Source organism: Carica papaya, chromosome 3, assembly GCF_054855325.1.
Source record: "Carica papaya isolate Zhongbai chromosome 3, ASM5485532v1, whole genome shotgun sequence".
Classification (NCBI taxonomy): domain Eukaryota; kingdom Viridiplantae; phylum Streptophyta; class Magnoliopsida; order Brassicales; family Caricaceae; genus Carica; species Carica papaya.
The window spans coordinates 28,377,483-28,449,571 of NC_142311.1; the positions used below are offsets into that span (position 1 = coordinate 28,377,483).

Here is a 72,089-nt window from a genome sequence, read left to right on the forward strand (position 1 = left end):
AATAAAAATAAAAATGTATGTATTAAAAATTCTAAGTGCAGAAGCGAAATAAAAATTCTGATTTACATCCCTTACACAATAACTATAAACATATTCAACGTGAAAAAGAATAAGCTAATTAAAGAAAATACTCGAAATGAACACTATAAATAGAACTATAAAATCTTTAGGCTTCTAACTCGCCATCTTTCTGCGGAACGGGCTCGGGAACCACGTCCTCCTGATCTAAAATGGTTAAGTAAGGAATGAGTTATACTAACCCAGTAAAGACATCACACTATCTCACTGCCACAGAAGTAAAGGTTGGTAGAAAACAAAAACAACCAATAGAGCATAACTTATAACAAACTCATTTATTAATAATAAAAACCTTTACTGTCCACTTACCTCGGTGAGATTAATGAAAATAATATATGAAAACAACAACATTATAACCATCATAAAATCATATACATTTTGTAATATAACACATGTTATACTTTTGTACTTCAATAATCAAACAACAATTCTCCTCTTTTACCAGCCTACTAGTATCCATGAGGATCCATAGGGGGTCCCCGCTACACGTGAACCATCAACATTAATATCTTGATTCCAGGGCCGTCCCCATACCCGATCCGTTATGGGCACCAAAACCATAAATCTCAATACCTCGTCCGGTATGAGGGTGAAACGGGCCGTCCCCATACCCCGTTCGGTATGGGCGCCAAAACACATAAAGTCTCCATACCCAGTTCGATATGAGAGACCACGTTCCCGGTAGGGTTCCCTATGGACCCGGTCCGTCCACCATCTCCCAAGATATCTAATGAGGCTGTCGACATTATTAATTTATCAATCCACATACCTTTTTCCATTTTTCTTGGTCTCAATTATCCAATCAAACATAAATACGTAAACCAATAATGAACACCAAGCAAGACGACACAACATCGAGTTCACCATAATTCAAACAATAATAAATGAAACCGGGATTCATGCATATGAAATCATAAAATAACCACATCAAGTACCACACTGCATTTAAAACTGTAAAATAGATCAAACAACAACTGACCTACAAATACACTAGATTTGGGCTCCATTAGCAACCTTATTTAATTATACACATCCATTAATTTCACGAATACTGTTTTATCATTTATTGAACTTTAGTACCGTGATAGGAAATAAGGTGAGAGATCCTTACTTATTTCGGGGTCTGAAATCGACTTTACACTGCGCCTACATGCAGTCCCTAGATTCCCTGAATTTTCTCCTAGAAACTGAAACATGCTTCCGGTACCTGCACGTGTCCTAAAAAAAATTCCAAATTAGACCAAGGGCCTTTTCGGCCAATATTGGAATTCCATCACAGCGGCTCCGCCGTGCTCCGGCGTCGGCACTGCCGCTGACGGCGGCGATCCACCTCGGGTTGGCCGTTTTCGGCCCAATTTGCATTGATTCCTGCGATAAAACAATCCTACGGCCCTCGGTGGGCCCAAAAATCACGAAAAATCGAGACTTACCGACGGCGGAGCTCTCAGGTGCGGCAGCTTCTTCGGCACGAGTCGTGATTTAATGTTTTGCTCCGGTCAACCTGTAGAAAAAAGGACAGTGATCACAGTGGTGTAAAAATTGCATCGAACGGGAACCGAGAAGGGCCTCATCGGAGGTAAAAATTGAGGGAAGCCGCGACGGCGCTGCTGGACTTTGGCGGTATTTTTTGGCCGATTGGCCGATGGATTGGCTCCGATTTGGCCATAGGCAGATTTAGCATCGAAAAATGAGCCAATGAGAGAAAATTTACCTTGTTTGGTGGTCGAAAAATCCTCTGGTGCAGCGGCGGGTGGCAGCGGTGGGTTCCTCCGGTGACTGGTTCTTCTTCTCTAGCGAGGGTACTGGCGGCTAGGGTTTGGGGTTGGGTGTGGGTGAGGTTATTTATAACCTTTTCCTTTTAATCTCAGCCGTCCATCACGATTTAATCTGGACCGTTCGATTGCGATTAAAATGGAAATAAATCTGGACCGTCCATCGCGATACGATCTGGGCCATCTGTGCGTGATTCAATCTGGGCCGTCCGCACGCGTGAGATCTGGGTCATCCATGTGCGTGAGATCTGGACCGTTCGATCGCGTGCACGCAGATCGCCCACGCGGCTCCGTCCCGCGTGGCCTCCCGCGTCAGTGTCCTTGCCACGCGGCGTGTTCTGGTTGGCCGGGGCTGCTGAACGGACTGCTGACGTGGCACAACTTTTTTAAATTATGTTTTGACCCCCCAGTTTTCGCTTTTCTTTTCAAAAATACCCCAGAATCCAAATTTTCACCATTTTTTCCTAAAATCTATTTCAATTAAATCCAAAAAATAATTTTACCCTAATTTATTATTATTATTATTATTATTTCTATTAAATTAAATTAAATTAAATTAAAATTTTATAAATTAAATATTAAAATAGAATAAAATTAAACAAAAATTCTAATAAAAATTAAAATAAATTAAATAATAAAAAATACAAATTTTGGGTGTTACAACTCTCCCCTCCTTAAAGAAATTTGGTCCCCCAAATTTGCCTCTTACTCTTGGTCGAACAAATGGGGATACTAGGCTCTAAAATCTGATTCTAACTCCCAGGTAGCCTCCCTTGGCGAGTGGTTCTGCCACACTACCTTTACAAATGATATTTTTCAGTTGCAGAGTATTCTACTCTTTCGGTCCGTGATACCGACTGGGACTTTCTCATAAGATAAGTCCGCTTGGAGTGGGAGCGGTTCATGAGCCAAGACATAAGAGGGGTCCGGGTTGTAATTACGTAGCATGGATACATCGAGCACATTGTGGACCTTGGAAAGCTCTGGAGGCGGTGCTAGTCCGTAGGCAGCAGTACCAATCCTGTCTAAGATTTCAAAACGTCCAATAAATCGGGGGTTCAGTTTTTTCCTCCTGCCAAACCTACTAATTCCCTTGAAAGGAGTGACCTTAAGGAACACCCGGTCGCCTTTCTCAAATGCTAGATCTTTCCTCCGGGTGTCCGCATAACTCTTCTGCCTACTCTGAGCCGTCTGAATGTTCTTTCTTATTTTAACTATTTTAGACGTGGTCTCCTCTAGCAACTCTGAACCGAACAATCTTCTATCACCCACTTCTTCCTAATAAATCAGAGATCTGCATGGGCGCCCATATAACACCTCATATGGAGCAATGCCGATGCTCTCTTGGAAGCTGTTGTTGTAGGCAAACTCTATCAGAGGTAAATGGTTGTCCCAATGGCCCCCAGAGTCAAGGACACAAGCTCGGAGCATATCCTCAAGTGTACGAATTGTTCTTTCTGATTGTCCATCAGTCTGAAGATGGAAGGCAGTACTGAGAGACAGCTTTGTTCCCATGGCTTGCTGAAAGCTACTCCAAAACCGAGAAGTGAACTTGGGGTCCCTGTCAGATACCACTGTCACTAGAACTCCATGAAATCTGACTATTTCCCGGATATACATTCTTGCCAACTTGTCCAAGGGGTCGATCATCCTGATGGCCAAGAAGTGGGAAGACTTGGTAAGCCGGTCAACAATTACCCAGATGGCGTCATGTCTTGAACGTGCCATGGGTAATCCCGTTACGAAGTCTATGGTGATGTGTTCCCACTTCCACTCCAGGATCGGGAAAGGCTGAAGTAGCCCACCTGGGCACTGATGCTCTGGCATGACCTATTGACATACCAAACATTTGGATACAAAGTCGGTTATGTCTCTCTTCATCCCATTCCACCAAAACTGGGGTCGCATGCTTTGGTACATTTTGGTACTTTCGGGATGCATGGTAAACTTTGAGCTGTGGGACTCTGTCATGATGTCTCTCTTTAACTCACTGTCGTCTGGGACACACACCTTGTCTTGGAACCGGAGTAACCCATCGGCAGATACTCAGAATTCCTAGCTCGCTCCCTCTTCTGTATCGATCTTGCGTTCTACTAGGGCGGGGTCAACTGACTGGGCTTCTCTTATTCTCTGGATTAACTCGGGCTGGACTATCAGGCGGCCCAAACATGTGACTCTCTTTAGGTCCTGAAGTCGAACCTGTTGAGAGCATCTGCCACCACATTGTCCTTACTTGGATGGTACAAGATATCACAATCATAGTCTTTAAGGAGTTCCATCCACATTCTCTAACGCATGATGAGATCCTTCTGAGTGAATATATGTTTCAAACTCTTATGAGCGGTATAGATCTGAAAGGTCTCCCCGTATAATTAATGGCGTCAGGTTTTCAAGGTGTGTGTGATTGCGGCAAGCTCTAAGTCATGGGTGGGGTAATTCTTCTCATGATTCTTTAACTGTCTGGACCCATAAGCTATGACCTTCCCATGCTGCATTAGGACACAACCCAGGCCTAGATAGGAGGCATCACTATAAACTGTATATCCCCCCGATCCACTCAGTAAAGCCAACACGGGTGCAGTAGTCAGCCGCTTCTTTAATTCTGAAAAACTTCTTTCGCAATCTTCGTTCCATTCGAACTTGGCATTTTTCTTTGTGAGTCGGGTTAGGGGAGCCGCTAGACTAGAGAATCCTTTGAAGAACCTGTGATAATAACCTGCCATTCCTAGGAAGCTACAGATTTCCTTAACTGATGTCAACTTCTCCCAGCCAAGTACCGCTTCAACCTTTTCGGGATTAATTGATACTCCTTCCTTCGATATGATGTGTCCTAAGAAGGCGGTCTACTCAAGCCAGAATCTACACCTACTCATCTTTGCATATATCTTCTTTTTTCTGAGGACCTGCAAAACGTCATGACTCACATTTGCGAATAAACCAGCGGACCATAGTTCCCATCGCGCATAACGTCGAACGATCCATAAAAAAAAAATGGGTGACACACGAGGACTTCCTAAGAAAATGGGTGAAATATAAGAACTTCGTAGGAGGTCACCCATCCTAGTACTACTCTCGCCCAAGCACCCTTAACTGCGGAGTTATGATAGAATCCGTTGCATTAGTGCTGGTATGATCGCTCATGTTTCATTCTGCACTATAAATACATACACTCTTTCTCCTTCCATCCTCCCTCCGGTCATTTGTTTCCTTGTGCGTGCACTCTGCATCTCTCCTTCTCGTTCTAATATCAAGTAAAATGCCCCGGCACCATGACTCACCTTTGCGAATAAACCAGCGGTTCATAATTCCATTCAGGCGTATTGTCGAACGACCCATTTGAAAAATAATGGGTGCAACACGAGGACTTCCCAGGAGGTCACCCATCCGAGTACTACTCTCGGCAAAGCACACTTAACTACGGAGTTCTAATGGGATCTGGTGCATTAGTGCTGGTATGATTGCACCTATTTCATTTCGCACTTCAAAAACACACAAACCTTTTCCTTCCATCCCCGCTCCCGTCATTTGTTTTCTTGTGCGTGCACACTGCACCTCTGCTTCTCGTTCTAATATCAAGTAAAATATCCCAACGTCGTGACTCATATTTGCGAATAACCCAGTGGACCATAGTTCCCGTCGCGCGTAATGTCGAACAATCCATTTGAAAAAAATGGGTACAACACGAGGACTTCCCAAGAGGTCACCACTCCTAGTACTACACTCGCCCAAACACATTTAACTGCGGAGTTCTGATGGGATCCAGTGAATTAGTAATGGTCTAATAGCACCTGTTTCATTCTGTGCTACAAATACATACACTCATTCTCCTTCCCTCCCCCCTCCTGTCATTTGTTTCTGCACACTGCACCTCTCCTTCTCGTTCTAATATCAAGTAAAATGCTCCGGCACCATGACTCACATTTACGAATAAACTAGCGGATCATAGTTCCAATCGCGCATAACGTCGAACGACCCATCTGTAAAAAAATTGGTGCAACACGAGGATTCCCAGAAGAATACCCATCCTAGTACTACTCTCGCCCTAGCACACTTAACTGCGGAGTTCTGACGGGATCCAGTGAATTAGTGATGGTATAATTGCACCTATTTCATTCCACACTGCAAATACATACACTCCATCTCATTCTCTCCCCGATTCTTGTAATTTGTTTTCTTGTGTGTGCACACTGCACCTCTCCTTCTCGTTCTAATATATGAAAAAATACTCCGTCGTCGTGACTCACATTTGCGAATAAACCAGCGGACCATAGTTCCAGTTACGCGTAACGTCGAATGCCCCATCTGAAAAAAATAGGTACAACACTAGGACTTCCCAGGAGGCCACCACTGCTAGTACTACACTCGCCCAAACACAGTTAACTGCGGAATTCTGATGGGATCCAATGCATTAGTGATGGTATAATGGCACATGTTTCATTCTGCGATGCAAATACCTACACTCTTTTTCCTTCCCTCCCCCCTCCCATAATTTGTTTCCTTGTGGGTGCACATTGCACCTCTTCTTCTCGTTCTAATATCAAGTAAAATGCCCTGGCGCCATGACACACATTTACGAATAAATAAGCAGAGCATAGTTCCAGTCGCACGAAATGTTGAACGCCCCATCTGAAAAAAATAGGTGCAACACGAGAACTACCCAGGAGGTAACCACTCCTAGTACTATACTCACCCAAGCACATTTAACTGCAGAGTTCTGATGGGATCCGGTGAATTAGTGATGGTATAATGGAACCTGTTTCATTTTGCGCTGCAATTACCTGTTTCATTCTGCGTGCACGCTGCATCTCTGCTTCTCGTTCTAATATCAAGTAAAATGCCCCGGAGCCGTGACTCACATTTACGAATAAACCAGCGGACCATAGTTCCAGTCGCACGTAAAGTCGAACAACCCATCTGCAAAAAAATGGGTGCAACACGAGTACTTCTGAGGAGGTCACCCATCCTAGAACTACTCTTGCCCAAGCAAACTTAAATGCGGAGTTCTGATTGGATCCGGTGCATTAGTGATGGTATGATCACACCTATTTTATTCCGCTCTATAAATACATACATTCCTTCTAATTTCCTCCCCCCTCCCGTCATTTGTTTCCTTGTGTGTGTATAATGCACCTCTCCTTCTCGTTCTAATATCGATTAAAATGCCCCCACGCCGTGACTCGCATTTGCGTTTAAACTAGAGGACCATAGCTCCAGTCGCGCGTAACATCAAACGACCCATCTAAAAAAAAATGGGTGCAACACGAGTACTTCCCACGAGGTCACCCATCCTAGTACTACTCTCGCCCAAGCACACTTAACAGCAGAGTTCTAAAGGGATCCAGTGCATTAGTGCTGGTATGATCGCACCTTTTTTATTCTGCGGTGCAAATACATACACTCCTTCTCCTTCTCTCCCCCCTCCCGTCATTTGTTTCCTGGTGCGTGCACACTGCACCACTCTTTCTCGTTCTAATATCAAGTAAAATGCCCCGACGTCGTGACTCACATTTGCGAATAAACTAGTGGACCATAGTTCAGGTTGCGCGTAACGTTGAACGACCAATCTGCAAAAAAATGGCTGAAGCACGAGCACTTCCCAAGAGGTCACCCATCCTAGTACTACTCTCGCCCAAGCACACTTAACTGCGGAGTTCTGATGGGATCCGATGAATTATTGATGGTATAATGGCATCTGTTTCATTCCACGTTGCAAATACACACACCCCTTCTCTTTCCCTCCCCCCTTCCGTCATTTGTTTCCTTGTGCACACACACTGCACCTCTCCTTCTCGTTCTAATATCAAGTAAAATGTTCCGGTGTCATCGCTCACATTTGCGAATAAACCAGCGGAGCATAGTTCCAGTCGTGCGTAACGTCGAACGACCCATCTGCGAAAAAATGGGTGCAACACGGGGACTTCCCAGGAGGTCACAACTCCTAGTACTACACTCGCCTACGCACATTTAATTGCGGAGTTCTAATGGGATCCAGTGAATTAGTTATGGTATAATTGCACCTGTTTCATTTGCGCTGCAAATACATACACTCCTTCTCTTTCCATCTGCTTCTCGTTCTAATATCAAGTAAAATATCTTGGTGCCGTGACTTACATCTGCAAATAAACCAGCGGACCATAGTTCTAGTCGCGCGTAATGTCGAACACCCCATAAGAAAAAAATAGGTGCAACATATGGACTTCCAAGGAGGTCACGACTTCTAGTACTACACTCGCTAAAGAACATTTAACTATGGAGTTAGGGTGGGATCCGATGAATTGGTGATCGTATAATGGCACCTGTTTCATTCTACACTACAAATACATAAACTCCTTCTCCGTCCCTCCCCCCTCCCGTCATTTGTTTCCTTGTGCGTGCAAACTGCACCTCTTATTCTCGTTCTAATATCAAGTAAAATGACCTCGCGCCGTGACTCACAGTTGCGAATAAACCAGCGGACCATAGTTCCAGTCGTACGTAACGTCGAACGACCCATCTGTAAAAAAATAGGTGCAACACGAGAACTTCCTAGGAGGTCACCCATTCTAATACTACTCTCGCCCAAGAACACTTAACTACGAAGTTCTAACGGGATCCGGTGCATTAGTGCTGGTATAATTGCACCTGTGTCATTCTACGATGCAAATACATACACTCCTTCTCCTTCCCTCCTCCCTCAAGTCATTTGTTTCATTGTGCGTGGACACTGCACCTCTCCTTCTTGTTCTAATATCAAATAAAACGCTCCGGCACCGTGACTCACATTTGCGAATAAACCAGCAGACCATAGTTTCAGTCGCGCGTAATGTCGAAGGACCCATCTGTAAAAAAATTGGTGAAACACGAGGACTTCCTAGGAGGTTACCCATCCTAGTACTACTCTCGCCCAAGCACACTTAACTCCAGAGTTCTAATTTGATCTGGTGAATTAGTGATGTTATGATCGCAAATGTTTCATTCTGCATTGCAAATACATATACTCCTTCTCCTTCCATCCCCCCTCCCGTCATTTGTTTCCTTGTGCATGCACACTGCAACTCTCCTTCTCGTTATAATATCAAGTAAAATGACCCTGCGCCGTGACTCACATTTGCGAATAAACCAGCGGACCATAGTTCCAGTCGCGCGTAAAGTCGAACAACCCATCTGCAAAAAAATGGGTGCAACACGAGTACTTCCGAGGAGGTCACCCATCCTAGAACTACTCTCGCCCAAGCAAACTTAAATGCGGAGTTCTGATTGGATCCGGTGCATTAGTGATGGTATGATTACACCTGTTTTATTCCGCTTTGTAAATACATACACTCCTTCTCATTCCCTCCCCCCTCCCGTCATGTGTTTCCTTGTGTGTGCACACTGCACCTCTCCTTCTCATTCTAATATCGATTAAAATGCCCCCACACCGTGACTCGCATTTGTGTATAAACCAGCGGACCATAGCTCCAGTCGCGCGTAACATCAAATGACCCATCTGAAAAAAAATGGGTGCAACACGAGTACTTCCACGAGTTCACCCATCCTAGTTCTACTCTTGCCCAAGCACACTTAACAGCAGAGTTCTGAAGGGATCCGGTGCATTAGTGCTGGTATGATCGCACCTTTTTTATTCTGTGCTGTAAATACATACACTCCTTCTCCTTCTCTCCCCCCTCCCGTCATTTGTTTCCTGGTGCGTGCACACTGCACCACTCTTTCTCGTTCTAATATCAAGTAAAATGCCCTGGCATCGTGACTCACATTTGCGAATAAGCCAGTAGACCATAGTTTAGGTCGAACGACCAATCTGCAAAAAAATGGTTGAAACACGAGGACTTCCCAAGAGGTCACCTATCCTAGTACTACTCTCGCCCAAGCACACTTAACTGCGGAGTTCTGATGGGATCTGGTGAATTATTGATGGTATAATGGCATCTGTTTCATTCTGCGCTGCAAATACACATACTCCTTCTCTTTTCCTCCCCCCTTCCGTCATTTGTTTCCTTGTGCGTGCACACTGCAGCTCTCCTTCTCATTCTAATATCAAGTAAAACATTCCGATGTCGTCACTCACATTTGCGAATAAACCAGCGGAACATAGTTCCAGTCGTGCGCAACGTCGAACGACCCATCTGCGAAAAAATGGGTGCAACACCGGGACTTCCCAGGAGTTCACAACTCCTATTACTACACTCGCCCACGCACATTTAACTTCGGAGTTCTAATGGAATCCGGTGAATTAGTGATAGTATAATGGCACCTGTTTTATTCTACGCTAGAAATACATACACTCCTTCTCCTTCCCTCCCCCCTCCCGTCATTTGTTTCTTTGTGCGTGCACACTGCACTTCTACTTCTCGTTCTAATATCAAGTAAAATGTCTCGGTGCCATGACTCACATTTGCAAATAAACCAGTGGACCATAGTTCTAGTCGCGCGTAATGTCGAACGCCCCATCTGAAAAAAATAGGTGCAACACATGGACTTCCAAGGAGGTCACGACTTCTAGTACTACACTCGCTAAAGAACATTCAACTGCGGAGTTAGGATGGGATCCGGTGAATTAGTAATGGTATAATGGCACCTGTTTCATTCTACGCTGCAAATACATAGACTCCTTCTTCGTCCCTCCCCCGTCCCGTCATTTGTTTCCTTATGCATGCAAACTGCACCTCTCTTTCTCGTTTTAATATCAAGTAAAATGACCTCGCACCGTGACTCACATTTATGAATAAACCAGTGGACCATAGTTCCAGTCACGCGTAACGTCGAATGATCCATCTGTAAAAAAATAGGTGCAACACGAGAACTTCCTAGGAGGTCACCCATTCTAGTACTACTCTCGCCCAAGAACACTTAACTACGGAGTTCTAATAGGATTTGGTGCATTAGTGCTGGTATAATTGCACCTGTGTCATTCTACGATGCAAATACATACACTCCTTCTCCTTCCCTCCCCTCTCAAGTCATTTGTTTCATTGTGCATGGACATTGCACCTCTCCTTCTTGTTCTAATATCAAGTAAAATACTCCGGTGCCGTGACTCACATTTACAAATAAACCAGCGGACCATAGTTTCAATTGCGCGTAATGTCGAAGGACCCATCTGTAAAAAAATGGGTGAAACACGAGGACTTCCTAGGAGGTCACCCATCCTAGTACTACTCTCGCCCAAACACACTTAACTCCGGAGTTCTGATCGCAAATGTTTCATTCTTCACTGCAAATACATACACTCCTTCTCCTTCTATCCTCCATCCCGTCATTTGTTTCCTTGTGTATACACACTGCAACTCTCCTTCTCGTTATAATATCAAGTAAAATGACCCTGCGCCGTGACTCACATTTGCGAATAAACCAGCAGACCATAGTTCCAGTCGCGCGTAACGTAGAACGACCCATCTGTAAAAAAACGGTTGCAATACGAGGACTTTCCAGGAGGTCACCCATCCTAGTACTACTCTTGCCCAAGCACACTTATATGCAGAGTTCTGATGGGATCCAGTGCATTAGTGCTAGTACGATCGCACCTGTTTCATTCTGCGCTGTAAATAAATACACTCCTTCTTCTTCCCTCCCCCCTCCCGTCATTTGTTTCCTTATGCGAGCACACTGCACATCTACTTCTCGTTCTAATATTAAGTAAAATGCATCGGTGCCATGATCTCATTTGCGAATAAACCAGCGGACCATAGATCCAGTCGCGCGTAACATTGAACGACCCATCTGTAAAAAAATAGGTGCGACATGAGTATTTTCCAATAGGTCACCCATCCAAATACTACTCTCACCCAAGCACACTTAACTTCGGAGTTCTGATGGTATCTGGTGAATTAGTGATGGTATAATAGCACCTGTTTCATTCAGCGCTGCAAATACATACACTCCTTCTCCTTCCCTCCCCCCTCCCGTTATTTGTTTCCTTGTGCGTGCACACTGCACCTCTGCTTCTCGTTCTAATATCAAGTAAAATGCCTCGGCACCGTCACTCACATTTGTGAATAAACCAGCGGAACATAGTTCGAGTCGCGCTTAACATCGAGCGACCATCTGCAAAAAAATGGATGCAACATGAGTACTTCCGAGGAGGTCACACCTCCTTGTACTACTCTCACCCAAGTAGATTTAAATGCGGAGTTCTAATGGGATCCAATGAATTAGTGCTAGTATGATCGCACATGTTTCATTTCACGCTACAAATATATACACTCCTTCTCATTTCCTCCCACCTCCCATTATTTGTTTCCTTGTGTGTGTGCACTGCACCTCTCCTTCTCGTTCTAATATTAAGTAAAATGCATCGGCGACGTAACTCACATTTACGAATAAACCAGTGGATCAAAGTTCCAGTCATGCATAATATCGAACGACCCATCTGCAAAACAATGGGTGCAACACGAGTACTTTCCAGGAGGTCGCCCATCCTAATACTACTCTCGCCTAAGTACACTTAACTGCAAAGTTCTGATGGGATCCGTTGAATTAGTTCTGGTATGATCGCACCTGTTTCATTCCGCGCTGCAAATACATACACTCTTTTTCCTTCCCCCCCCGTCCTGTCACTTGTTTCCTTGTGCGTGCACACTGAACCTCTGCTTCTTTTTATAGTATCAAGTATATACACCGGCGCCTTGACTCACATTTACGAATAAACCAGTGAACCATAGTTCCACTCGCGCGTAACGTAAAACAACCCATCTGTAAAAAAATGGGTGCAACACGAGTACTTCCCAGGAGGTCACCCATCCTAATACTACTCTCGCCCAAGCACGCTTAACTGTGGAGGTCTGATGGGATCCGGTGAATTAGTGATGGTATAATGGCACCTATTTCATTCGGCGCTTCAAATACATACACTCCTTCTCCTTCCCTCCCCCCTCCCGTCATTTGTTTCCTTGTGCGTGCACACTCTAACTCTTCTTCTCATTTTAATATCAAGTAAAATGCCTCAGCACCGTGACTCACATTTGCGAATAAAACAGCGGACCATAGTTCCAGTCATGCGTAACGTCGAACGATCCATCTGGAAAAAAATGGGTGCAACAAGAGTACCTCCCAGGAGGTCACCCATCCTAGTACTACTCTCCCCCAAACACGTATAACTGCAGAGTTCTGATGTGATTCAGTGCATTAGTGTTGGTATGATCACACCAGTTTCATTTTGCGCTGCAAATACATACACACCTTCTCCTTCCCTCCACCCTCCCGTCATTTGTTTCTTCGTGCGTGCACACTGCAGCTCTTCTTCTCGTTCTAATATGAAATAAAATGCCTCAGTGTCATGTCTCACATTTGCGAATAAACCAGCGGACCATAGTTTCAGTGGCACTTAACGTCGAATGCCCCATATGAAAAAAATAGATGAAACACAAGGACTTCCCAGGAGGTCACCACTCCTAGTACAACACTCGCCTAAACACATTTAACTGCGGAGTTACGATGGGATCGGGTGAATTAGTGATGGTATGATGGCACCTATTTCATTCCGCGCCGCAAATATATACACATCTTCTCCTTCCCTCCACCCTCCCATCATTCGTTTCATTGTGCGTGCAAAATGCACATCTCCTTCTCGTTCTAATATCAAGTAAAATGCAATGGCGCCATGACTCACATTTGCGAATAAATCAGCGGACTATAGTTCCAGTCACGCGTAACGTCAAACAATCTGCAAAAAAATGGGTGCAACACGAATACTTCACAGGAGGTCAACCATCCTAATACTACTCTCGCCCAAGCACACTTAACTGTGGAGTTTTGATGGGATCCGGTGAATTAGTGCTAGTATGATCGGACTTGTTTCATTCCACGCTGGAAATACATACACTCATTCTCCGTCCCTCCCCCCTCCCATCATTTGTTTCCTTGTGCGTGCCCACTGCACCTCTACTTCTCTTTCTAATATCAAGTAAAATACTCCGGCACCTTAACTAACATTTGCGAATAAACTAGTGGACCATAGTTCCAGTCGCGCGTAACGTCCAACGACCCATCTGCAAAAAAATGAGTGCAACACCAGGACTTCCCAGGAGGTCACCACTCCTAGTACTACACTCACCCAAGCACATTTAACTATGAAGTTCTGATGGGATCCGGTGAATTAGTGATGGTATAATGGCACCTATTTCATTCTGCGCTGTAAATATATACACTCCTTCTCCTTCCCTCCACCCTCCCGTCATTTGTTTCCTTGTGCGTGCACACTGCACCTCCTCTTCTCCTTCTAATATCAAGTAAAATGCACCGGTGCCGTGACTCACATTTGCGAATAAATCAACAGACCATAGTTCCAGTCGCGCGTAACGTCGAGCGACCCATCTTCAAAAAAATGGGTGTAACACGAGTACTTCCGAGGAGGTCACCCATCCTAGTACTACTCTTGCCCAAGCACATTTTAATGCGTAGTTCTGATGGGATCCGGTGTATTAGTCCTTGTATGATCGCACCTATTTCATTCCGCGCAACAAATACATACACTCCTTCTTTTTTCCTCCCCCCCTCCCATCATTTGTTTCCTTGTGCGTGCAAACTGTACCTCTCATTCTCGTTCTAATATCAAGTAAAATACATCTGCACCGTGACTCACATTTGCGAATACCTAGCGGACCATAGTTCTAGTCACGTGTAACGTCGAACATTCCATCTGCAAAACAATGGGTGCAACACGAGTACTTCCCAGGAGGTCACCCATCCTAGTACTACTCTGGCCCAAGCACACATAACTACGGAGCTTTGATGGGATCCGGCATCGTGACTCACATTTGCGAATAAACCAACGGACCATATTTTCAGTCGCACTTAACGTCGAACGCCCCATTTGAAAAAAATAGGTGAAACACAAGGACTTCCCAGGAGTTCACAACTCCTAGTACTACATTCGCCCAAGCACATTTAACTGCGGAGTTCTGATGGGATCCAGTGAATTAATGATGGCATGATGGCACCTGTTCCATTATGCGCTGCAAATACATACACTCCTTCTACTTCCCTCCCCCCTCCCGTCATTTATTTCCTTGTGCGTGCACACTGCACCTCTTCTTCTTGTTCTAATATCAAGTAAAATGTCCCGGCACCATGACTCACATTTGCGAATAAACCAGCGGACCATAGTTCTAGTCGCGCGTAACGTTGAAGGTCCCATTTGCAAAAAAATGAGTGCAACACGAGGAGATCACCCATCCTAGTCCTCTTCTCGCCCAAGCATAACTGCGGAGTTCTGATGGGATCCGGTGCATTAGTACTGGTATGATCGCACCTTTTTGATTCTGCACTGTAAACACATAAACTCCTTCTCCTTCCCTCCCTCCTTCCCTCATTTGTTTCCTTGTGCGTGCAGACTGCACCTCTCCTTCCCGTTCTAATATCAAGTAAAATGTCCCAGCACCGTGACTCACATTTGTGAATAAACCAGCGAACCATTGTTCTAGTCGCGCATAACGTAGAAGGACCCATCTGCAAAAAAATGGGTGAAACACGAGGACTTCCTAAGAGGTCACCCATCCTAGTGCTACTCTTTCCCAAGCACACTTAAGTACGGAGTTGTGATGGTATCCAGTGCATTAGTGCTGGTATGATCGCACCTGTTTCATTTCGCGCTGTAAATATATACACTCCTTCTCCTCCCCTACCCCCTCCTGTTATTTGTTTCCTTGTGCGTGTACACTGCACCTCTCCTTCTCGTTCTAATATCAAGTAAAATGTCTCGGCGCCATGACTCACATTTGCGAATAAACCAGCGGACCATAGTTCCAACCGCGCGTAATGTCGAACTCCCCATCTGAAAAAAATAGGCGCAACACAAGGACTTCCCAGGAGGTCACCACTGCTTCTCGTTTTTTGTTGTTCTACTATGTAATATACTCGCAGACACTCTTATCATGTCATGGGCTTTAATTGAATGCACGAAAAGTATTAAACAAAATGCCCTGGCACCAATACTCATATTTGTGAATGAACCGGTGGACCGTTGCTCCAGTCCCGTGTAACGTTTAACGCCCAGTCTAAGAAAAGAAGGATGTAACACGAGAGCTGAGAGCATCCCAGGAGGTAACCCATCCTAGTACTATTCTCGCCCAAGCACGCATAACTGCAGAGTTCTGATGGGATCCGGTGAACTAATGCTGGTATGATCGCACCCTTTCTTGTTTGCGCCGCAAATACATATGCCCCTTCTACTTTCCTCTCCCCTCTTGTCATTTGATTCACTGTGCGCGCACCTCACCTCTTCTTCTAGTTCTAATATTAAGCAAAATGCCCCGGCGCCTCGACTCATGCCCATATGAATGGATCACCCACCGCACCTCGTTTTGTTTTATTATATTATGTAAAGTACTCGCAATGACACTCTTATAGCGTAATTGGTTTTAATTGAATGTGCAAAAAATATTAAGCAAAATACCCAGGTGGACCGTCGCTCGGGTCCCGCATAACATTTAATGTCCTATCTAAAGAAAGAAGGGTGCAACACGAGCACTTCCCAAGAGGTCACCCATCCTAGTACTACTTTCGCCCAAGCACGCTTGACTACAGAGTTCTAATGGGATCCGTTGAACTAGTGCTGGTATGATCACACCCCTTCTAATTTGCGCAGCAAAGACATATACCACTTCTCCTTCCCTCTCCCTTCCTGTCATTTATTTCGCTGTGCCACAACTCATCTCTGCTTCTAGTTCTAATATCGAGTGAAATGCCCTAGCACCTCGACTCATGCCCATATGAACGGATCGCCCGCCGCACCTCCTTTTTTGTTGTTCTACTATGTAAGATGCTCGTAATAATAATCTTATCACGTAGTGGGTTATAATTGAATGCACGAATAGTATTAAGCAAAATGCTCCGGCGCCGTGACTCATGTTTGCGAATTAACCAGTGACTATCGCTCTAGTCCCGCGTAACGCCCCATCTGCAAAAAAAAGGGTGCAACATGCGAACTTCCTAGGAGATCACCCATCCTAGTACTACTCTCGCCCAAGCACGATTAACTACGAAGTTCGATGGGATCTGATGCATTAGTGCTGGTATGATCGAACCCCTTCCATTCCGCACTGCAAATACATATACCACTTCTCCTTCCCTCTCCCATCTCATCATTTATTTTATTGTGCGCGCACACCGCACCTCTATTTCTAGTTCTAATATCAAGCAAAATGCTAAGGCATCTCGACTCATGCACAGATGAACAGACCGCCTGCGACAACTCTATTTTCATTGTTCTACTATGTAAGATAATCGTAATGACATTCTTATCTCGTGATGGACTATAAATGAATGCACGAAAAATCTGGCGCCACGACTCATGCCGGCGGACTATGGGTCCTATTGCGCATAACGTTTAACACCCCATCCGTAAAAAGACGAGCGCAACACGAAAACTACCCAAAAGATCACCCATCCTAGTACTACTCTTGCCAAAGCACTCTCAACTATGGAGTTCGATGGGATCCGGTGCATTAGTGCTAGTATGATCGCACCTCTTCTATTTTGCGCTACAAATACATATACCCCTTCTCCCACCCTCCCCCCGTTATTTGTTTCGCTATGCGCGAACACCACACCTCTGCTTATAGTTCTAATATAAAGCAAAATGCTCCGGCGCCTCGACTCACGCCCAGATGAACGGACTACCCCCTGCACCTCATTTTTGGTTATTCTACTATTTAAGATGCTTGTAATGACACTCTTATCACGTGGCGAACTATAAATGAATGCACGAAAATATTAAGAAAAATGTCTTGGTGTTGTGACTCACTCCGAGGGACAACGACTTTGATCGCGCATAATGTTTAACATCCCGTCAGCAAAAAAACAAGTGGAACATGAGAACTTTCTAGGAGGTCACCCATCCTAGTACTACTTCTGCCCAAGCACACTTAACTACGAAATTCGATGGGATCCAGTGCATTAGTGCAGGTATGGTTGCACCCCTTCCATTCCACGCTGCAAGTACATATACCCCTTCTCCTTCCCTCACCCCTCCCATCATTTGTTTCGTTGTGCGCACACACCACACATCTGTTTCTAGTTTTAATATCAAGCGAAATGTCCCGGCACCTCGACTCATGCCCAAATGAATGGATCGCCCGCCGTACCTTATTTTTCATTGTTATACTATATAAGATACTCGTAATGACACTCTTATCACGTAGTGGACTATAAATGAATGCACGAAAAATATTAAGCAAAATTTTCAAGCCCTGTGACTCACACCGGCAGACTGTGGCTCCGATCACACTTAACATTTAACACCCCGTCTAAAAAAAACAGGTTTAACATGAGGACTTTCCAGGAGGTCACCCATCTTAGAACTAATCTTGCCTAAGCACGCTTGACTATAGAGTTCTGATGGGATCCTGTGTATTAGTGTTTGTATGATCGCAACTGTCCCATTCCCAACTACAAATACATATAGCCCTTCTCCTTCCCTCCCCCTTCCCATCATTTATTTCGCTGTGCGGGCATACCGCATCTCTGCTTCTAGTTCTAATATAGAGCGAAATGCCATGTTGCTTCAACTCACACCCAGAAGAACGGAGCCCCCTTGCACCTCTTTTTTTGTTGTTTTACTTTGTAAAACTCTCGTAATGAGACTCTTATCATGTGGTGGACTACAAATAAGTGCACATAAAATATTAAGTAAAATGCTTTAACGTCGCTACTCATGCTGGCAGACTATGGCTCCGATCGCGCGTAACATTTGACACCCCATATGTAAAAAGACGGGTGCAACAAGAGAACTTCTCAGGAGGTCACCCATCCTAGTACTACTCTCGCTCAAGCACACTTAACTACGGAGTTCGATGGGATCCAGTGTATTAAAGCTAGTATGATTGCACCCCTTCCATTCTGCATTATAAATACATATACACCTTCTCATTTCCTCCCCTCTCCTGTCATTTTTTTGGCTGTGCGCGCACACTGCATCTCTGTTTCTAGTTCTAATATCAAGCAAAATGCCCAAGCGCCTCGACTTATGCCCAGATTAAAAGACCACCCGCCACACCTTTTTTTCTTTCGTTATTCTACTATGTAAGATGCTCGTAAGGACTCTCTTATCACGTGGTGGACTATAAATGAGTGCACAAAAAAAAGTAAGCAAAATGCCCCGGCGCGGCAACTCACGTCGGCAAATGAACTAGCAGACTATGGCTCCAATCGCGCGTAATGTTTGATGCCCTATCAGCAAAAAGACATGTGTAACACAAGCACTTCCCAGGAGGTCACTCATCCTAGTACTGCTCTCGCCCAAACATGCTTAACTGCAGATTATGATGGGATTCGATGTATTAGTGCTAGTATGATCCCACCCGTCCTATTCCTCACTTCAAATACATATACCCCTTCTCTTTCCCTCCCCTCTCCCATCATTTATTTCATTCTGTGTGGACACCGCACCTCTACTTCTAGTTGTAATATTAAACAAAATGGCCCGTTGTCTCGACTCACGCCCAGATAAACGGACCACCCACCTCACCTCAGTTTTGCTTTTTCTATTATTTACGATGCTCGTAATGACACTCTTGTCACGTGGTGGAATATAAATGGATACACGAAAAATATTAAGAAAAAGACGGGTGCAACACGAGAACTTCCCAAAGGTCACCCATCCTAGTAGTACTCTCGCCCAAACACACTTAACTGCAGAGTTCTAATGAGATCCGGTGCATTAATGCTAGTATGATCGCACATGTTTCATTCTGCGTTGCAAATATATACACTCCTCCTTCTTTCCTCCCTCCCGTCAATTATTTCCTTGTGCGTGCACATTGCACCTTTCTTCTCGTTCTAATATCAAGTAAAATGCCCTGGCACCGTAACTCACATTTGCGAAAAAACATGCGGACCATAGTTCCAGTCGTGCGTAATGTCAAACGACCCATCTACAAAAAAATGGGTGCAACACGACCAGGAGGTCACCACTTTTAGTACTACACTCACCCAAGCATATTTAACTCCGGAGTTCTTATGGGATCCGGTGCATTAGTGCTGGTATGATCGCACTTGTTTGCTTCTAAGCTGCAAATACATACACTCCTCCTCCTTCCCTCCCCCCTCCCGTAATTTATTTCCTTGTACGTGCACACTGCACCTCTCCTTCTCCTTCTAATATCAAGTAAAATGCCCCGGTGCCGTGACTCATATTTGCAAATAAACCAGCGGACTATAGTTCCAGTCGCGCACAACGTTGAACGACCTATCTGTAAAAACATGGGTGCAACACGAGTACTTCCTAGGAGGTCACCCATCCTAGTAATACTCTCGCCCAAGCACACTTAAATGCGAAATTTTGATGGGATCCGGTGCATTAGTGCTGGTATGATCGCACCTATTTCATTCCGCGTTGCAAATACATACACTCCTTCTCATTTCCTCCCCTATTTTCTCATTTATTTCCTTGTGCGTGCATATTGCACCTCTTCTTCTCGTTCTAATATCAAGTAAAATGCCCCAGCGCCATGACTCACATTTATGAATAAAACAGCAGACTATAGTTCCACTCGCGCGTAACGTCGAACGACCTATCTGCAAAAAAATAGGTGCAACACGAGGACTTCCCAGGAGGTCAACCATCCTAGTACTACTCTCTCCCAAGCACACTTAACTACGGAGTTCTGATGGAATCCGGTGCATTAGTGCTGGTATGATCGCAACTTTTCATTCCGCGCTGCAAATACATACACTCCTTCTCCTTCCCTCTTCCCTCCCGTCATTTGTTTCCTTGTGCGTGCACACTGCACCTCTCTTTTTCATTCTAATATCAAGTAAAATGCCCCAACGCCGTGACTCACATTTGCGAATAAACCAGTGGACCATAGTTCCAGTCGCTCGTAACGTCGAATGACCTATCTCGACTCATGCCCATATGAACGGATCGCTCACCGCCTCTCATTTTTTGTTGTTCTACTATTTAAGGTGCTCGCAATGACACTCTCATAACGTGATGGGCTTTAATTGAATGCTGGAAAAATATTAAGAAAAATGCTCAGGTGCCGTGACTCACATTTACAAATGAACCGGTGGACCATCACTCTGGTCCAGTTTAATGTTTAACACTCCATCTGCAAAAAGAAGGGTGCAGCACGAGAACTTCCTAGGAGATCACCTATCCTAGTACTAGTCTCGCCCAAGCACGCTTAATTACGAAGTTCAAATGCGATCTAATGAACTAGTACTAGTATGATCGCACCCGTTCTAGTTTGCGCCAAAAGTACATATACCCCTTCTCCTTCCCTGTCCCCTCCTGTTGTTAGTTTCACTGTGCGCGCACCTTACCTCAGCATCTAATTCTAATATCAAGCAAAATACTCCGGCGCCTCCACTCATGCCCATGTGAACAGATAGCGCCGTACCTCATTTTTTGTTGTTCTACTATGTAATATGCTCGCAGACACTCTTATCACGTGATGGGCTTTAATTGAATGCGCAAAAAATATTAAAAAAATGCCCTCGCGCCGTGACTCACGTTTGGGAATGAACCAGTGGACTTGCGCTCCGATCCCGCGTAACGTTTAACGCTCAGTCTGAAAAAAGAAGGATGCAACACGAGAGCCGAGAGCTTCCTAGGAGGTAACCCATCCTAGTATTACTCTCGCCCAAGCATGCATAACTGCAGAGTTCTAATGGGATTCGGTGAACTAGTGCTGGTATGATCGCACCTTTTCTTGTTTGCGCCTCAAATACATATGCACCTTCTCCGTCCCTCTACCCTCCTGTCATTTGATTCGCTGTGCTCGTACCTCACCTCTTCTTTTAGTTCTAATATTAAACGAAATGCCCCGGCGCCTTGATTCATGCCCATATGAACGGATCGCCCACCACACCTCATTTTTTGTTGTTATATTATGTAAGGTGCTCGCAATGACACTCTTATCACATGATTAGTTTTAATTGAATGTGCAAAAAATATTAAGCAAAATGCCCCGACGGACCGTCGCTCTGGTCCTGCGTAACACTTAACGCCCCATCTGTAGAAAGAAGGGTGCAACACGAGCACTTCCCAGAAGGTCACGCATCTTAGTACTACTCTCGCCCAAGAACGCTTGACTGCAGAGTTCTGATGGGATCCAGTGAACTAGTGCTTGCGATCATACCAGCACTAATGCACTGGATCTCATCAGAACTCCGCAGTTAAGTGTGTTTGGGCGAGAGTAATACTCGGATGGGTGACCTCCTGGGAAGTCCTCGTGTCGCACAATTTTTTTTTCAGACGGGTCGTTCGACGTTACGCGCGACTGGAAATGGGGTCCGCTGGTTTATACGCAAATGTGAGTCAAAAAACAGGGCATTTTAATCGATATTAGAACGAGAAGGAGAGGTGTAGTGTGAACGCACAAGGAAACAATTGATGGGAGTGGGAGGGAAGGAGAAGGAGTGTATGTATTTTCAGCACAAAATCAAATAGGTGCAATCATACCAGCACTAATGCAACGGATTCTATCAGAACTCCGTAGGTAAGGGTGCTTGGGCGAGAGTAGTACTAGCATGGGTTACCTCCTGCGAAGTCCTTATATTTCACCCATTTTCTTGTGAAATCCTCATGTCGCACCAATTTTTTTTTAGACGGGTCGTTCGACGTTACGCGCGTCTGGAACTAGGGTCCGCTGGTTTATACGCAAATGTGAGTCAAGAAGCAGGGGCATTTTAATCGATATTAGAACGAGAAGGAGAGGTGCAGTGTGAACGCACAAGGAAACAATTGATGGGAGGGGGAGGGAAGGAGAAGGAGTATATGTATTTTCAGCACGAAATGAAACAGGTGCGATCATACCAGCACTAATGCAACGGATTCTATCAGAACTCCGTAGGTAAGGGTGCTTGGGCGAGAGTAGTACTAGCATGGGTTACCTCCTGCGAAGTCCTTATATTTCACCCATTTTCTTGTGAAGTCCTCGTGTTGCACCCATTTTTTTGCAGATGATTCCTTCGACGTTACGCGCGACTTGAATTATGGTCCTCAGGTTTATTCACAAATGTGAGTCACGGCGCTGTAGCATTTTACTTGATATTAGAACGATGCGATCATACCAGCACTAATGCACCGGATCCCATTAGAACTCCGCAGTTAAGTGTGCTTGGGCGAGAGTAGTACTCGGGTGGGTGACCTCCTGGGAAGTCCTTGTGTCGCACAAATTTATTTTCAGACGGGTCATTCGACGTTACGCGCGACTTGAACTAGGGTCCGCTGGTTTATACGCAAATGTGAATCAAGAAGCAGGGGCATTTTAATTGATATTAGAACGAGAAGGAGAGGTGCAGTGTGAACGCACAAGGAAACAATTGATGGGAGGGGGAGGGAAGGAGAAGGAGTGCATGTATTTTCAGCACGAAATGAAACAGGTGCGATCATACCAGCACTAATGCAACGGATTCTATCAGAACTCCGTAGGTAAGGGTGCTTGGGCGAGAGTAGTACTAGCATGGGTTACCTCCTGCGAAGTCCTTATATTTCACCAATTTTCTTGCGAAGTCCTCGTGTTGCACCCATTTTCTTTTTTTCAGATGTGTCGTTCGACGTTACGCGCGACTTTAATTATGGTCTGCAGATTTATTCGCAAATGTGAGTCACGGCGCAGTGGCATTTTACTTGATATTTGAACGAGAACGAGAGGTGCAGTGCCCACGCACAAAAAAACAAATGACGGGAGGGGGAAGAAAGGGGAATGAGTTTATGTATTTGTAGCGCAAAATCAAACAGGTGCGATCACACCAGCACTAATGCACCAGATCCCATCAGAACTCCGCAGTGAAGTGTGCTTGGCCGAGATTAGTACTCGGATGGGTGACCTCCTGGGAAGTCCTCGTGTCGCACCAATTTTTTTTCAGACGGGTCGTTCGACGTTACGCGCGTCTGGAACTAGGGTCCGCTGGTTTATACGCAAATGTGAGTCAAGAAACAGGGGCATTTTAATCGATATTAGAACGAGAATGAGAGGTGAAGTGTGAACGCACAAGGAAACAAATGACGGGAGGGGGAAGAAAGGAGAAGGAGTGTATGTATTTGCAGCGCGAAATTAAACAGGTGCGATCATACCAGCACTAAAGCTCCGGATCCCATCATGTTGCACCTATTTTTTTTCGGATGGGTTGTTCGACGTTACGCGCGAATGGAATTATAAACCGCTGGTTCATTTGCAAAGGTGAGTCACGGTGCCGGGGCATATTATTTGATATTAGAACGAGAAAGAGAGATGCAGAGTGCACGCACAAGGAAACAAATGACGGGAGGGGGGATGGAAGGAGAAAGACTGTATGTATTTGCAGTGCAGAATGAAACATGAGGGATCATACCAGCACTAATGCAACGGATTCTATCAGAACTCCGCAGTTAAGGGTGTTTGGACGAGAAAAGTACTCGGATGGGTGACCTCCTGCGAAGTCCTTATATTTCACCCATTTTCTTGGGAGGTCCTCGTGTTGCACCCATCTTTCTGCAGATGATTCTTTCGACGTTGCGCGCGACTTGATTTATGGTCCGCAGGTTTATTCGCAAATGTGAGTCACGGCGCCGTGACATTTTACTTGATATTATAACGAGTACGGGAGGTGCAGTGCGCACGCACAAGGAAACAAATGACGAGAGGAGGAAGAAAAGATTAGGAGTGTTTGTATTTGAAGCGCAAAATTAAACAAGTGGCATCATACCAGCACTAATGCATTGGATCCCATCAGAACTCTGCAGTTAAGTGTGCTTGGGTGAGAGTAGTACTCGGATGGGTGACCTCTTGAGAAGTCCTCGTATCGCAACAATTTTTTTTCAGATAGGTCGGTCGACATTACGCGCGACTGGAACTATGGTCCACTAGTTTATACGCAAATGTGAGTCAAGAATCAGGGGCATTTTAATCGATATTAGAACGAGAAGGAGAGGTGCAATGTGAACGCAAAAGGAAACAAATGATGGGAGGGCTGGAGGGAAGAAGGAGTGTATGTATTTTCAGCACGAAATTAAACAGGTGCGGTCACACCAGCACAAATGCACCGGTATTTCCGTAGTAGTGATACGTGAAATACGTTGTGAACCCCACTGTACCGAGGAGGAAGCGCTACCCTATACGCAACCACCCCCACTTTTTCCAAAATCTCAAACGGCCTATGAACCGGGGACTTAATTTCCCTTTCTTTCCGAACCTCAATAACCCTTTCATGGGAGAAACTTTCAGGAACACATGATCCCCTACCTCAAAGCTTAACTCTCTCCTACGATTGTCTGCGTACCCCTTCTGTCTACTCTGGGCAGCTTGTAAATTATGTCGTATCATCCACACCTTAGCCGTGGTTTCCTCTACCATCTCCGGCCCCAACAACTGTCTTTCCCCCACCTCGCTCCAACACACCGGCGACCTACAGGGTCGACCATACAGAGCTTCATAAGGAGTCATGCCGATGCTGGTGTGATAACTATTATTGTATGCAAATTCTATTAAGGGTAGTATGTCTTCCCAATCTCCTCCCGTGTCGATAACACAGGCTCTCAACATATCCTCCAACACTTGTATCGTCCTCTCCATTTGTCCTTCCGTTTGTGGATGAAAAGCTGTGCTAAAGCTCAATTTAGTACCCAAAGCCTGTTGTAACCCTCTCCAAAATCAGGAAGTAAATCGGGAATCCCGGTCGGAGACAATTGTCACAGGAATGCCGTGTAATCTCACTACCTCTCTGATATACAGTCTCGCTAACCGTTCCACTGGATCGGTCACTTTCATTGCCAAGAAATGGGAAGATTTAGTTAGACGATCAACCACCACCCAAATACTATCATGTTTCTTACAGTTACCTGGCAACCCGTTCACAAAATCCATAGAGACATGTTCCCACTTCCACTCGGGTATAGGTAGGGGTTGTAACAACCCCCCAGGCCGCTGGTGTTCCGCCTTGACTTGTTGGCATATCAAACACTTTAACACATACTCGGCCACATCCCTCTTCATGCCCCTCCACCAGAAGCTCTTCTGCAAATTTTTGTACATCTTAGTACTTCCCGGGTGTATAGCAAGTTTGGTGTCATGAGCCTCACTGAGTATCTCTTCTCGGAATGTACGATCACTGGGAACGCACATTCTGGTTTGAAATCTGAGTATCCCATCGTTCCCCACCCCAAAATCTCCCATCGTACCCTGTTCCACTCCCTCCCGGATCCTCTGTATCTCAGTGTCTCCCAATTGTCCCTCTCTTATTTTCTGAACCAAAGTAGGTTGTGCCCTCAGACTAGCCACATATCTGCCATTGTTCCCCTTTTGAATATCCAATCGTTGCATGGCTTCCCGTACACACCACTCTGACACCATCAAATGAGATAACACCCCAGTACTCTTACGGCTGAGTGCATCTGCCACGACGTTTCCCCGTCCCGGGTGGTACTTAATTCTGCAGTCAAAATCTTTCAATAGATCCATCCATCTCCTCTGTCGCATATTCAATTCCCGCTGCGTGAACAAGTACTGTAAACTTTTGTGATCTGTGTAAATTTCAAATGTTTCCCCGTATAAGTAATGTCGCCACAGTTTTAAAGCATAGACCACTGCAGCTAGTTCCAAATCGTGTGTCGGATAGTTCTTTTCATGTGTCCTCAATTGTCGCGACCCATACGCTATAACCTTCCCTTGTTACATTAATACACAGCCTAACCCAACATGAGATGCATCGCTATATACTGCAAAATTACCCTCCCCCGATGGGATGGCCAATATTGGCGTAGTAGTCAGTCTATGTTTCAATTCCTGAAAGCTACTCTCACACTTTTCATCCCATTCGAACTTTACATTCTTCTTTGTCAGCTTGGTAAGAGGTGCTGCAATACTAGAAAACCCCCGCACAAACCGACGGTAATATCCTGCTAAACCCAGAAAACTCCTGATCTCTGTGACAGTTTTTGGTCTTTCCCACTTTACCACCGCTTCTATTTTCATTGGGTCTACTGATACCCCATCTCTCGACACAATATGTCCCAAGAAGGTAATTTGATCCAACCAGAACTCGCACTTACTAAGTTTTGCATACAGTTTAGCTTTTCGAAGCATCCCTAGCACCATAGTCAGATGTTCTGCATGTTCTCCCAAATCTCTTGAGTAAATCAATATGTCATTTATGAAGACAATGACATAGCAATCCAACAGGGGTCGGAACACTCGATTCATCAAATCCATAAACACTGCAGGCGCATTCGTTAGTCCAAAAGGCATCACTAAAAATTCATAGTGACCATACCTGGTGCGGAATGCTGTCTTGGCAATGTCTTCGGCTCTTACCCGTAGCTGATGATACCCCGAACGCAAATCTATTTTTGAAAACACTTGTGCCCCTTGCAATTGATCAAATAAATCGTCGATCCTAGGTAACAGATACCTATTCTTTATTGTCACTTGATTCAAGTCTCTATAATCAATACACATTCGCATGGATCCATCCTTCTTCTTAACAAACAATACTGGGGCTCCCCACGGTGATACGCTCGGCCTTATAAATTTCTTATCCAGTAACTCTTGTAACTGTCTACTTAACTCCATTAGTTCTGATCTCGCCATCCTGTATGGGGTCTTGGAGATTGGTTGGGTGCCGGGCTGGAGTTCGATGGCGAATTCGACCTCTCTATTGGGTGGTAATCCCGGAAGGTCGTATGGGAAAACGTCTGGAAAATCTCTTACCACTGGTATCTCTCGGAGTGCAAGTCTCTTATCCTCGTTACCTATCAAACGTAAACAAAATTGTAATCCATATACATATTCCCGCTAGCACATTTTAATATAACACTCATTCATTCATTGAGATTTTTCTTTCCATACAGAAAAAGGTTCTTTGTTAGGCATCTTAAACACTACCCTCTTACGGAAACAGTCTACATGGGCACGTTGGGCAGCAAGCCAATACATCCCCAGTATTACATCAAAATCCTTAATGTCTAACAAAATCAGATCCACTTTTAACTTCCTCCCCTCTACATCTACCTCACAAGAATTAAACATCACATCCGTACATAAAGGGCCATTAGTTGGCGTAGATATGACTAACACTCGATCTAACACTCGAGGTTCTATACCTATCCTAGATGCAAACATATGCGATACAAATGAATGTGTGGCATCAGGGTCAATTAGTACTTTAGCAGGAATATCTGAAATGTAAAGTATACCTTGTATTATTTCGGAAGTGGCGGCCGCCTCTGGCGCTGTGATGGCGAACACCCGTCCTTGAACCCACGGTCTACCCGGCTCCTTCGGCAACGGGCAATCACGCACAAAATGTTGAGTGTTTTTGCAGCGATAACAGCCCCGCTCGCCGCTCATACATGGTCGATCCCCATGATTTCTACCACATTGGGTGCAATTTGGTTTACTCCGGGATACCTGATGACTCGGGGCAAAATCCGGTGCTATCCTCTGCCTTTTCTCTGTTTGGCCGGAGGGGGGTGGTGGACGTCTGTAACTGGACTCCCCTTTACTGTTCTCAACTTGTTCTTTATACAGTGCTTCCACCAACTGTGCCTTTTCTAACACCATATGATATGAGGGTAATGCAAACACAGCCACTTGACGATACAGTTCTGACCGTAATCCTTTTTCGAATCTGCGGGCCTTCTTGGTCTCATTCATCATCACCTCGGGTGCGAACCGCCCCAAATCTATGTACCTCTCAGCATATTCCACCACTGACAATCTTCCTTGTCTCAGTTCGGCAAACTCTATTTCCTTCCGTTGTCTCAAGAAATTCGGAAAATACTCTGCATTGAAGGCTTCTAGGAATACTTCCCAAGTGACTGGGGGAGCTAAAGTTCTTCTTTTTAAATTTCCACCAACGCTCGGCGGATCCTCTAAACATGAATGTGGCCAGTTGCACCTTATGTTCAGTGGTCACTGTGATCACTCCGAATAATTTTTCGGTCTCCTTTATCCAGTCTTCTGCCACCAATGGATCAGTACTCCCATTAAAAGCATGAGGGTTTAACCTTCGATATTTCTCAATATTGCTGGTATCCACCACACCCTGGTGAATCCCCGGTTGTGGGACCGAGGTAGTCTCAGCCCGTAGTTCTCTATCTCTGATCACCGTGGCCAGAATCTCAACCACTCTACAAAGTCGGTTGAAGTCTTCCTGTTGTACGCCAGGCAGTCCCGTCTGGTTTACCGATGGGCCAGGCGCGGGCCTCGGTTGTGTGGGAGGGGGCACCGCCAGATACGGGGGTGGCCCATGAAATGCTGGGAGTGGTACCTGGGGACACCCAGGTGGTCGTTGTGGAATCCCCGGTGAGCCCCACAACCCCGGGACAGCTCCGCGACGGGGTCGGCCTCGTCATTTCTTCGTCACCTCCCTTGATCCACCTGCAGGATAGTTATACCAGTTAGTAGGTATACTTAGTTTTACTCTGATACCAACTGTAACACCCCGTTTTTTTTTCTAACGGTATACGATAAAGCACTCATACAACACAATACCGAAATCCCATATTATTCCAACCATGCACAAGAGAAACTTGTCCGCCTTCATTATTCCAAATCAATTGTACATACATCTCTACCTCTACAACACATAGTAACACAATATCAACCATTCCTAGATGTTCAATATCCAGACTAAACCATCCTTTCAAACTACTTTAAATCACAAACAAAACTTGTGCCCTATGGCACTACCGACGGGGCTCCGTTACCAGCCGCTCAGATCCCAATTCCGTTCTTACTCCACCTGTGAATGATGAGAAGTGAGTTCACATAACTCAATACGATAAAAATCAAGTTGTAAGTGCAATATGCAGTGACAAAAATTTCCAGAAATGTCTATATGCATTTATCCTACCCGACCCAAAACAACTCATAACCCCTCCCCGCGCCACCAACATCGGCAGCTCAAACCGCCCCCACCAACGGCCTCCAAATCTCTGATCCCAAACCGCACGCTCCCATCTCCCCTTATACCATGCTAATCCCAAGCGCTCTAACTTACTAAATCCTACTGACCACATTACTCATCTTCTCTCATCCAATCCCCTTCAAATCCTGTTTTCTAGTCCTCTCTGCCATACCTTCCAGCCCCCTTCCCTCTCCTACCGCCCCCTACCCGCCACCTCCCTTTTCCTATACACTTTTGCCTACCTAGGGCGATTAACCTCTCAGCTTGCACCGTCTCCCGCCACACACAGGCCCTCACCACCGTACATTTCGGGGAAACACGTCGCCGCCTATTAGCGGCTCCCTCCACATCCCCACCCACGCACACACCTCTTCTGTCCTCTCGAGTTTTTATCCCACCCGCGCCCCTTAGATTGTCCTCTCACATCCTCCTCACTCTGTTCTACCCGTACCACCCCCATCCTTCCCCACGGCTCCCCACACGCCTCCAACACCGCAACACCTTCAATTCCTCCCCCGGTCACCTCCGTGAGCGCGCGGGATAACCCCACGCTAACGGCCTACCTTCACCGCTCCACTCCGTCGCGCCATTGCCGACGCCACAACCTGCAACAAAAACTCACTACACACACACACCACACCTAACAGCTAAATTTTCACCGTACCTCCCGTTTCCATCTTCCTTCTTCCTGCCGATCGCGTCGTCCGTCCACGGCCTCCTTCCCTCTCCCTTCTTGCTCCCGTCCGCCCCGACTCTCTTCTCTCTCCTTCTGGAACTTTCCTCTTCTTCTTCGTCTCCGCTACCCTCCTTCCCTCCTTTTCTCTTTTTCTCTTTTTTTTTCCTTTTCTTTTCCTTTCTTTTTTTTTTCCTCTTCTCCCTTTCCCGACCTCCCTTTATACTCTGCCAGCCTACCCCAAAACGACGTCGTTTTCCTTCATCCCAAAACGACGTCGTTTTCTTTTCTTTCAAAACGACGTCGTTTTTCCCCTCTCTAAAACGACGTCGTTTCCTACCTGATAGAAATTTATTTAATTATTATATTTTTATTTTTATTTTTTATTATTATATTTTTTTTTTCTTTTTTTTTTCTTTCTAGTCCTTACACTTAATCTTCATTCTTTCAAAGAAAGAAAAAATGAACAAGTTTCTTTTCGTTCTTCTTAATCTCTAGAAACAAATATAAAATCAAGATGATCGATGTTAATATTTTCTACAGTCTAAATCTCAGGTCATAAGGTTTAAAAGAGGAAGCTTTGGAGAAGATCTATACCAGCAAAATCTTACAGGTCCCAAGATCGTGTTGCACTCTTTTCCACTCGATAAGGCTTACTTATGCCATCTATACCAACACCCTTTTCCTTTGTAGATGTTTTTTTCTTAGATGATTTTCTTTATGATAAATTACTAACTATATGAATAAATTTAAAATTATTACTGCAACTAAATGACTTCAATTTCCTTCACACATCTCACTAGGAGCTTCACTAGAAGAAAAAAATTGATATGTTTGTTCTTGATCTATACAAGATTAAGTTTAACAAGATATCAGGTTACAAGTTTAGTGCACATGAAATTGAGCTGGTGAAGTTTTTTCTAAGGAAAACAAAATTTGGTTTATTATATCTCCTAAGAAAAGTGCTCTTAAAATTGATTGTAATATTGGATATTATTATTGCAAGCTTTCTATTCCTCGAGAGCATTGAGAGCAAGCTCAAATATCTATTTTTGAGCCTTCCAACAATATTGATAATCTGTTGATTTAAATTTGATACATAATTATCTATTTACTATTTTTTAATGAATTATGATAAATGAATCCAATGCGTTTAGTTTAATCATATTAGATTAAATTACTAATGAGATATATTACTTCAATATTAGTGTCCCATCAAAAGAAAGATTTTGTTTTAAAGAGTGATAAGATGCTATATAATAGAGATAGTTTTTAGTGATAGCTAAGACTTTATAGTCACTTCAATAGAACTTTCAGAAAATTTCTTATGTTTGTTTTACCATTTATATAGGATATACTAATTTTATAGGCTGAGACAATTTTGACCATGTATGATTCTATGATGGTGGCTTACTACCAATCTATTTAAACATTTTATCTTTTATCTCTCAAAAAAATTTAATGATCTCATTTATGTAGAACCCAAGAATTTGGAGTATTAGGAAAAACAAATTTTTCAATAAACTATTATTTTATAGAAAATAATATCTACATATATTTAAAAGAAAGATAATAACATATCATTAGTTTTTAATAATCATATCCTTTTTTTCTTTTAAGGATGTTAGTAAAATGCTCTTAAATAATAGGATCATGATAAATCAAAAAATAAATTTAAGTATACCGCACACTTCTTTTAAACATACTTTATTTGTACATATTTTATAAATATAATATGCCCACTTAAACAATATGTGGCATTATTGTTAAAGAATTTTTGAAATGGAAAAAGAATATACATATATACATATATATATATATCCTCTATTGTCTTTTTATTCTTCTCTCATTAATTTTAGAGAGTTTTCTTTCTCTTCTCTAAAACTCAAACTCCAAACACAAATTTTCAATTCTAATAATCACCCATCATACAACAACAAGCACTTTTGATAAGAGAATCCAATGCATGGCCGCTAAATAACCTTAACAAACGAGGACAAGTTAAAGAGCCTTGTTGTCCACCACCTCCATACCCAGATCCTCTACAGATGCTGCTATCAGCACTATAGGGATTTACCTACTATGTGGTCGAAGATGGCCCATGTATCCGAATTCTAATTAAAAGTGTTGATCAAGATCAGGCCATTAATAAAAAAACTTGATCATGCAGTCTGGAGTTTATGTATAGTAAACATAAAGTTTGAAAGATGAAACTTGTAGGGCAGATTAGGGCTATGCATTCTACATATAATAAATGCAGGTGCGGCACTTACAATCCTTAAAGCGAAACTTAGTAACCAAAGGAGACACAAGAGATGCATTACACATTTTGGATATCTTGTACACCCTCTGCAAGTTTTACGACTTGCTCTTTCTTAATCAGCATCACAGTTTATCTTTTAAAAACACATATATACACATTACTCTGCATAACATGCAGTGGATTTGCACATAAATATGTGAATATACAACCAAAAAAATGATAAAGGTTTATCTCTCATAAGGCTAGTCAGGGCACCTTCACCTTTTATTAGCTAAGGCATCATGGTACAGGCTGTAATCCCTAGTTGTGTAGAGGCGAAGCCATCAATCCTTTTTACACCTTGTGCATGTAATGAACTCACCCTTATGAAACTGCTGTTTTTTTACCAATGAGACTTGATTTGTTGTTTAGGTTTACAGCAAGTTGTAATATTTAATTTTGTACTTCTATACAAATAAAAGATCTTTTATGCATTCCTTCTACCTACAAAAGTTGTGGGACAAATAAAATTTTGAATGATTTTTTTACTTATATACAAATATGAGATCTTGTGGGTATTCGTTCTACCTATAAAAGTAATATGACAAATGATAGAAAGTCGAACAAGTAAACTATGTCACAAAGTTATAAAAGTAATCAGTATCTTAATAGCGGTTTATTTTATCATAAGACTTAACGTTTTGGACTAGTACACATTGAATTGATAATTGCATCTCTATGCCACCAATCCCACCTACTTAATATTAATTGATAATTCCATCTTATATATATATATATATTTATATGCATCTATTTATACATAATGTGAGCAATACATTAGGATGAAAATAAAGAGACAACATAATGTGAGGAAAAAAAGTTGACTTTAAGCTAAGAGGAAGAGATAAAAAATTGATTACTTGAATAGAAAAGCTTACAAGGAGGATGAATTTTTTATTTTGAAGCTCTAATAGACCATGTGGTGGAATAATTTTTTATGTATAAGTATCTTTTAAAATTTCGTACGAGTTCAGTAATAAATTAAAGGTAACTAAAAAAACTTACAAATGTATCACATTAATTAAACTTAAAAGATCAGGAATAAGTTAAGTTAATATGAGAAAGTAAAGTTTGTGCGAGTATACAATCATTTAAAAGGTTCACAAGATGCTAAATGTTGTGACCATATAAACTTTTAGTTTATAGTTTAAGATGTTATCATTATTGACTAATATTTTTTATATTACAATATATAGGATGTTAAATGTTATTTTAGAATTTTAATTAACAATTAGATAATGTTTTCAATGTTAAATTTTAACCGATTTTTATATGTTGGTATATAAATATATGATTTAAACTAAAATATTACATTAAAATAACTAATCATATTATTGTAAAGTATAGTAAATTTTTCAAAAGAAACAAACAAGTGTATCACATTAATTAATAAAAATCACAAATTAATAATAAGAAATAATGAGAATTTAGGGATGAAATAAAAAATTTAGCATGTTAATCAAGCATTCATACTTAACAAAAAAAAAGAATTAATAATCAATTTTTTCATGAATCCAAAACTTTTGAATAATAGGAAAAATATCCAATTGTTTAATAAACTATTGTTTCTCAAAAAATAACAAATGCATTTGAAGATAAAAAAATCAAGTTGCATATAACAAATTTCTACCGAATAAGAACCTTGATATCTTGTAAGGATTTTGATGAAATTCTCTTATATAATAGTATTATGACAAAATCAATAAAATAAATTAAACTTTACCATACTTTTTTTTATATATGCCATATGTGTACATAAAAAATGTGAAACATTTGTAGCTTTGAATTTTAAAAATTAGTTAATTTTTGTTACGTACTTTTTATTCTTAAATCACTAATTTGAAATAAAAAATTATTAAGTGATTGTGATTCTCTAAGTTTTGTTTATATAATTTTTTAAAAAGAATTTATGGTGCTGTACTTGTATGGTCGATAAATTTATTTATATTCTAAAGTACTTAACACTTAATTATATAATTTTAATTAATTATCAAGGTAATAACTCTGTATACATATGTATGTATAGTATAGTAAAGAAATGTGAAGAGGATAAACTTAGTTAAATATTATCATTAAATTGGTGTTTTAAAGACAAAAATTACGAAATTAAAAAGTAGTTAGCGGAAAATATTCAAAACTATTTCCATCTATCTCATTTTTCTTAATTCACTTTTCCTTTTGAGATTCATTGTTCCAATAGCACTCACCATCTTCATCCAGAATTTTGAATTTCCATAAAACTCATCTTCTAGATGTTGAAAAAAAGTTATAAAATTATATAAATTGTTATAGGTTTTTTAGATTAAAAAGACCATAAGATTGAGTTGTTGTTGCTTATAATTTTAAAAAAATATATTACGATGTGATAAACTTTTAACATTATCTCAACAAAATTATTTCTTATAATTTAAAGTAAATGGCTAAGGAGTTCTTCTGCATAAAAATTAAATTCAAAAGAAAATTTTATTTGAAATAACTCATTTTGTACTATAATGGAAGCCATAAAACTAATAAAATCAATATTAATAAGCATTTTATATAAATTAAGTAAAATATCCAATAAGTATAATAAAATCACGTCCCAAATAGAAATTGATTTTTTTTTAAGAAATCACATTTTAGATAGCCACACTTCTCTATTTACTTTAAATATTTTATGATTCTTTTTTTGAGTTCAAAGATTTCATACGTTATACTATAAAATAAGGCTTACATTTTTCACAGCTCGTATAAAATAATCAACCCTACACCTTTATTCTCTTTTTATATTATAATTGTTCTCTAATAATTAGTTAGCCCTCTTAATTGATGCAAAGAAGAAGTATCATGGTTACCTTCTCTATGTATTTTATATTGTTATTGTTATTGTAACGACCCCGGAAATTTAAAAAGAAATGCATATAATAATTTGTGTGCGGAAGTGAAATAAAGGTTAAGGTTAACATCCCTTACACCATAACTCAAAAGTACTAACAAACATCACGAAATAAATTCTCTAAAAGAAATACGAAAAATGGAAAAAATAAAGGAAACTAATAAGTATCTAGCATCTACTCGTAGCCTTCTTGTGGATCTTGCTCGGGAATCGGGTCCTCCTAATCTGAAATGGTTAGATAAAGCTACACTAGCCAATTAAGGACATCACACTATATCGCCGTCACAGAAGCAAAGGTTGGTAGAAAACCAAAAATAACCAATGGAGCAAAAATTTTAAACCAATACATTCATTAAAAATTAAACCATTTTCCCTATTTCTTACCATTGGAGAACCTGTGAAAGATATCTATAAAGACAATAACATCATACAGATCATAACTTAATGCACAATCAGTAATATAGAACATATCATAAATTCATATTCATTAACAATAACTACTCATCACCGTTTCTCATTTCACCAGCCTACTAGTATCTATGGGGATCCATAGGGGTATCCCCGCTTCACGTGAACCCTTTTCCTTAACAGTCTTAATTACATAGTCGACCCCATACCTCGTTCGGTATGAGCACCAAGACATTAAACCTCAATACTCCGTCCGGTATAAGGGTGAAGCAGGCCGTTCCCATACCCCGTCCGGTATGAGTGCCAAATGACCAAGTCTCCGTACCCCGTCTGGTATGAGACAACGTTCATGGTAGGGTTCCTTATGAACGTGGTCCGTCCAACATCTCATAGGATATCTAGTGAGGCTGTCACCTTATCTGTTTATTAGATCACATCCCTTTCCTGTTTATCCTTAATCTCCGTTACCAAATTAAACACAATCATATAAACAATGAACATGCATCCGGTAATACAATGATATCTTAAATCCCAAAATCACACAGTGGTCAAGTAATACAGTAATACATGCATTTAAAATCATAGAATAGATAAACCAGATACCATTATGCATTTAAACTGTAAAATAAATCAACAGGAATCAACAGAAAACAATGTCTGATTTCGGGCTCCATTAGCAATCTGTAATTAATTATGCATATTCATCTAACTTGTACAAAGGACCATATTATTATTTATTCAAACTTCACATCTATGATAGGAAATAGGGTGAGGGGTCCTTACTTGATTTGATGCCAAAAACTAGATGGTTATTGCACCTACGGGCGGTCCTTGGGTTCCCTGAATTTTCCTTCGGAAACTGAAATGCACTTACAGTACCTACAAGTGTCCCAAATAAACCCAAAAATCAGACCCAGGGCCTACTCAACCAATTTCATAATACCGGCACAGCAACTCCACTGTGCTTCGATGACGGCGATCTGCCTCGGGTTGGCTATTTTCGGCTGAATTTCGCCGAACTTGCACTGGATCCTGCGAGAAAACATACTTAGGTCCCTTGGTAGGCTGAAAAAGTGCAGAAAATCAAAACTCACTGGCGGTGGGGCTCTCTGGTGCGGCGGCTCCTCCGACTCACGTTGCAGTTGGGTGTTTTGCTTTGGTCAACCTGTAGAGAAGAAAACGGTGGTCAAAACGGTGGAAAAATCACATCGAATGGGAATCGGGAAGGGCCTCATCAAAGGCATTTTTTGAAACACCCCGCGGTGGCATTTTTCGGCCAATCGGCCGGTTCTTTCACTCCAATTTGGCCATGGGTGGGTTTAAAATTGAATTTCGTGTAAGAGGAGAAATTTTTACCTCATTTGGCGGTCAAAAATTGCTCTAGTACGACGGTGGGTGGCGACAGTTGACTCCCTGGCAGTTGGGCTGTCTTCTCTAGTGAGGGGCTTAGGCGGGTATGGTTAGGGTTTGGGTGCGGATGGGGTTATTTATACCCATCCGCTTTTGATCTGGGACTTTCATCACTTTTAATCTGGGCCATCCATCGCTTTTAATCTAGACCGTTCGATAGCGATTAAATAGGGAGTGAATCTGGACTGTTCATCGCGATTCAATCTTGGTCGTCCATGCGCGATGCAATCTGGGTCATCCGTGCGCGCGGGAACGAATCTCAGCCATTTGATCGCACGCACGTGGATCGCCCACATGGCTCCCCCCCCCCACATGGCCTCCCGCGTTAGTGCCTCTGCCACCTGGGGCGTCCTGGTTGGTTGAGGCTGCTGACCGGGTAGCTGATGTGGCGTAACTTTTCTAAATTATATTTTCACCCCCAGTTTCTGATTTTTCTTTCAAAAATACCCCCAGAACCCAAATTTTCACCCCTTTTTTCCAAAATTATTTTTAATTAAATCTCTAACCAATTTTTTACCCTTTTTATTATTATTATTATTATTATTATTAACTCAAAGTAAAATAAAATAAAATAAATTAAAATCATATAAATAATAATTATATTTAAAAATAATAATAATTAAATAAAAATAAAAATAATTAAATATTTGGTATTACAACTCTCCTCCCCTTAAAAGAAATTTGATCCCTCAAATTTGCCTCTTACTCTCGATCGAACAGCTGGGGGTACTGGGCTCTAAAGTCTGATTTTAGCTCTCATGTGGCCTCCCTTGGTGTGTGGTTCTGCCATATGACCTTCACAAAGGATATCTTCCGGTTGCGGAGTAATCTGCTCTTTCAATCCGCAATGCCGACTGGTACTTCCTCGTAGGATAAATCCTCCTAGAGTGGAAGAGGTTCGTGGGCCAAGACATGAGAGAGGTTCGGGTTGTACTTGTGTAGCATGGACACATGAAACACATTGTGGACCTTAGAAAGTTATGGAGGCACTGCTAGTCTGTAGGCGACAGTACCAATCCTGTCTAAGACTTCAAATAGTCTAATAAATCGGGGGTTCAGTTTTTTCCTCTTGTCGAACCTACTAATTCCCTTACAAGAAGTGACCTTAAAGAACACCCAGTTATTCCCTCTCCTCCAAGTGTCCGCATGACTCTTCTGTCTGCTCTGAGCCGTCTGAATGTTCTTCTTGATCTAAACTATTTTGAATGTAGTCTCATCTACCAGCTCCGGGCTGAATAATTTTCTATCACCCACTTCTTCCCAACAAATCAGCGATCTGCATGGGTGCGCATATAATGCCTCATATGGAGCCATGCCAATACTCGCTTAGTAGCTGTTGTTATAGCCTAACTCTATCAGGGATAGATGGTCGTCCCAATGGCCCCCGGAGTCAAGGACACAAACTCAGAGCATATCCTCAAGTGTACGGATTATCCTTTTTGGCTGTCCATCAGTTTAAGGGTGGAATGTAGTACTGAGGGACAGCTTTGTTCCCATGGCTTGCTGAAAGCTACTCCAAAATCGAGAAGTGAACCTGGGGTCCCCGTCGGACACCACTGTCACTAGGACTCCATGCAATCTGACTATTTCTCGAATATACATTTTTACTAACTTGTCCAAGGGATCGGTCATCCTGATGGCAAGGAAGTGGGAAGACTTGGTAAGCCGGTCAATAATTACCCAGATGGCATCATATCCTGAGCGTGCCTTAGGTAACCCTACCACGAAGTCCATGGTGATATGTTCCCACTTCCACCCTGAGATCAGTAATGGCTGAAGTAACCCGCCTGGGCGTTGATGCTTTGCCTTGACTTGCTGACATACTAAGCATTTAGAAACAAAGTTAGCTATGTCTCTTTTCATCTCGTTCCACCAAAACTGGGGTCGCATGCTTTGGTATATTTTAGTGCTTCTAGGATGCATGGCAAACTTTGAGCTTTGGGCCTCTGTCATGATGTCTCTCTTTAACTCACTGTCACTTGGAACACACACTCTGTCCTGGAATTGGAGTAACCCATCGGCGGAGACTCAGAATTATGAGTTAACTTCTTGTTCTGCATCGTTCTTGAGGGCTACTAGGGCAGGATCAGTTGATTGAGTTTCCCTTATTCTCTATATTAACTCAGGCTGGACGGTCAGATGACCCAAACATATGACTGTCTTCAAGTCCTAAAGTTGAACCTGTTGTGTGGCCCCAATTTGCTTGCATTCTGAAACCATCAAATGGGCTAAGATACCTGCATTTTTTCTGCTGAGTACATCGGCTACCACGTTTCCCTTACCCGGATGGTACAAGATGTCACAATCATAGTCCTTAAAAAGTTCTATCCACCTTCTCTGACGCATGTTGAGATCCTTTTGAGTGAATATGTATTTCGAATCCTCGTGATCGGTATAGATCAGAAAGGTCTCTCCATATAAATAAAGGCGCCAAGTCTTCAACGCGTGTATGATTGCAACAAGCTCTAAGTCATGGGTGGGATAATTTTTCTCATGACTCTTTATTTGTCTGGACCCAAAGGCTATGACTTTCCCATGCTGCATTATAACACAACCCAGGCCTAGATAGGAGGCATCATTGTAAACTGTATATCCCCCCGATCCACTCGGTAAGGCTAGCATAGGTGCAGTAGTCAGCCGCTTCTTTAGTTCTAAAAAACTTATTTCAAAGTCCTCATTCTACTTAAACTTGGCATTCTTCTTTGTGAGTTAGGTTAGGGGAATAGATAGACTAGAAAATCCTTCAACGAACCTGCGGTAATAGCCCGCCATTCCCAGAAATCTACGAATTTCTTTAACTGATGTCATTTTCTCCCAGTCGAGCACCGCTTTAACCTTTTCAGGATTCACTGATACTCCATCCTTTGAGATGATGTGTCCCAGGAAGATGGTCTGCTCAAGCCAAAATCCACACTTACTCAAATTTGCATATAACTTCTTTCTTCTAAGAACCTACAAAACCTGAGCTAGATGGTGAGCATGTTCCTCTCTGCTTTTTGAATAGACCAGGATGTCATCGATTAACATGATAACAAATTGATCTAAGAATTGTCTGAAGACCCTGTTCATCAAATCCATGAAGATGGCTGGGGCGTTGGTTAGCCCAAATGGCATGACCAGGAACTCATAGTGTCCGTACCTGGTTCGAAAAGTCGTCTTGGGGATGTCTTTTGTCCTTATTTTTACCTTATGGTAACCTGATCGCATGTCTATTTTTGAGAAGACCTGCGCATCATGCAACTGATCGAAGAGGTCTCAATCTTGGGAAGGGGATACTTGTTATTCATTGTAACCCTGTTCAATCCTCTGTAATCAATACATAGTCTCAACATTCTATCTCCCTTTTTAGCAAAAGTGACTCTAGCACCCTAAGGGGACACATTATATATGATAAAACCACTGTCTTGTAATTCATTGATCTGTTTCCTCAGCTCCTCCATCTCAACGCGGCTCATGCGGTAAGGAGCAACCAAAATAGGCTAGGTGCCTGGCTGTAGATCTATGGTGAACTCGACTTCCCTGTCTACTGGCAGTTCAGGTAGTTCATCCAAAAACACATATGGAAAGTCTCGGACTACCGAAATCTCTTGAATACAATTCTCTTTCTTGGGTTTGCCTAGTTAGAGAAAACAGCAAGGTTAAAGTACTCGACGAATAAGAAAACTTGTCATCAAGAAATAAGCACTAAATGATTTTATTAATTTGTAAATGGCTCCTCATTAGGAGGATTGAATACAACCTTCTTACTAAAACAATCTACGGTGGCGTGATACGCCGCTAGCCAGTTCATCCCTAAAATTACATCAAAATCTCCCGTGTCTAATTCTATTAGGTCTACACTCAGTTTTCTATTTGCTATCTCTATGGTACAAGCCCTGTAGACAACTTCTCCCAATAGTGTTACACTCCCAACAGTAGACACAAATAACATTGAATCAAGTTTATTAGGTAATACATTAAATTTTAATGCAAAAACAGGTGAAACAAATGAATGCGATGCACCAGTGTCAATCAAAACATGATCAAGATGGTTACAGATAGTGTACATACCCTGTATCACATTCGAGTCTGCTTCGGCATCCTGTTGGGTGAGGTTGTAAGCTCTACCTTGAATAAGAGGTCTGCCCTAATTCTGGTTCCTTGGGAACTCTCTTGCATAATGTTGGGCACTACCACATATGCAATAGGTGTTGTTGAGGCGGTAGCAGGATCAGTCCCCATGATCCCTGTCGCAATGCTGACAGATCTTATCACGTCCTACCACTGGGGCTTGAGGGAGAGCCTGAAACACTGGCCTGGGCCTCTTATTCTATTGGACAGACACAGTAGGTGCTGGTCTGCGGAGTGGAGCTGAGGGTCTGAGGTTCTCTGCTGCCTGAGGGAGGGTGTGGAAGCTCCTCTCCACCAGCTGTGCCTTGGCCAGAATGGCCGAATAGGTCTTGAGCTCCAGCACGAACAAATGCTGCTTGATCTCTGGGTAGAGGCCCCATTGGAATCTCCTAACCTTCCTGCCCTCATCCAATAGCGTCTCAGGGGAGCATCGACTTAACTCCAGGAACTTACGAGCATATTCTGACACAGTCATGTTCCCCTGGACTAAGTGGACGAACTCCATCTCCTTCAGATATTGGAGATGCTCTGGGAGGTACTCTACATGAAAGGCTACTAGGAATTATTCCCAAGTAACTGAAATGGGCAGGGTCCTTTGCTTGAGTTCCCACCAGCGGTCTGCTTCTCCCACTAGCATGTAGGTAGCAAGGGTGACCTTCTGCTCAGAAGTCACCCCTAAGGTCTTGAAGGCCTTCTCTGTCTCTGCCAACCAGTACTCAGCATCTTCAAAAGAGTATCCTCCTGTAAAAGTGGATGGGTTTAGTCTCTTATACCTCTATTTGTAGCTCGAGTCAATCGTGGGAGGAACTGGGTCCCATGAAAAAGGGACTGGGCCATGCTGATGGTAGACTGGGGGGCCCTATGGTGGTACTTGTTGATACGGCAGGAGCACCGAATTATACTGTGGCAGTGGTACCGGGTGGTACTGTGGAGGAGCAGGGTCGTACCGGGGTGGCTCAGGATCCTCTCGCTGTAATGGTGGCTCAACCTATGGCAGCAGGGGAGGGTCAGGTAGCTCCCTCCTCATATCTCAGCTCTGCTGGGCCGTAATGAGTCTTTCTAACATCTCAAATATCCTGTCCATGTCTTCCTTGAGCGAACCCTCCCGGGCTGCTCAGTTTAGTGGGGCTCTTCCTCTTCTCATCTCTCTGTACCTGTATTTCACAAGGAAGGGTTAAGTGATAATTCATTGTTTGGTATTTCTCTGAGTATTATTGTGTAAGGGATGAGTCCGAGGAACGTGGCTCTGATATCAACTGTAACGACCCCAGAAATTTAAAAAGAAATGCATATAATAATTTGAGTGCGGAACCAAAATAAAGATTAAGGTTAACATCCCTTACACCATAACTCAAAAGTACTAACAAACATCACGGAACAAATTCTCTGAAAGCAATATGAAAAATAGAAAATAAAGGAAACTAATAAGTATCTAGCATCTACTCATATCCTTCTTACGGATCGGGCTCAGAAACCGGGTCCTCCTGATCTGAAATGGTTAAATAAGGGGTGAGCTACACTAGCACAATAAGGACATCACACTATATCGCCATCAAAGAAGCAAAGGTTAGTAGAAAACCAAAAACAACCAATGGAGCACAAATTTTAAACCAATACATTCATTAAAAATTAAACCATTTTCCCTTTTTCTTATCATTGGAGAACTTGTGAAAGCAACCTATGAAGACAATAACATCATACAGATCATAACTTCATGCACAATCAGTAGTATAGAACATATCATAAATTTATATTCATTAACAATAACTAATCATCATTGTTTCTCGTTTCACCAGACTACTAGTATTCATGGGGATCCATAGGGGTGTCCCCGCTACACATGAACCCTTTCTCTTAACATTCTTAATTACATAGCCGACCCCATACCCCGTCCGGTATGAGTGCTAAGACATTAAACCTCAATACCCCGTCCGATATGAGGGTGAAGCGGGTCGTCCCCATACCCCGTCCAGTATGAGCGCCAAATGACCAAGTCTCCGTACTCCGTCCGGTATGAGAAAACGTTCACGATAGGGTTCCCTATGAACTCTGTCAGTCCACCGTCTCCCAGGATATCTAGTGAGACTGTCACCTTATCTATTTATTAGATCACATCCCTTTCCTATTTATCCTTAATCTTCATTACCAAATTAAACACAATCATATAAACAATGAACATGCACCCGGTAATACAATTATATCTTAAATCCCAAAATCACACAGTGGTCATATAATACAGTAATACATGATTTAAAACTATAGAATAGATAAACTAGATACCATCATGCATTTAAATTATAAAATACAACAAGAATCAACAGAAAATAATGTCCGATTTTGAGCTCCATTAGCAATCTATAGTTAATTATGCATATTCATCTAACTTGTACAAAGGACTTTATTATTATTTATTCAAACTTTACATTTATGATAGGAAATAGGGTGAGGGGTCCTTACTTGATTTGATGCTGAAAACTAGATGGTTACCGCACCTACGGGAGGTCCATCGGTTCCCCGAATTTTTCTTCGGGGACTAAAATGCGCTTATGGTACCTATAAGTGTCCCAAATAAACCCAAAAATAAGACCCAGGGCCAACTCGGCCAATTTCAAAATTCTTGCACGGCGACTCTGCCATACTTCGGCGACGGTGCCGCTGCCCGCGACGGCGATCCGCCTCAGGTTGGCTATTTTCGGCCATTTTCTGTCGAATTCAGCTGAACTTGCATCGGTTCCTGTGAGAAAACACACTTAGGGCCCTCGGTGGGTCAAAAAAATATAAAAAACCGAAACTCACCGGCAGTGGGGGTCTCCGGTGCAGTGGCTCATTCGGCTCACGTTGTGGTTGGGTGTTCTATTTGGGTCAACCTATAGAGAAGGAAACGGTGGTCACAACGGTGAAAAAATTACAACGAACGAGAATCATAAAGGGCCTCATCGGAGGCATTTTTTGAGACACCCCGTGGCAGCGGCGCCGAGCTTCGACGGTGTTTTTCGGCCAATTAGCCAGTTCTTTCACTCTGATTTGGCCATGGGTGGATTTAAAATTTAATTTCGTGCAAGAGAGGAAATTTTTACCTCATTTGGTGGTCGTAAATTGCTCCGGTACAGTGGCGGGTGGCGGCGGTCAGCTCCTCGGCGAGTGGGCTGTCTTCTCCGGCGAGGGGCTTTGGCGGCTAGGGTTAGGGTTTAGGTGCGGATGGGGTTACTTATACCCATCCGCTTTTGATCTGAGCCGTCCATCGCTTTTAATTTAGATCGTCCGATCGCGAATAAATAGGAAGTGAATCTGGACCGTTCATCGCGATTCAATCTGGACCGTCCGTGCGCGATTCAATCTAGGCTGTCCGTGAGCGATGGAATCTGGGCCGTCCGTACGCGTTTTCGGGCTGGGTCATCCATGCGCGCAGGAACGGATCTCAGTCGTTCGATTGCGTGCATGCAGATCGCCCACGTGCCCCCCCCCCCCACGTGGCCTCCCGCGTCAGCGCCTTTGCCACCTGGTGCGTCCTGGTTGGTTAGGGCTACTGACCGGGCAGCTGATGTGGTGTAATTCTTTTAAATTGTGTTTCGACCCCTGGTTTCTTATTTTTCTTTCAAAAATACACCCAGAACCCAAATTTTCGCCCATTTTCCCCAAAATTATTTTCAATTAAATCCCTAACCAATTTTTTACCTTTTTTTTTATTATTATTATTATTATTATTTCATTAACTCAAATTAAAATAAAATAAAATAAATTTAAATCATATAAATAATAATTATATTTAAAAAATTATAATAATTAAATAAAAATAAAAATAATTAAATATTGGGTGTTACAGTTATCGACTTATTTTTTTTATATTACACTATACTTTAAGTATGATGTTAAAGGGTATTTAAAAGTTTTCATTAATAATTAAATCTTGTTTCTAAGATTAATTACTAACAAAACTTTATATATTGGTATATAAGTACATTATCTAAAGTAGAGATATATTATTTAAAAAACTAATCATATTATTGTAAAGTAAGGTTAATGTTTTTGTGTAACTTGACTTTTTACCTTATGCGTGTTAATAAACTTCTATCATTATCTCCATAAAATTGTCTTTTTAACTTTTAAAAAAATAAATGACAAATAACTTCTTTAGCGCATGGATTAAAATTTAAAAGGTAATTTTAAAACAGTTGGCGACCATAGAATTAGTTAAATAAATATTTTTAATTCTTTTATATATATTAAATAAGATATCAAATAAATATTATAAAATTGTGTCTCAAATAGCATTGGATTCTTCATTTAAGTTAAAGATTTCAAAAAAATGAAATCACTTTCCAAATATCCATAGATTATTTATTTAAGTTCAAAGATTTTATGAGTTATGGTATAGTAAAATCTATATTTTTCACGGCCTATATAAAATACTCAATTGTTTGTCATTTATCCTCCCATCACATATTTTCTTCTTCTACTCCCAAAGTACACTATAGGTTCTTCTTTTCTTTTTTTCTTTAATTTTTTTTTCTTTCATTTAATTTTATATATATATATTGATCATCTGTTGATTTAAATTTGATATATAATTGTCCATTTACTATTTTTTTTTACAAACTATGACAAATGAATCCAATACGATTAGTTTAAGCATATTATTCTAAATTACCAAAATCCTTTTCCATTAGTTTTATTGTAGATGTATTTTTCATGGATGGTTTTCTTTATGATAAATAACTAAATATATGGCTAAGTGGATTTAATTTTCTTCAGACATCCCACTAGGAGTTTTGCTAGAAGAACGAACTTGAAATGTTTGTTCTTGATCCATACAAGATTAAGTTTAACAAGATATCAGGTTATAAGTTTGAGTAACATGAAATAGAGCTGGTGAAGTTTTTTCGGAGGAAAACAATCAACTTGGGAATTTTGTTCTTATAACTCCTAAGAAAAATGCTCTTAAAATTGGTCGTAATATTGCATATTATTATTCAAGCTTTTTTATTCCTCGAGAGCATCGATACAAGCTTGAATATCTGTTTATGAGTCTTTCAAAAATATTGATAATCTATTAATTTAAATTTTACATATAATTGTCCATTTACTATTTTTTTAACGAACTATGATAAATGAATCTAATACACTTATTTTAAGCATATTAGATTGAATTACTAATGAGATATATTACTTCAATATTAGTTATCCCATCAGAAGAAATTTCTTTTGCAAAAAGTGATAAGATGTTATATAACAGAGATAGGCTTTACTAATAGTTAAGACTTTATAGTCACTTCAATAAAAATTTGAGAATATTTTTTTTGCTTGTTTTATCATTTATACAGGATATGTTAATATTTTAGGCTAACATGATCTTTGACCATGCACCATTCATTGGTGGTGGCTTACTACCAATTTATTTAATAATTTTATATTTTATCTCTCAAAAAGAATTTAAGTATCTCATTTTTCTAGAACCCATGAATTTTGAGTATTAGGAAAAATATCCAATTCTTTAATAAATCATTATTTTTCAGGATAAAATATCTACATATATTTAAAAGAAAGCTATTATCATATCATTAGTTCCTACTAAGTCAGATTCTTTATTTCATTTAGGGATTTTACTAAATTTTTTTTAAATAATAAGATTATGATAAATCAGAAAATAAATTCAAGGATACCTCACACTTTTTTTAATTATAATTTATATGTATATATTTTTAAATATAAATATGCCTACTTAAATAATATGTAGCATTATTGTTAGAGAACTTGTAATACCCAAAAAATTTTCTTTTATTTTATTTTTATTTTTATTAGAATTTTGTTTAATTTTATCTATTTTAATAATTAATTTATAAGGTTTTAATTTAATTTAATTTAATTTAATAGAAATAAAAATAAAAATAATAATAAAATAGGGTAAAATTATTTTTGGGATTTAATTGAAATTGATTTTGGAAAAGAGGGGTGAACATTTGGATTCTGGGGGTGCTTTTGAAAAGAAAATCGAAAATCAGGGGTCAAAACGTAATTTAGAAAAATAGTGCCACGTCAGCAGCCACGTTAGCAGCCCGGTCAGCAGCTCCGGCCAACTAGGACACGCCGCGTGGCAGGGACGCTGATGCGGGAAGCCACGTGGGACGGAGACACGTGGGCAATCTGCGTGCGCGCGATCGGACGGCCTAGATCAGTTCCCGCGAGCACGGAAGGCCCAGATCTCACGCGTGCGGACAGTCCAGATTTGATGACGCACGGACGGCCCAGATCGCATCGCGATGGACAACCCAGATTATTTCTAATTTAATCGCGATCGGACGGTCCAGATTAAATCATGATGGATGGCTCAGATTAAAAGGAGAAAGTTATAAATAATCGCATCCACACCCAACCCCAAACCCTAGCCGCCAGAACCCTCGCCAGAAAAGACGACCCAGCCACCGGAAGAACCGACCGCCGCCACAATAGAGGATTTTTTTTGCCGCCAAACGAGGTAAAATTTCTCCCCTTGGCTCATTTTTCGATGTTGAACCTCTCTGTGGCCAAATCGGAGCCAAACAACCGGTCAATTGGCCGAAAAACACCGCCGAAGTCCAGCGACGCTACTGCAAATTTCCTCGATTTTTGCCTCCGATGAGGCCCTTCCCGGTTCCCGTTCGATGTAATTTTTATACCACTGTGACCACCGTCCTTTTCTCTACAGGTTGACCGGAGCAAAACACCAAATCGTAACTCGCCCTGGAGGAGCCGCAGCACCCGAGAGCTTCGCCGCTAGTAAGTCTCAGTTTTCTAAAATTTTTTGGCCCACCGAGGGCCCTAGGGGTGTTTTATCACAGGAACCAATGCAAGTTTGGCTGAATTCGGCCGAAAATGGCAAACCCGAGGTGGATTGCCGCCGTGGGCATCGGAGCCATCGCCGAAGCACGGCAGAGCCGCCGTGCCAGAATTCTGAATTTGGCCGAAAGGGCCCTAGGTCTGATTTGGAGTTTTTTGGGGACATGTACAGGTACCGATAGTGTGTTTCAGTTTTCAGAGAAAAATTTAGGGAATCTAGGGACTGCCCGTAGGCGCAGTGAGAGCCCGATTTCAGACTCCGAAACAAGTAAGGATCTCTCACCCTATTTCCTATTACGGAATTAATTGTAGCAGGCCTGCAAATTCATAATGGAATTTATATTATAAATATCAAATGCGGAAGCGAAGTCAAAATTTGAATAACATCCCGTACATTGAAACCGAAACGTGCTCACAAAATATAAAAGATTAAACTACCTAAAGGAGGAACTTGAAAGTAAAAACTACGAATGTGACTATGGAGTCTTTAGGTGTCCCCTTCGTCGTCCGCCTGCGGAACCGGCTCGGGAACGATGTCCTCTTGATCTGAAATGATTAAATAAGGAATGAGCTATACTAGCCCAGTAAAGACATCACGATATCTCACCGTCATGGAGGTAAAGGTGGGTAGGAAACACAAAAAGACCAATGGAGCATAATTTATAACGAACTCGTTTATTAACATAAAAACTTTTACTATTTACTTACCTCGGTGAAATTCATAAAACAATATACGAAAGCAATAACATCATCATCATCATGGAAACATATATAAGAACTGTATAACATAATACCTATCACACCTTTCGTAATTCAATCGTTACACAACATATTTTCCTGATTTACCAGCCCACTAGTATCCATGGGGATCCATAGGGGTCCCGCTACCCGTTAACCCACCTTTCGTAATTCAATCGTTACACAACATATTTTCCTGATTTACCAGCCCACTAGTATCCATGGGGATCCATAGGGGTCCCGCTACCCATTAACCCTTAACACCTGAAATCATATTCCAGGGCCGTCCCCATACCCCGTCCGGTATGGGCGTCAAAACATAGACCTCATTACCCCGTCCGGTATGAGGGTGAAATGGGCCGTCCCCATACCCCGTCCAGTATGGGCACCAAAACATATAAGATCTCCATACCCCGTCTGATATGGGAGACCACAATCCCGTTAGGGTCCCCTACGGACCCGGTCCGTCCACCATCTCCCAGGATATCTAGTCAAGCTGACCACATTATACCATTACCCGTTTACATAATTTTTCATTCTCTTTTTCCTCAGTCAGCATCATTAATCCACATACAAACAAGCAAAACAGTAATTTATGCCAAACAGACAACATACAGTATCAATATCCCGGTCATTCAATCCATAATCAATAAAGCAGTAGAATATGCACACGAAACTATAAAATGAAAACATCAAACCTCATACTGCATTTAAAACTGTAAACAGGCCAAATAACAGTTAACCGAAAAAACACACCAGACTCGGGCTCCATTAGCGACCTTAAGCAATTTCACACATTCGTTGATTCATGAAATACTGTTTTATCATTTATTGAACCTTAAAACCGTGATAGGAAATAGGGTGAGGGGTCCTTACTCGTTTTGGGGTCCGAACGCGGCTTCACGGTGCGCCTACAGGCTGTTCCTAATTTTTCCTGAATTTTTCAAGAAACTGAAACGCACTAACGGTACCTGCACGCGTTTCAAAAAATCTCAAATTAGGCACAGGGCTCCTTTTTGGCCAATATCACAATTCCGGCACGGCATCTCCCCCGTGCTCCGGCGGCGGCGATTCGCCTCGGGTTGGCCGTTTTCGGCCGTTTCCGACCGAATTCGGCCACACTTGCATCGGTTCCTGCGATAAAACAACCCTAGGGCCCTCGAGGAGCCAAAAAAAATTACGAAAAACCGAAGCTTACCGGCGGCGGTGCTCTCGGGTGCGACGGCTCTCCGGTGAGGTTCGTGCTTTAGTGATTCGGCTCCGATCAATTGTGCAATGAGGGTTGGGTCTCGGTGATGATAAGCTGCAATGTATATGATTGCCGCTCGAAAATTAAGGACAGCAGAGAGAGAGCTTCTTCTGTGACAGAGATGGCCTTAGCTGCTTGGAGTCGCGCTGAAGAAAATACAGAGATGGGTGATATTTGTGCTTATGTCAATAGTAGAGGCCGGTAATTGGTTCTGCGAGTAGAAGGAAAATAAAGAATGAGAAGAATAATTTGAGGGGATTTTTCTAAGTATTTTGCGAAGAGTCCATGGAGAAGATGAGCTCTCTCTCTCTTCTCGGCCTCCTCTCTCTCTCTACGCCCCTTTGGCCTCAAGGATTCCTCTTTTCTCTGTTTTCGAGTTTCGTTCTTCATAGTGGAGCGAAGCTGTTTAGATCAGCATCCCCGCACTGAAGATTCTCCAAAAATCACGAAAACCCATCTCTTCCCGCTCGCGACGTGCACGTACTTCCTTCCTTCTTCTTCTCCCGTTTTCTGCGCCACTACGCTGCTTATAGTGGAGCGAAGCTGTTTAGATCAGCATCCTCACACTGAAGATTCTCCAAAAATCACGAAAACCCATCTCTTCCCGCTCGCAACGTGCACGTCTTTGCTTCCTTCTTCTTCTCCCGTTCTCTGCGCCACCACGCTTTTTTTTTTTTTTTTTTTTGGCTGGACAAATAATTAATGAGGAAATTACAAAAATTTCAACGTTCTGGGCGTTACATTAATGCTTAATAAATGATAAAATGGTACGTTATGAATTAATAGATATGTATAATTAATTAAGGTTGCTAACGGAGCCCGAATCTGATGTATTTTTTGGTCAGGTGTTGTTTGAATTATTTTATAGTTTTGAATGCAGTATGGTGCCTGATGTGTTTATTATATGGTTTCATATGCATGAATCACAATTTTATTTATTATGGTTTGAATCATTGTGAACCAGATGTTGTGTTGCCTTGTTTGGTATTCATTACTAGTTTACATGTTTATGTTTGATTGAATAATTGAGATATAAAACATGAGAACAGGTATGTGAATTGATAAATGAATAATGTCGACAGCCTAACTAGATATCTTGGGAGATGGTGGACGGACAGGGTCCATAGGGAACCCTACCGAGAACGTGGTCTCTCATATCGGACGGGGTATGGAGACTTTATGTGTTTTGGTGCCCATACCGGACAGGGTATGGGGACGGCCTTGGAATTAAGTTATTAATGTTAATGGTTCACATGTAGCGGGGACCCCTTATGGATCCCCATGGATACTAGTAGGCTGATAAAAGAAGAAATTTGTTGCCTGATGATTGAAATACAAAAGTATGATGTGTTATGTTATAGAGTGTGCATGATCTTATGATGTTTATGATGTTATGGTTTCTCATAAGTTGTTTTCATGAATCTCACCGAGGTAAGTGGACAGTAAAGATTTTTATTATTGATAAATGAGTTTGTTATAAATTCTGCTCCATTGGTCATTTTTTTATTTTCTACCAATCTTTACTTCTGTGATAGTGAGATAGTGTGATGTTTTTACTGGGCTAGTGTAGCTCATTCCTTACTTAACCATTTCAGATCAGGAGGACTTGGTTCCCGAGCCCGTTCTGCAGGAAGACGACGAGTAGAAGCCTAATAATTTATTAGTTTTCTTTATAGTATTCATTCATAGTATTTCTCTTAGTTAGTTTATTCTTTCATACGTTTAATTCGTTTTGGTTATTGTGTAAGGGATGTTAATCATAATCTATTTTATTTCGCTTCCGCACTTAGAATAAATTTATACATTTTCTTTTAATTTACGGGGCTGTTACAGAACTTGTTAGATAGAAAAAGAATATATATATACATATATATAATCTATTGTCCTTTAGTTCTTCTCTCATTAATTCCAAAGAGTTTTCTTTTTGTTCTCCAAAACACAAATTCCAAACACAAATTTCAAGTCTAATCATCACCCATCATACAGCAACAAACACTTTTGATAGGAGCTTCTAATGCATGGCCACCACAGAACCTGAACAAACAACTAGTTATAAAGCCTTGTTTTCTATCACCTCTACGCCCAGAGCCTCGGCAAATGCTGCTGCTAGGACTATAGAGATTTGTGTACTACGCAGCCGAAGATGGCACGTGTATCCAGAATCCAATTGAAAGTGTGATCAAGCTTGAGCCATTAATAAAAAAACATGATCATGCAGTCTAGATTTTATGTATAGTTGACATAAAGTTTGAAAGATGAAACTTTCAATCTGCATAATCATTATGCAAGAGTGATGACAGGGAGATTAGGGTTGTGCATTTTGCATATAATAAATGCAGGTGCGGCACTGACAGTCTCTAAAGCCACACTTATAACTAGATAGAGTTGGTGAAGTTTTTTTTGAGGAAAACAATCAACTTGGAATTTGGTTCTTGTAACTCTTAAAATTTATTGTAATGTTGCATATTATTATTGCAAGATTTTCTATTCCTCAAGAGCATCGAAACATGCTCGAATAACTATTTATGAGCTGTAATGCCAAAATTAATTTTTATGTAATTTAAATTAATTTGTAAATATAATTTTTAAAATTTTTTTATTTTAATTTAGTGTAAAAATGAAGGAAATTTGAAGGAGGATGAAATTGAAATCAATTTTAGGAAAAATGGGTGAAAATTTGGGTTATAGGAGTATTTTTGAAAGAAAAATCAGAAACTAGGGGTCAAAATATAATTTAAGAAAGTAATGCCACGTAGGATGCCCGGTCAATAGCTCTGAAAAACCAGAACATGCCACGCAGGTGATCCGCATGCCCCTGATCAGACAACCTAGATCCGTTCCCGCGCGCATGGATGGCCTCGATGTGTGCACTCCCCAGACGCAATCGGACGGTCAGATTTAAACGTGATCAAAGGTCCAGATATACTTCCTATTTAATCACGATTGGACGGTCCATATCAAATGCGATGGACAGCCCATATTAAAAAGGATTGGTATAAATAACCCTCTTCACACCAAACCCTAACCCTAGCTGCCAGACACCCTCGCCGAAGAAGAAGACCCAGTCGCTGGGAAGAGAGCTGCCGCCACTCACCGCCACGCTGGAGCCATTTTCAACTGCCAAAAGAGGTAAAAAAAATTTCTTTTGCTTGGAATTCAATTTTAAACACCCCCATAGCAAAATTAGAGTGAAAAGACTAGCAGATTGCAAGAAATCGCGGGCAAAGCCTAGCACCGCCGCTGCGGGAAATTTCAAAAAACTGCCTCCGATTAAGCCCTTCCCAATTCCTATTCTATAAAATTTTTCCACTGTTGTACTCATCGTTTCCTTTTCTACAGGTTCACCGAAGCAAAACACTCAACCGCAAAAGTAAGCTGGCAAAGTTGCCGCACCGAAGAGCCCCATCGCTGGGGGTATATCACCTGGCAACACATTTGTTGGTTTTCAAAAGGTGATGTTTCCCAATGTATCCCACCTCCAAGTCAAGCAACCCACGGAGTTAATATGTCACTTCATTTTTATTTTATATTATTTGCATCACATTGGGTACAATGTGTAGTTTAAGTGTGGGGGAGAGGCATTCTGCATTCTGTATCTTAGGTAGCTAATTTTTCTTTTTAGCATCTCATTTTAGGTATTTAGACCTTGCCTAATTTTTGCCATGCCACACGTACACCTCCAATAATTTTTTTGCTCCAATCTTTACAACTATCTCTATTATTTTTAAACAACTCTAATGGGGCATTTCAAAAGTTGATTTGCACTTATAACCATATCCTAGGAAATGTAGCTTATTTTTCATCTTTTCACACTATAGATGGTTATCTTTGATTGCATATTGAACATGACTTGTTTGAGAGTTGCTTATTAAAAAAAAGTTAATTAATTTTCTCTTATTTTTGGGTAAAAATCAATACTTGAAAGAACTCCTCTAAAACTTGTCCAGAATTATGTGCTTTAAATGAATAAATCAAATTATCTATCATGTGATGAGTAGGATGGAGTGTAAAACACACTCACTTTAAAAAACAGTTGGAGTAAAAGTGTGAGATAAAGCATAAAATGCACACATAACGGAAGGAAAAAAAAATAAGAGAGCACGAATAATAATCTACTCCTTTAGTCAAATGACTACGAGTAGCTCTAGAAGCCACTTGAAACTAGTGACCAATTGAGTAACTAGGTGCATTCATCATAAATGTTATCCCTTGTGTCAAAAGGTTGGTGAAATTTCAAGCAAGCAAAGGTGCTCAAGCTTTTTTATTTTTAGCATGAACTAATTGCATGAATCCTTATATCTAGATTAGTTTGGTGGCTATTCTATTATGTATTGGCTATTCCCCTCAATGAAATTTTTGTGTGCTAAATTTGTAAAACTCTCTCACGTCGTGTTTGGATGTTGTCAAAGTGGTTATTTATTGGCGTGGTTATATGAAACTCAATCCAAAAAATTAATAGTTGATGGTTATTCTTGCAATTTGAGGGTTTAGGTGTAACATGCGGGTTGTGATGAAATGATTGGGAGTAAGTGAGTTGAAGGTGAAGAAATGGGGATTGATGGAGTGTATTATGCAGTGCTTGAGGGCAAGAACAAGATATGTGTGGGGGAGTTTGATAGTACTTAAAAACAACATCATTATCACCCACTTTTATGTTATTAAACTTGATGGAGCATTATCTAATCTGAGTAATTTTCTATGCTTTATTGCAATACGAGATATAAGGAAGAAACGAGAAAAAATAACATGAAAAGAGGAAGAGTTTGTGAAAAGAGTCGTCAGCCCGGAAACAAGCCTTGGGCAAAGCTTGAGTCCTACCCCAGACAACTTAGCCTTGGGCAATGAAAAGAATCGTGCACAGCAGCATATTTAAATTAAAACGTGTGCTTTTCAAATGTATAAAACATATATTATTCAAGCAAAGATATGGGGCCAAAAATAAAGGGCAAAATATTCTGGAAGGCTTGTGATATGCCAAAAATCAAAGAAAATTATCCTAATCAACAAAAGAAGAAAATCCTAGTTCCTTTTCTATAAAGAGGGTGGTTATCAAAATAGAATCATCACCTCTTTTCTTCTTGACACCGTATACAGCAGCTTCTACTACTTTTGCAATTTTTTCTTCATCTTTCTTCTAGTCTTCAAGAACTCATTTATGTTAAAAACACACCATGAGTGGCTAATTTATTTTCCTTTTCCTAGTTGATAGATCTATCAAACTCCAACAATGTATTTATGAGATCTAATCGAACTAATTTAAGTTTTGTTTCAAAGCTAGTATTTATTTACTTCATGCACCTAAATGTAATTGTTATTTTGATTTCATTTGGACAGGGCTCGTCATACAAGAAGAGAAACCGTAAGCAGCTAGCTAAAGGCCTCAAATCTGTAATTGTTTGAGTGGTTCCAGTACCAAGTAGCGATCAATGCCCCATTGAGGAGGTAAGTAGTCTAATTGACTAGTTCACGCAGATGAATTCGACAACTTGAACCAGGTCCTTCTAGCTCTCAAGGCCGTTGACAAGTTAAATCCTGTGGATGTTTCCAAGATTGCTTGACAGCAAAGAACCAACTAACAAATGTTTCTTAGTTGATTTAGGAATAAGGAAGGATTGGTTCTTAGAACATTTCTGACAACTATAACTGATTTGCCATATTTTGGGTAAAACAAACCCTTGCATCTATGATCAATTACGTTACTGGAGCTAGTTATTTCGTCAACTAAAAATTCTTCTTACAATTGTTTTAGTTTCTAATTTGCATCCAAAAGAAAATTGGGTAAAACAAACCCTTTCCCCTTGTTTGTTTTTTGCTCGTTGGTCAAAAAAGAAAATTAGTTTCTAATTCCCTGTGGGTTTGACCCTTCTTACCACTACTACAATATTATTTTATTAGTTAATTAGGACTTTATTTTTGGTAGATTCGACAATTATCAAAATTTTTAACATTATCTCAACAAAATCATTTCTTACTTTTCAAAGTAAATGACTAATAATATGTAGCATTATTGTTAGAGAACTTTTAAGATAGAAAAAGAATATACATATACACACACACACAAATATATATATCCTCTATTGTCCTTTAGTTCTTCTCTCATTAATTCCAAAAAGTTTTCTTTCTCTTCTCCAAATCTCAAATTGCAAACACAAATTTTCAAGTCTAATCATCAGCCATCATAGAACAATAAACACTTTTGATAAGAGCATCCAACGTATGGCCACCACAGAACCTGGGAAAATGATATTAGAGAGTCTTGTCATCCACCGCCTCCATACCTAGAGCCTCGATAGATGCTACCACCAGCATTGTAGGAATTTATGTACTATGAGGTGGAAGATGGCACGCACATCCAGATTCCAATTGAAATCAAGATCGGGCCGTTAATCAAAAACAAGATCATGCAGTCTGAATTTTACGTATAGTTGACATAAATTCATTAAGACTGAGTGATGATTAAGATATATTAGGGTTGTGCATTCTACATATAACTAATACAGGTGCGGGAGTGACAGTCCCTAAAGCGACACTTGTAGCAACCAAAGAAGACACAAGAGGTTAATTCGGTATTTTGGATCTCTCATACACCTTCTACAAGTTTTGCCACTTCCCCTTTCTTTATCAGCATCACAGTTTATCTTTTACAAACATATATATACGCATTACTTAGCATAACATGTAATAGATTTACACATGAATATATACGTATACAACAAAAATAATGATAAAGATTTACCTCTCATAAGGCCAATCGGGGCACCTCCACCTTTTATTAGCCAAAGCATCATGGTAGAGCCTATAATCCTTTGCAGTGTGGAGGTGGAAGAGTCAGTCCTTGTTATACCTTGTGCAGCTAATGAACTCCCCCCAATGGAACTACTACTTTCCACCAGTGAGCCTTCATATGTTGTTTAGGTTTATAGAAAGCTTGTAGTATTTTATTTTGTACTTCTAATCAAACAAGAGATCTTATAGATATTCCTTCTACTCATAAAAGTCATGGGAAAAGTAAAAAATTGAATGATTTTTTACTTCTATAAAAATAGGAGATCTGGTACATATTCCTTCTACCCATAAAAGTCATGTGACAAATGATAGATACTCAAAAATGTAAACTACATCACAAAGTTATATAAGTAATTAGTATCTTAATAGTAGTTTATTTTATCACAAGACTTAATATTTTAAAATAGTACACATTGAATTACTGATTGCTCCTCTATGCAACCAATCCCACCTGCTCAATATTAATTAATAATTTCATCTTTTATATGTACATACACATCAATTTATACATAATGTGAGGAAAACATTGAGGCTGAAAATTAGTTTTAAGGCTAAAAATTGAGTTGAAAATGAAGAGACAACATAATATGAGGACAAAAAAAGTTAACTATGAGCTAAGAGGAAGAGAGAAGAAGTCGATTACTTGAATAGAAAAGCTTCCAAGTAGGATGAATGTTTCATATTTAAACTCTAATAGACCATGTGGTCGAATAATTGTTTTATGTATAATTATCTTTTAAATTTTCGTATCAAGTCAGTAATAAGTTAAAGCTAACTTAAAAAGCTTACAAATATATCACATTAATTAAACTTAAAAGATCAGTAATAAGTTAATTTAATATTACAAAGTAAAGATTGTACGAGTATACAATTATTTAAAAGGCTCACAAGGTGCTAAATGTTGTGATCATATAAACCTTTGGTTTACAATTCAAAATATTACCATTATCGACTTATATTTTTTATATTACACTATGTTGGATGTTAAAAGGTATTTTAGAATTTTTATTAACAATTAAATCATATTTTTAATATTAAATTTTAACCTATTTTTTTATGTTGGTATATAAACATATGATTTAAAGTAAAATATTACATTAAAATAATTAATCACATTGGTATACAAACATATGATTTTAACCTACTGTGTAGGCCTACTTTGCCGACGATACCTGCATAGGGCGCACGAAGCTGCGCCCATCTGTGTGCAATGGGAAATGTGCGCAGATTGTGCCTCCTGCCCTACGCATGCGGGACGTGCGCACAGTGCGCATGTCCTGCACTGGCCACGCGGCATGTGACGCTCGCGCAGGCTTGATCCTTTTTACAGGATTTTCTACTTTTTTCTCTGTTTTTTCCTTGAAATCTTTCTGAATAATAAATAAAATGAAATTTTGCTACGATAAAATAAAATAACTAATTTCAAGAATTATTTAACTAAATAAATATAAAATTAAAATACGAAATACGATATTCATCTGGAAAATTAAAATTACAAAATATTAAGGAGTTTTAAATGTTCTTAGGGTCTGAATAAATAGGTTTTCACATTACAAATTAAGCGCGAAGATTTTTTGTGTGTTACAGGCACTTTTATAGCTCCATTTATCATTTTAATTAAACAAAATGCCCTAAAGATAGCCTGCATGTAATAGAACATGTTTGAAGTTCAAATTAAACAAAAATCAAGCCATGCATGCATGCATGAAAAATCGCATGCAAGTTTTGGGTTTATCACTAACTCGAGAAGGAATTTTTCCTTGTAGTTGTTTTCTCAACTTTGGGGACATTTTGGAGCTCGAATAATTTCGTAGGGACTTCAAAATTGTAAGTATAATTAATTGGTAACAGGAAGCCTTCATACATCAGTTTTTATCGAATAGCATTAACCGGATAAGAATTTACAAGCTTGCAAAGAGGGGTTGGTGAACTGGGTTTAAAACCCATCTAGGAACCTATTTAGGTAGTTCAAACAACCGAAAAAGGTTCAAAAAGGTTTTGTTTGAGTTTTTCTTGAATAATTTTAACTCCATTTACTTTATTTTTTTTGTACATATAACACCCCGTCCATCACTATGCCTAGTTAATTTAGAAAACCCTATTTATTTGGGCCTTTAGGCCGCATTGAACTCATTTAATTTATTCCGTATATTACTTATCTTAATTTGTGAATTTTACTGATTTTTAATTATTTTGATTTTCTTTAATTTTATTTAATTATAATTATTTCTATTTAATTCTAATTTAATTGCAATAATTTTATTTATTTTATTTCAGTACAAAAAATGAAATTTCTAAAAAACGGCAAAACTAAAAAAATCCCGCAGAAAAATCCCACGCTAAAGGGGATCTGCCCGTGCAGGATGCCTACGCACTGTGCGTGCACGCATGTCCTATCCCTGTACGTGGCGTGGGGTCAGACCCTATGTGTATGGGGCCTGCACGCGTGACGCCTAGTGTGCAGGCTAGCCCCTGCATGATAGGTGGCCTGTGCACCTGCAGCCTAGCCTACAATGCGCTAAATGGGCCACTACTACCTCGGGCAATACCCTGTCGCCGTCGACAGAGGAGACTTTTCTCCCTTATTTTTCATGCTGAGCATCTTTTTCCTCTCTGTCTTAACCAGATTTTGCCACTTGGTGTGAATTTGATGGTTCTTAATTTCTATAAATAGGTCTTCCCTTTTGATTCTTCCCCACACTTTTATTCTTCCATTTTCCAACAATTAGAGAGAAAGAAAGAGGAGAGAGTGATCTAGAGAGAGAATGAGAGAAAGAATTGGAGAACGATGAAGGAGAAAATATTAAGGTTTCGATAAGGAATTTAGTATTTCTTTAGACGTCTTAAGGAGTATTTGTAGATATAAAAAATTATTAAATATGATAATTGTGATTATGCATGCTTTTGTGTTTCTCGGTATTATAAGCTTAATTGTTCTTATTTTGAAGCATACTATGAGATTTATAGATACTTGATCATTTGCATATAATAAAAATAATCTGGAAAAATAATAGAAATAATAAAAAAAGAAAAAAAGAAAGAGAAAAGTGGAATGAAGCATAAATGATCTGAAATATGTATCTGTATTGACATGCGTAATGCATCAAGTGTCTCGTTAGGCTTTTTATCTCTAAGGGGTATATGTTCCCTAACCCCATCGGGGGCATCTGTTTCCCCCTCCCCCATCTGGTTTGAAAAGATGTAAGAGGACTGCTCCTTGTGAATGACGGTGTACCCTCTAACAAGAGTGGTGATGCGAATATCTGCTAGGGGTCACCTTTGACTAAGTACTATTATGACTGTAGATATCTAATAGGACCATTATGGTTGGTACAATCGTGGTCGTAGATCGTACCATAGTTTGGCCAGCCGGAGTTGTGCCTGAGCAAATTGTCGTTATCTGTATCTAATCTAGTCATTCCACATGGGTAGTTTGAAATTCGTATCTGCCTTCAAAGATGGAAGTCATAACGACTTTGCGAAGCATGACACAAAAATATGAGTATTTCATGATTTATTTGATTTTCTCTATTATCTGGCATGATGTATATTTATTTGATTATATTAACGTATTGTTTTTCTAATTAATAAATTATTTTCATAATGTAAGATAGGCCTACGAAGTTGCAAAATAGTAAGTATTAATGTTAGAATAATTCACCTTTAAAACCTTATGATATTATTTAATTATTATTTTTTTTTACTAAGCATATGGAACTCACTTTTTCCATGCCTCCCCCCCAGATGAGGAAGAAAATGAGGAACTGTAAGCTGACCTACCCATTGAAGATTATGAGGATCTCGTGGATCCACAAAACTTGAGTGCATGATTGTTCTTGTACTCTAATGAGTCTAATAGCATAGTGAAAGAAGTTGCCTTCTTTTATATTTTGACCTTGTAATTTGTTCCGCTGCATAAAATTTCATCATGCACTCGTTATTCTATTTCTGTATCTGACACCCATTTACCTTAATTAGCATTTAGGATGTCATAGATAATATCATAACAGAATTACACGGATCAAATCCCTTACACAGAGGCTTAGGTATAATAACCCTCAGTACCTAGGAAGAATAAGTTCTCTTATCAAAAAATTATATCACCAACTCGTGTCTTCCTTTCTTTTGTAGGAATGATGCGAGGAAGACAATCCGTAGAGCGTATTAAGCGACCTGAAGGCCTGGATCACCTGACCTGGGATGAATTTGTCGAACTCATTCGAGCCATCCAAGGATTAGTTGCAGCCTTAGGAAAAAATCAAGCCAACCTCTGTCCACCTCCTGCCCCCAAATATTGAATAATTAAGAGGTCCATCTACTAAAACATAGCAGAGTTTAGGAAGCTTAATCCACCACATTTTGAAGGTGGCCTTGACCCCTTAGTAGCCGAAGCTTGGATCCTACATATAGAGAAGCTTTTCTCTGTCCTAGGCTTGACTGAGGAACAGAAGGTTCACTAACCAGCTTTTATCCTCAATGGTGAAGCCGAACAGTGGTGGCGACTCAAGAAGGAAGTCCCACCTACCCCTACCACCTGGGAAGTTTTCATGGATACAATTTTTGATAACTTTTTTCCTGCCTATGTCCGAGAAAAAAAAGAGGAGGAATTTCAGGAACTCTGCTAAGAAAATCCAACAGTTGCCCAGTATGTAACCCGTTTTGTCCAACTATCTATGTTTGCTCCTCTAATGGTTACCCCCCAAAAGCTGAAACACTAGGAAGTTTCTGAAAGGCCTTCGTGCCAGTATCTATGATCGGGTCGTGATGCTGAGACCTATCTCATAAATGAAGGTGCTAGAACATGCCTAGTTGGCCGAAGACCTCATCTCGGCCAAGCACCAACGCGTTGCCTGAGTCCGTACCCAACAATATAGGAGGAGATTGCCTGATCCAGTAAGTAGCCACCTCGATAAATGAATTAGAGTTGCTCTTCCCCCGGCCTTGCCTCCACCTATATTTCGACCTGCCCAACTTAACTAACCCTGTCAGCATTGTGGTCGCTTGCATGATGACCTGCCCTATCGGCGTATCAATCATGCTTGCTATCAGTGCGGAAGCACCCAACATCTCATAAAAGACTACCCCCAATGACTGAAAGACGTAGCCAGACTTGTATCTTAGGTAGCTAGTTTTTCTTTTTAACATCTCATTCTAGGTATTAAGACATTGCCTAAATTGTGCCACACCACACATACACCTCCAATAACTTTTTTTGCTCTATTCAACTATTTTTATTATTTTTAAACAACTCTAATGGGGCTTTTTAAATGTCGATTCGCACTTATAACCATCTCCTAGGAATTGTAGCTTATTTTTCATCTTTTCACACTATAAATGGTTATCTTTGATTACATATTGAACATGACTTGTTTGAGAGTTATCTATTCAAAAAAAATTAATTAATTTTCTCTTATTGGGTGAATATCAATATTCAGAAAGAACTCCTCTAAAACATATCTAGAATTTTGTGCTTTAAAAGAATAAATCAAATTATCTATCATGTGATGAGTGAGATGGAGCGTAAAACACACTTGCTTTAAAAAATTGTTAGAGTAAAAGTGTGAGATGGATCGTAAAATGCACTCATAATGAAAGGAAAAAAAAGAAGAGAGTGCAAATAATAATCTACTCTTCTAGTCAAATTACTACGAGCAACACTAGTAGCCACTTAAAACTAGTGACCAATTGAGTAACTGGGTGCATTCTTCACAAATGTTTGCTCTTGCCTCAAAACGTTGGTGACAATTAAATCAAAAGTTTCGTGAAAAGTTAGTTACCTTCTCTATGTATTTTATATTGTTATCGTTATTAACTTATATTTTTATATTACACTATACTTTGAGTAGGATGTTAAAAGGTATTTCAAAATTTTCATTAACAATTAGATCATATTTGTAAATAAATGTTCATATATTGGAATATAAATACATAATTTAAAGTAGAGATATTACATTAAACTAACTAATCACATTATTGTAAAGTACAGTCGACGTTTTTACGTGGTTTTTTATCTTATGCCTAGTGATAAACTTCTATCATTATCTCAATAGAATTTTGTTTTAATTTTTAAAAAAATAAGTAGTGAATAAGTTCTTTAGCACATGGATTAAAATTCAAAAGTTAATTTTAATACAGTTGTCGACCATAAATTAATCAAATCAATGTTTTTAATTATTTTATATTTTTTAAGATAGATATAATATAAATATGACAAAATTGCATCTCAAATAGCAATGAATTCTTCATTTAAGTTCAAGATTTCAAACAATGAAACTATTTTCCAAATAGACATAGACTCTTCATTTAAGTTCAAAGATTTTATAAGTTATAGTATAATAAAATCTATATTTTCCACGACCTATATAAAATACTAAATTATATGTCATTTATCCTCCCATCATAATTCAATTGTTCTTTAATTTAACTCAATCTTCTTGATTGGTGCAACAAAGAAGTATAATGAAAAGTTGGTTTTCCAAAGACTATATAACATCTCAAGTTATCTATTATAGATTAAGCTCAAAGGAATGCACTTAACAGCTATCCATTCGAAGGAAGAAAAAAAAACAAGTTTTTTTCCATTCTTCTTAATCTTTAGGCACAAATATAAAATCTAGATGTTCAATGTTAATATTTTCTATAGTCTAAATCTCAGGGCATAAGGTTTAAATGAGGAAGCTTTGGAGAAGATCTGCACCAGCAAAATCTTATGGGTCCCAAGACCATGTTGCACTCGTTTCCACTCAGTAAGGCTTCCTTGTGCCATCCATACCAACATCCATTTCCATTATAGAATTTTTTCTTTTTGGTTTTCTTTATGATAAATTACTAACTATATGGATAAAATTAAAATTATTACTACAGCTGAATGGCTTTAATTTCCTTCACACATCTCATTGGGAGCTTCAGAACAAACTTGATATGTTTGTTCCTGATCCATATAAGTATGATGAGCATAAAAAAGAGTGGGTGAAGTTTTATCTGAGGAAAACAATCAACTTGGGAATTTGGTTCTCATAACTCCCAAGAAAAATACTCTTAAAAATTGATCATAATGTAGAATATTATTATTGCAAGCTTTTTTATTCCTCAAGAGCATCGAGATAAGCTCAAATTTCTATTTATGAGCCTTCCAATAATACTGATCATCTCTTGATTTAAATTTGACATATAATTGTTCATTTACTATTTTTTTAGTGAACTATGATAAATGAATCTAATACGCTTAGTTTAAGCACATTAGATTAAAGTACTAATGAGATATATTACTTCAATATCAGTCATCCCATTTAAAGAAAGACTTTTTTAAAGAGTGATAAGATATTATATAACAGACATAGTTTATGGTGATAGTTAAGACTTTATAGTCATTTCAATAGAATTTTGAGAAAATTTCTTCTACTTGTTTTACCATTTATATAGGATATACTAATTTCTTAGGCTGAGACGATCTTTGACGATGTACCATTATTTGGTGGTTGCTTACTACCAATCTATTTAATAATTTTATCTTTCATCTCCCAAAAAAATTTAATGATCTCATTTTTCTAGAAACTAAGAATTTTTAATATTAGAAAAAACATCCAATTTTTTAATAAACTATTATTTCTCAAGAAATAGTATATGCATGTATTTAAAAGAAAACCAATAGCATATCACTAGTTTCTACTAAATTGGATTCTTTATTTCATTTAAGGATTTTAGTAAAGTTCTCTTAAATAATAGGATTATGATAAATCAAAAAATAAATTCAAGGATACCTCCCACTTCTTTTAAATATACTTTATATGTACATATTTTACAAATATAAATATGCCTATTAAAATTTATGTAGCATTATTGTTAGAGAATTTTTGAGATAGAAAAATAATATACAAATATATACATATATTTATATATATATACATATAACAAGTTTCTTTCCATTCTTATTAATCTTCAAGCACAAATACAAAATTTAGATGTTGGATGTTAATATTTTCTACAGTTTATATATCAAGTCAAAAGGTTTAAAGGAGGAAGCTTTGGAGAAGATTTGTACTAGCAAAATCCTACAGGACGCAAGGCTATGTTGCACTCGCTTTCACTTCGTAAGGCTTCCCTTGTGCAATTCATACCAACATCCTTTTTCATTATAGATGTGTTTCTCTTAGATGATTTTTTTTATGATAAATTACTAACTATATGGATAAAATTAAAAATATTATTGTAGTTGAATGGCTTCAATTTCTTTCACACATTTCACGAGGAGCTTCACTAGAAGAAAGAACTTGATATGTTTCTTCATGAGCCATACAAGATTAAGTTTAACAATAAATCAGGTTACAAGTTTGAAGAGCACAAAATAGAGCTAGCGATGTTTTTTCTTAGAAAAATAATTAACTTAGAAATTTAATTCTTGTAACTCCAAAGAAAAATGCTCTTAAAATTTATCGTAATGTTGTATATTATGACTGCAAGCTTTTCTATTCATCGAGAGCATCGAAACAAACTCGAATATCTATTTATACTGATTTCATTGTTTTATTTTATTTTATTTATTAATATTATTATTATTTGTTATGTTTTTATTAAAATAATTTTTAGGAGAAAAATTAAAAAAAGGGGAAAATGCTCTAAGAAAATGCCCGTAGAAAAGGCCTGCCCCGTGTGGGCATCGCACACTGTGCGCACGCGGCTAGTGCTGGACGTTAGCTAAGAGGAAGAGAGAACACATTTATTACTTGAATAGAAAAGCTTCCACGGAGGATGAATTTTTCAGTATTAAACTCTAATAGACCATGTGGTGGAATAATTTTTTTATGTATAATTATCTTTTAAAATTTCGTGCAAGTTCAGTAAAAAGCTAAAGGTAACTCAAAAAATTTACAAATGTATCACATTAATTAAACTTAAAAGATCAGCAATAAGTTAAGTTAATATTAGAAAGTAAAGTTTATAAGCCACTTTGGGTGGAGAGCCACTAACAGTTGGAGTATTCCTCCTTCCTTTTTTGGATCGCCATTACGTTGCATCATATCACTCATCTTCCACTCAATTTTCTCTCTCTTCACCAAATTTTGCCACTTAGCAGAATCCAACGGTCCCCATTTTCTGTAAATTGAGACCCCTTTCTTTCATTTTCCTTATCGCTTCTATTTCATTCTTCCATCCTCCAAGAGCTTAGAGAGGGAATGAGTGATCTAGAGAGAGAATGAGAGGAGAAGAAGAAGAAAGATGTAGGAAAAGTTCAAGGTTTCGATAAAAAAGTTAATATTTCCTTAAACGTCTTAATTAGCATTTTTAGAAATCAAAATTATGAAATTTGAGTTTTATGTTTTGCACGATTTATGTTTAATAGTTACAATAAAATAATTTGTTCTTGATTAAACATGCTATGTGATTTTATAAGCACTTGATGATTTACATGTAAATTAAATAACATGAATCTAGTCATAATTTTTTGAAATATAAAAGAAAAGGGGGAATGAGCTTGTAATAGTCTGAAAAATAAATGTACCTGTATTGACATGCATAATGCATCAAGTGTCTTGTTAGGCTTTTTATCTTTAAGGAATTTCTATTTTCCTCTCCCAAATCTGGTCTGAAAAGACATGAGAGGATCGCTCTCTGTGGATGATGGCGTACCCTCTAATAAGAGTGGCTATGCGAATATTTGTTAGGGGTCACGTTTGGCTAAGTACTGTCGTAGCTATAGAATATCTAATAGGACCACTGTGGTTGGTACAGCCGTGGTAATAGATTGTACCACGGTTTGGCAAGCCATAAATGTGTTCTGAACAAATTACCGTTATATATTTGATCTGGTCATTCTACATGGGCAGTCAGAAATCCATATCTGCCCTCAGTAAATGGAAGTCATAACGACTTCGCGAAGCATGACACAAAAATCTGAGCATTTGATGATTTATTTTATTTTCTCTATTATAAGTATGATTTGATTTTATTGATATGATTACGATATGATGGATCTGCCCCCAGATGAGGAAGATAGTGAAGAATCGATCGCTGACCTACTCCTTGAAGTCTATGAGGATCTTGTGGATCCACCAACCTTGAGTGCATGGCTTGTCTCGCACTCTGATGAGTCTATTCACATAGTGAAAGAAGTGGCCCTTTTTGTATTTTGATATCTTGTATTTTGTTACCACTTTTGACCTCAGTTATATATGTGTAATTGGAACTTATATATTTTGGTAAGGGATTTGTAATAATTTGCTATGCTACATACAGTTTTTGTCATGCACTCAAAATTTGTTTCTGTATCTGGCACTCTTATGCTTTAATTAGCATTGGGAAAGTCACAATTTTATAAATTTTAGTATAATAAAATCTACAGTTTTTACAGCCTATATAAAATTCTCAACTGTACATCATTTATCCTCCCATCACAATTCAATTCTTCTTCAATTAAAATCAGTCTTCTTAATTAGTGCAATAAAGAAGTATAGCAAAAAGTTAGTTTTCTAAAGCCTATATAACTTCTAAAGTTATTTATTATAAATTAAACTCAAAGGTACGCACTTAACCTTCATTCATTTTAAGAAAAAAAAAACAAGTTTCTTTTCATTCTTCTTAATCTTCAGGTAGAAATACAAAATCTAGTTGTTTGATGTTAATATTTTCTGCAGTCTAAATCTTAGGTCATAAGTTTATAAGGAGGAAGCTTTGGAGAAGATTTTTACTAGCAAACTCTTACGAGACCCAAGACCATGTTGTACTCATTTTCACTCGGTAAGGCTTCCCTTGTGCCATCCATACCATCATCCTTTTTCATTGTAGATGAGTTCTTCTTCGATGGTTTTCTTTATGATAAATTACTAATTATATGGATAAAATTAAGATTAATACTGCAGCTAAATGACTTCAATTTCGTTCACACATTTCACTAGGAGCTTCACTAGAAGAATAAACTTGACATGTTTGTTCCTGATCCGTAAAAGATTAAGTTTAACAAGATATCAAGTAACAAGTTTGATGAGCATGAAATAGAGCTGGTGAAGTTTTTTCTGAGAACCTCTGCAGATGCTACTGCCAGCACTATAGGGATTTGTGTACTATGCGATCAAAGATGACACGTGCATCAAGATTCCAATTGAAGGTTGTGATCAAGCTCGAACCGTTACTCAAAAACATGATCATGGAGTCTAGATTTTACGTATAGTCGACATAAACTCTGAAATATGAAACTTTCAATTTGCACAATCATTAAGCCAGAGTAATGATTAGGGGAGATTAGGATTGTGCATTCTGCATATAATAAATGTAGGTACGACACTGACAGTCCCTAAAGCGACACTTGTAGCAACCAAAGGAGACACAAGAGGTGCATTCTACATTTGGATCTCTAGTACACCCTCTGCAAGTTTTGTGACTTGCCCTTTCTTAATCAGCATCACAATTTAACTTTTATAAATACATATATACACATTACTCAGCATAACATGCAGTCGATTTGCACATAAATATATATATATATAAAACCAAAATAATGATAAAGATTTACCTCTCATAATGCCAGTCGGAGCACCTCAACCTTTTATTAGCTAAAGCATCACAATAGAGCCTGTAATCTCTAGTAGTGCAGAGGTAGAATCGTTAGTCCTTTTTGCTCCTTCTGCAGGTAATGAACTCACCCCAATGGAACTGCTACTTTCGATCAATGAACATTAATATGTTGTTTAGGTTTATAGCAAGCTTATATTATTTGATTTTGCACTTCTATACAAATAGAAGATCTTGTAGGTATTCCTTCTGCCCATAAAAGTCATGAGACAAATTAAAAATTTATTAATTTTTTACTTCTATACAAATAGGATATCTTATATATATTCTTTGTACCTATAAAAGTCGTGTGACAAATGACAGATACTCAAACAAACAAAGTAAGTCAGAATGTTATAAAAGTAATCAGTATCTTAATAATTGTTTACTTTATTACAAGACTTAACATTTTGAAATAGTACACATTGAATTGATAATTGTAGCTCTATGCCACCAATCCCACTTAATATTAATTGATAATTCCATCTTTTATATATATATACACATCCATTTATACATAATGTGAGGAGAAAATTGAGGCTAAAAAATAGTTTTAAGGCTAAAAAGTGAGGTAAAAATGAAGAGACAACATAATATGAGGAAAACAAATGTTGACTGTGAGCTAAGAGGAGAGAGAACAAATTGATTACTTTAATAGAAAAACTTTCAAGGCTGATGAAATTTTCATTTTTTAGCTCTAATAGACCATGTGGTGGAATAATTTTTTTATGTATAATTATGTTTTAAAATTTCGTACGAGTTCAGTAATAAGTAAAAGCTATCTCAAAAAAATTATAAATGTATTACATTAATTAAACTTACAAGATCAGTAATAAGTTAAATTAATATTACAAAGTAAAGTTTATACGAGTGTTCAATTATTTAAAAGACTCACAAGGCACTAAATGTTGTGACCATATAAACCTTTAATTGACAGTTTAAAATGTTATCATTGTCAACTTATATTTTTTATATTACACTATGTAGGATGTTAAAAGATATTTTAAAATTTTTGTTATCAATTAGATCATGTTTCTAATATTAAATTTTAACAAATTTTTATTTATTAGTATATAAATATAGGATTTAAATTAAAATATTATATTAAAATCACTAGTCATATTATTATAAAGTATAATAAATTTTTCAAAAGAAACAAAAAATGTGTCATGTTAATTAATAAGAACTACACAATCAATGAAAAGAAACAATGAAAATTTGGGGATGAAATAAAAGATTTAGTATTGTAATCAAGCACTCATACTTAACAAAAAAAATAATTAATGATCACATTTTTTATGAAGCCAAGACTTTTGAATATTAGGAAAAATATCTAATTTTTTAATAAACTATTGTTTATCAGAAAATAACAAATGCATTTAAAGACAAAATATAATCTAGTTGCATATCACAAATTTCTATCGAATAAGAATCCTGTTATCTTGTAGGGATTTTGATTAAGTTCTCTTATATAATAGTGTTATAACAAAATCAAAAAAATAAATTCAACTTTACCACACACTTTTTTTACATACCCCATATGTGTATATAAAAAATATTAAACATTTGCAGCTTTGAATTTAAATAATTAGGTAATTTTTGTAACATATTTTTTATTCTTAAATCACTAATTTGAAATAAAAAATTATTAAGTGATTGTGATCCGCTAAATTTTGTTTCTATAATTTTTTAGCAAAAATTTATGGTATTATAGTTGTATGGTCAACAAATTTATTTATATTCTAAAGAAATTAACACATAATTATCTAATTTTAATTAATTATCAAGGTAATAACTCTACATACATATGTATGTACAGTGTGTTAAAGAAATGTGAAGATGATAAACTTAGTTAACCGTTATAATTAAATTGGTCTTTGAAAGACAAAAATTAGGAAATTAAAAAGTAGTTAGCAGAAAATATTCAAAGGTATTTCCATCTATCTCATTTTCCTTAATGTACTTTTCCTTTTGAGCTTCATTGTTTCAATAGCACTCACTATCTTCATCTAAAATTCCCAATTCCCATAAAACACATCTTCTAAAAATTGACAAAACGTTGTAAAACTATATAAATTGTTAGAGCATTTCTCATATTAAAAAGACTAGAAGGTCAAGTTTTTGTTGCTTATAAGTCAAAAGAAATTGCGGCGTGATAAACTTTTAGCATTATCTCAACAAAATTATTTCTTACTTTCTATAGTAAATTGTTTATAAATTCTTCCGCACAAAGATTAAATTTAATAATAAATTTTATTTGAAGTCACTCATTTTGTACTACAATGGCAGAAACTAAACTAATAAAATCAATTTTCATCAGAATTTTATGTAAATTAAGTAAAATATCCAATAATTATAATAAATCACATCTCAAATAGCCATAGATTCTTTATTTAAGAAATCACATTTTAAATAGTCATAATACTTTATTTACTTTAAATAATTTATGATTCTTTATTTCAATTCAAAGATTTCATAGGTTATTGTATAAAATAATCAACCTTACACAATTATTCTCTTCTCAAATTGTAATTATTCTTCAATAATTAGTTTGTCATATTCATTGACGTGAATAAGAAGTATCATGAAAAGTTGGTTATCTTCTCTATATATTTTATATTATTATCGTTATCAATTTATATTTTTATATTACACTATACTTCGAGTAGGATGTTAAACGGTATTTTAAAATTTTCATTAACAATTAGATCATGTTTCTAAGGTTAATTACTAACAAAACTTTATATATTGGTATATAAATACATTTCTAAAGTAGAGATATATTATTAAAAAAACTAATCATATTATTGTAAAGTTAATATTTTTTTGTAACTTTTTACCTTATGTGTGTTGATAAACTTCTATTATTATCTCAATAAAATTGACTTTTTTAACTTTAAAAAAAAAATGACAAATAACTTCTTTAGTGCATGGATTAAAATTCAAAAGGTAAATTTAATATAGTTGGCGACTATAGAATTAATCAAATAAATATTTTTAATTATTTTATATATATTAAGTAAGATATCACATAAATATTATAAAATTGTGTCTCAAATAGCAATGGATTCTTTATTTAAGTTAAAGATTTCAAAAAAAAAATTACTTTCCAAATATCCATAGATCATTTATTTAAGTTCAAAGATTTTATAAGTTATAGTATAATAAAATCTACATTTTTCACAGTATATATAAATACTCAACCGTATGTCATTTATCCTTCCATCACAATTCAGTTGTTCTTCAATTAAAATTAATCTTCTTGACTAGTGCAACAAAAAAGTATAGCAAAAAATTGGTTTTCTAAAGCCTACATAATATCTCCAGTAATTTATTATAATTTAAACTAAAGGGTACTTAATCTCCATTCGTTTAAAGAAAGAAAAAATGAACAACTTTCTTTCCATTCTTCTTAATCTTCAAGAACAAATATAAAATCTAGATGCTTGATGTTAATATTTTCTACAGTCTAAATCTCTGGTCATAAGGTTTAAAGGAGGAAACTTTAAAGTAGATCTATA

At 39.1% G+C, this 72,089-nt stretch overlaps 23 pseudogenes; 4 read left to right on the top strand and 19 right to left on the bottom strand.

The window, feature by feature from the left end:
* Window positions 1-5,197: 5,197 nt before the first annotated feature.
* LOC148267583 (5S ribosomal RNA) lies at window positions 5,198-5,316 on the bottom strand (annotated as a pseudogene).
* Window positions 5,317-5,838: 522 nt separating this feature from the next.
* Window positions 5,839-5,956, bottom strand: LOC148267584 (5S ribosomal RNA; annotated as a pseudogene).
* A 1,144-nt stretch (window positions 5,957-7,100) lies between these two features.
* LOC148267585 (5S ribosomal RNA) lies at window positions 7,101-7,219 on the bottom strand (annotated as a pseudogene).
* A 1,135-nt stretch (window positions 7,220-8,354) lies between these two features.
* Window positions 8,355-8,473, bottom strand: LOC148267586 (5S ribosomal RNA; annotated as a pseudogene).
* A 531-nt stretch (window positions 8,474-9,004) lies between these two features.
* Window positions 9,005-9,123, bottom strand: LOC148267587 (5S ribosomal RNA; annotated as a pseudogene).
* Window positions 9,124-9,329: 206 nt separating this feature from the next.
* On the bottom strand, window positions 9,330-9,447 carry LOC148267588 (5S ribosomal RNA; annotated as a pseudogene).
* A 1,168-nt stretch (window positions 9,448-10,615) lies between these two features.
* Window positions 10,616-10,734, bottom strand: LOC148267589 (5S ribosomal RNA; annotated as a pseudogene).
* Window positions 10,735-11,236: 502 nt separating this feature from the next.
* Window positions 11,237-11,355, bottom strand: LOC148267590 (5S ribosomal RNA; annotated as a pseudogene).
* A 205-nt stretch (window positions 11,356-11,560) lies between these two features.
* On the bottom strand, window positions 11,561-11,679 carry LOC148267591 (5S ribosomal RNA; annotated as a pseudogene).
* Window positions 11,680-12,209: 530 nt separating this feature from the next.
* LOC148267592 (5S ribosomal RNA) lies at window positions 12,210-12,328 on the bottom strand (annotated as a pseudogene).
* A 204-nt stretch (window positions 12,329-12,532) lies between these two features.
* On the bottom strand, window positions 12,533-12,651 carry LOC148267593 (5S ribosomal RNA; annotated as a pseudogene).
* A 206-nt stretch (window positions 12,652-12,857) lies between these two features.
* On the bottom strand, window positions 12,858-12,976 carry LOC148267594 (5S ribosomal RNA; annotated as a pseudogene).
* Window positions 12,977-15,834: 2,858 nt separating this feature from the next.
* Window positions 15,835-15,960, bottom strand: LOC148267595 (5S ribosomal RNA; annotated as a pseudogene).
* A 318-nt stretch (window positions 15,961-16,278) lies between these two features.
* Window positions 16,279-16,397, bottom strand: LOC148267596 (5S ribosomal RNA; annotated as a pseudogene).
* Window positions 16,398-16,736: 339 nt separating this feature from the next.
* Window positions 16,737-16,854, bottom strand: LOC148267597 (5S ribosomal RNA; annotated as a pseudogene).
* Window positions 16,855-18,539: 1,685 nt separating this feature from the next.
* LOC148267598 (5S ribosomal RNA) lies at window positions 18,540-18,657 on the bottom strand (annotated as a pseudogene).
* Window positions 18,658-19,390: 733 nt separating this feature from the next.
* On the bottom strand, window positions 19,391-19,508 carry LOC148267599 (5S ribosomal RNA; annotated as a pseudogene).
* A 520-nt stretch (window positions 19,509-20,028) lies between these two features.
* LOC148267600 (5S ribosomal RNA) lies at window positions 20,029-20,147 on the bottom strand (annotated as a pseudogene).
* Window positions 20,148-20,353: 206 nt separating this feature from the next.
* Window positions 20,354-20,472, bottom strand: LOC148267601 (5S ribosomal RNA; annotated as a pseudogene).
* A 1,424-nt stretch (window positions 20,473-21,896) lies between these two features.
* Window positions 21,897-22,015, top strand: LOC148267602 (5S ribosomal RNA; annotated as a pseudogene).
* Window positions 22,016-22,830: 815 nt separating this feature from the next.
* On the top strand, window positions 22,831-22,949 carry LOC148267603 (5S ribosomal RNA; annotated as a pseudogene).
* Window positions 22,950-23,512: 563 nt separating this feature from the next.
* On the top strand, window positions 23,513-23,631 carry LOC148267604 (5S ribosomal RNA; annotated as a pseudogene).
* An 817-nt stretch (window positions 23,632-24,448) lies between these two features.
* On the top strand, window positions 24,449-24,566 carry LOC148267605 (5S ribosomal RNA; annotated as a pseudogene).
* Window positions 24,567-72,089: the final 47,523 nt, after the last annotated feature.